This window comes from Perna viridis, chromosome 12 (assembly GCF_037379345.1).
Source record: "Perna viridis isolate PV_CMFRI_1.1 ecotype Kerala chromosome 12, ASM3737934v1, whole genome shotgun sequence".
Classification (NCBI taxonomy): domain Eukaryota; kingdom Metazoa; phylum Mollusca; class Bivalvia; order Mytilida; family Mytilidae; genus Perna; species Perna viridis.
In genome coordinates this window covers 9,016,253-9,088,341 of record NC_142456.1, presented here as the reverse complement: position 1 = coordinate 9,088,341, position 72,089 = coordinate 9,016,253, and the positions used below count along the sequence as shown (strand labels likewise).

At 32.6% G+C, this 72,089-nt stretch overlaps 3 protein-coding genes across 3 annotated transcripts; all 3 read right to left on the bottom strand.

The window, feature by feature from the left end:
• Window positions 1–24,516: 24,516 nt before the first annotated feature.
• Window positions 24,517–41,613, bottom strand: LOC148601103 (E-selectin-like; the record flags this gene model as incomplete). Its single annotated transcript, XM_088556181.1, has 9 exons — window positions 24,517–27,465; window positions 28,787–28,966; window positions 29,798–29,977; window positions 30,653–30,829; window positions 31,946–32,128; window positions 34,768–34,994; window positions 36,048–36,228; window positions 37,255–37,460; window positions 41,396–41,613. Coding segments are annotated over 9 exons (2,040 nt in total), but the record flags the coding sequence as incomplete, so codon positions are not given.
• A 4,987-nt stretch (window positions 41,614–46,600) lies between these two features.
• LOC148601102 (transmembrane emp24 domain-containing protein 5-like) lies at window positions 46,601–52,850 on the bottom strand. The gene is made up of 4 exons (XM_088555994.1): window positions 51,573–52,850; window positions 49,583–49,700; window positions 48,627–48,784; window positions 46,601–47,182 (listed from the first exon to the last, which is right to left on the bottom strand). Exons 1-4 carry the CDS (start codon window positions 51,786–51,788, stop codon window positions 46,946–46,948), a joined length of 729 nt encoding a protein of 242 aa, XP_088412120.1. The 5' UTR covers window positions 51,789–52,850; the 3' UTR covers window positions 46,601–46,945.
• Window positions 52,851–56,915: 4,065 nt separating this feature from the next.
• LOC148601101 (transmembrane emp24 domain-containing protein 6-like) lies at window positions 56,916–60,345 on the bottom strand. The gene is made up of 4 exons (XM_088556225.1): window positions 60,091–60,345; window positions 59,296–59,419; window positions 58,001–58,146; window positions 56,916–57,302 (listed from the first exon to the last, which is right to left on the bottom strand). Exons 1-4 carry the CDS (start codon window positions 60,298–60,300, stop codon window positions 57,069–57,071), a joined length of 714 nt encoding a protein of 237 aa, XP_088412351.1. The 5' UTR covers window positions 60,301–60,345; the 3' UTR covers window positions 56,916–57,068.
• Between the last annotated feature and the right edge of the window lie 11,744 nt (window positions 60,346–72,089).

The window sequence follows — 72,089 nt, the reverse complement described above, 5'->3', positions numbered from 1 at the left end:
CCGCTATAACCTTGGTTCCCTTAATTACTCTTTAAAGTACATTTTACATTTTGGAATACAACGATTTAACAGAAGAGATGATTTTATTTAATTTTCTAATGTTGCTTTTCTTAATTGCGTGGTTTTTGCCTTTAACCTAATATATATAAGCACATTAAATAGACAAAAATTAGAAACTTGGCTCGGTTATGTAATAAGTACTCGTAACTAATGTTTGATTTGCTTCAAACTACTAAAGTGAATTTGTGAAGAACGTTTTTAAGGATCTGGCATAAGTTCTAAAAAAACGAATACAGTCACTCAACTGGTTGCCTCGTTTGAAACAACATCATGCAGGATAGTGTTTGCTTCTTTGCAAATAAAGTGATTTAATTTGGTGTCGTGTATATTGTTTAAGTGAAATTACTTGCACACCTCAACACTCACCTTAAACATGTTTTATATTGTGTAGACTTACTATACTCTCTATTCATCTAGAATTTTGGCTTATTTGAATCAATAGGTGTTGTTACAACACTTTGGTAAAAATCAGTTTTCTTAAACCTAATGATATGATGTAATTATGAAGCCATAGAAAGAGGGACTTTTGTGGGTAATGGTGAAAACAGTTCGAAAATCCGTAAGTTTACATTGTACATTAGTTTTAAAAAATGTAACCTCTACATTCTTTCACCAACAAGTTATTGCCAAATGTTGTGTTAATTGAATATATGCAAGTCATATCAAAATGACATTTTGGCGAAAGGCTGTGGTGGCATCACGTTTTAGTAATAAAAGAAACAACAAGGACTGTCTATCAAATATTCAAACGCACACACATTCAGGACAGACGATAGTATATTATTCTGGGCCATTTTGAGTGTATATAGCCCTACTACTTTATGGGGATACAAACATGCCTTTCCTTCTGAAAAGACCATCTCTACATTTTTATAATATCAATTTTATCTTTGAAACTTATCTAAGGAGTGGACAGTTCTATAATCTGCAATAGACTTGTATGTGTTATACACTCTACCTTCCAACATACTTGTATATTTAATATACTTTATTTTGCAGTAGCATTTAGTCTTTATTATACTTTAAGTCTTCAGAGAAAAGTTTCAATTTATGTAAATTCTTTTGAAATTTAGCACATGTATCTAACTCTGGCGGGTTAAATCAATCCCTAGCGGTTCAAAAGCGGTACATAAAAAACCAAATCAATGCAAACATAGAACAACACACTACTACGATACAATCATAGAGTTATATTGCTAATAATAATAATATTGACGGGTCGATATTGGTTTTATTTTTATAGTGCATTTAACACTCAAATGAATTACTTTTAAGTATTACAACAAAAACATTATAATTTGCTATATAACAAAATCCTTTGAAGAGAAAATGATACAAAATATGCTAAAAAATCTCATATAAAATAGTTTGAGATGTTGTTTTTATTTATCTTTCTATCATATTAAACTTTAAAAAATCCATTTCACTTTCGTGTTCGAACATGCACTTGCACAATAAGCCACAGAAAACAAACAAACATACAAAATAATAAATAAAAAACAAACAAACAAAATCAAATGCAAACATTTACTATGTTACCACTGGGAAAGGCGGGTAAAACTAGTGATCAAAAAGGTACAACTAATAGCATTTGGAGGTAAATCGCTGATCATTGTACATAGAGGAAAGCAAACATATTGGCCAGCAGTTCATTTACTCAAGTAGTCATAAACCAATTATAACACATATGAAACTGTCAGGCAATCCGGTTTTCCGCCCTAATTGGTATAATACAAATACAAAATAAGAAGTAGATGAGTTTAATCAGAGAGTAAATCATGAATGTAACAGTACTTTACGATGGAATTACATAACTAGCTGGTTTACATACAAAAACTCTATTTATAATGGGAATAAGATTTGTTTATTACATGTAAATAATAACATCCGTCTAGTTCTTCAGACTGAGTGCATCTGTCGACGATTAAGTGTGTTTTCTCACGTAAGCTAAGAAACAAATTCTCCATTTCTGAAAGCATAACATACTTGAATGTAATGGTCTGTTTATTTCTGTTTATACCTAATTACAAATGAAACTATTAAATGTCTTAAATATGTATCTATTACTCTCTTTTTGAGTAGCGCTTATTTTGCAAATAGATTTGTGGAATGATAAAAAATGTCAAATGTAAATGGGTCTGTGTTTTAGGTACCAGTTCACATAACATTCAGAATTCAGAGACTGCAAATAGTAAAGGTATTATAATGGTGTTGAAAGACCCACCGAACAAATGATGTTTATTCAGCCTACATATGCTTTATTTTTACAAAACAATAATCAATTCAGTATTCAGATATGCACTTTTGAGAAAATCATACATTCATGTGCCACTAAAATCAACCAATTGGAACCAAATCAAGAACGATAACTCTTCAAAATGCCAATTTCATGTATATTCTATATAATGTTTATCACAAAAGCGCAACAACCAAATTAACAACAAAGACTCCATATATTAACAGTTACTGTTACTGAAAAAGAAAAAAAGAAAAAATCTAGATTCGGTGAGTTTTTGGCATGCATGAATAACCTTCTGTCTGATTATTAGAGATTGCCACATACATCCATACAAACAACGTTACATAGCTGGATTGCAAAGTGTACCACCAAACCTCTTTCAAAACTTTTAACTTTTATACTCACAGCTGTCAAGGAGCGTCTTCAGTCCTACCACATACAACACTTGTTACTCCCGTAGTGGTATTAATTCAATGTGGATCTTGAAAAATTCGAAAGATCTTCTGGAGACCATAAGTACAAGACTTTTATCAAATATAATAGCATTCAAACCTATGTTTTTCAACACTGTATATTTCTTTTCCCATACTCATTTAAAATCCCTAAAATATTATACATCGTTGTTTTTTTCCAACAAAAAGGTACACCTAGATACAAATATATATAGTTCTTGTTAGAGATTCCTCATACTTTGTAAGAAATAATTCCAAATCATCTTTTACTGAAGAAGATGTTTACAAATTGCTGGAATCTTTAATCGACAACATATTTGTCCAGTGTGGTAAACGCGTTTTTTTATCGCGCTAGAAGTCTAAGAAGGCTTCTTGAACAGGATTATGTTGCTACAAGATTGAAGTCATCAATACAGACGTTTTATGGTCGTCATCATGAACTAGTGGATCGTTATGATGTATCCATCAGCATCATGAAAACTGATTTGTTCAACGGGTCATAGTTTTCCTTTCCTCGTTTGTCTACCCCGGACTTGATTTTTTATGAGCAACTCGGCGGGTGTTTCTAGAAAAAACAGAGGACGCTTACCCTACCGGTGCACCTGGTCCATACTTCCAGTTTTTAGTGGAGTCCGAGTTGCTCATTTACTTTTGTTATTTTGTATGTGTGATTTTAGTTACTTTATGTTCTTTGTTGTGTGCGTATGTTTTCTACGTCTGGTCTTTGTCCCAGGATTACATTCTTTTGATTACCGCTATAACCTTGGTTCCCTTGATTACTCTTTCAACTGATGGAGATGTAGTGGAAGCTGAAATTAAAGGACTACCTATATACATTTCTTTTTGAAATTCATAATTGTGATTTTGTTTATAAATGACTATTTTTTCAAGGGGATTATAAATATTCTGGTCCTCGGTCTCCTTGTTCTTAACTTTTCTTTGCAATGCACTCCGATTATTATAATTTTAGCCTATATATTCATGTATGGAATAAAGAAAATAATAACTTGACTTATTTCAGTCGAATAAAATACATATGCCATGAAATTAGTATCTAGATCATGCTAAATTGATGAACTCCGAAGCATGAATCAACTTCGGCACATTAACTTTCCCCGGTTTGAATGATTCGATATATTCAATACAGCGAAACATGTCTAAACCGACGCCATGTTGGGATGTATAATTTGTTTGGTATAGAAAAAATTTTGGTTAAAAAACTTATTATTTGGTACAAACAGCTTCTGGTTTAGATGCAAGTTTTTGGTTTATTCTGGGATCGGTTTTGGCATACTTCATTATATGTCGGTCAAGGTAAAGAATTTAAATTTGGTCCTATTATTTTTGTACCAACATGCTCATTATGTTTACTTTCTTCGATATATGTTGTCGTCATTAAATAATTGTTGACCTTCTTGGTCAGATGTGATAAGAGTGGTCACTTTTGTAATCAATAAAATGCGTAAAAATTCGTGGCTTCGTAGTTTTGGTTGATCCCAACAACAATCAAAATACCACCTTTTTATATATTTTCAACGTTTGACATGCAATTTATATTAGTCATTTACCTGCCTATCCATAGTATGTGTTTGCAAAGAAGTGGACACAGTAAGCAAGCAAATGTTTATGATGGACAATAATTCTATTGTCAAAGTCGGGCATGGTGGGTAAATATGATTGCTCTGAGTTATTGAGAGATCCTTATTTCAGAATTTTAGAACATTGTAATTATACCTCCACTATACGAAATTCATTTTGTCCTTATGTTCGTCTGTCTGTCCGTCATGCCGTTCATACAATTATCTAGTTCCCCAATGGGATGAATGAGTTCTTATTTGATATGTGGCTTTATATATAAGGGACATACCTTGTGAGTGATGTTGGTTTCAAGAAATTTTCCCATTGCTCACTACAAGGAATGATAGAGAAAATTCCCGTTACAAAAATATCAGATGCTGTAAGTTGATCGATTTCAAATGTTGTACTTGGCTTTTCATGTAAATACAAAAAAGCATATATATTGAAAATTTCATTTTTGTTTCATTTCTACGGTCGTATCAGCAAATAATGATAAAAAAGAATGTTTAATTTTATTATTATCTAGAATGCTTTTTCTTCATGTACTGGTAATATCCTGCAAACATTATACTACATATATATGCTTGAATAACCTATAATACTTTATTTAAAAGGATTGACTAGTATTTCCAGTTCCTTGCCGGCTATCAGTGATGAAATTGGTATATTTGAAATCGGAATATGATATGATTTTCATTTATGCACATTTGGCTGTGTATTGGTGATGTAAATATGATTTAATGTAGTATAAATATATAATCCGTTTCGACTCCGTAACAACATTTTGATGACATTTCTATACAATTGATAAATTGGTTCATATTAAAATATTTCAAAGGATCTAAGAAGAAAGCAGTATATCAGTTCAAGAATATGTATGCTGACGTAGTTGACACTCATTTTAAATAAAAGTCATTGTTTATAAATTGAAGTTGTAATTTTTATTTTATTTTCATTTCAATTGTATGAACACATTATTCATGTTTGGACCCAGTGTGGAAGCAAATATCGATTTTACCCGAAAAATGATTTACAAAGTTTTGCCTGAACATTGTAGTCATAACGTGGTTTCTAAGTAATATGCATTGTTGTTTTGTGTTTTTATTTGGAGATTGTATTTCACTCTTTGTAAATTCCCACACTAACAAAAAGATGGGTAAAGTGTTAATGATAGCCAGGAAAGTCGTTACCCCTTGACACATTTGTATTGGTACACATGTTACTATACGGTCTCTTAGATGGTTGAACATTCCGCTAAAAACTTAAGTTTTGAAAGTAAAACTTAATATACAAAATAATGTACCACTCGTGAAAGAAACGTTACTCGAAGATATTTTTCTTGCTGTAATATGAATGTATGGTAAATATTTAAAGATCTTTTTAAATTAAGATTTTTTTTAAATCCTACATGCACATTTTTTAAATTTTTTGTTTCCAGTTAATTGCGTTTTCTCTTCTTTAAATCGTGTCAACGGCTATTTCTAATGGTATATGTTAACAAATTTGGGAAATACCACGAATCATTCTCAATGCAATAATATACCTTTTCATATTTTTCATATTTTTATACAGTTTTGTATTAATATTTATGTTTTAAATTCAATTGTGTTTCATAACCCAGAACTTACCGCATAAACTCTCAATTCAAAGGTGTAAATGATTAAAGGTCGCAATGTTAAAAAGATAAAATAATGGGGCTATTGACATTACAGAAAAGTACGGAAGCCTATACCTACCACTCTATTTATTTTTTTTAGACAACACATAGTTGAAAATTCAGAAAATTGGCTGGAACAGATGATCTGATAAAAATTCAAGATGATCAGATAAAAATTCAAAATAATAACTTGAAAAGTCAAGATAGTAAGTCGATAATTTGAATATCAACTTAAAAGTTTAAAATATCACCTTGAAAGTTCAAGATATTAACTTGACATTTAAAAATAGTAAGTTTAAAATCTAAGATTTATACTTGAAATTTTGAGATAGTAAGTTGATAATTCAATATAGTAAGCTGAAAATTCAAGTTAATAAGTTGAAAATTCAAGTTAATAAGTCCATAATTTAAATATTACCTTAAAAGTTCAAGATATAAACTTGAAAGTTCAAGGTATAAACTTGAAAATTCAAGATATTGACTTGACATTTCAAAATAGTAAGTTTAAAATTTAAGATAACAACTTGAAAATTCGAGATATAAACTTGACAATTCAAGATATTTACTTGAGAGTTCAAGATAGTCAGTTGAAAATTTAAAATAGTAATTTGAAAATTAAATAAAGTAATTTGAAAATTAAAGAAAGTAATTTGAAAATTCAAGAAAGTTAGGAGATATTAAAAATTTGAAGATATGAACTTGAAATTTCAAGATATTATTTTGGAAGCCCCGTACAGGTCCGGGTGTTAAAAGAATAGGCCTGCAGCAGCGCTAAGCTTGTCGTAAAAGGCGACTAAATAGTGCTCAGAAACCTAGCCGGGGGCTAGGCGCTCTGCCCACAGAGCAACTGGGATGTGTGCCCCAGGTGGTGGAATGGGATACCCCTGGCGTGTTACATGCTGGGGTTGTCAGGCTATAATACGGAAAACCTGACCGCAAACCATAGTGATGCACCGTGTTGGGAAAGATGCCACGTTCCTCGCACGTTAAAGAACCCTGCTGTGGTATTCGATAGGAGTAGGAACCTTTGCGCTCTGCCACAGGAGGCTAAATTGCCCGACCTTACCCATCTCCCCTTTTTCCAGTGGCAATCAAAATTTGTCGACCCTATTATCCTTGTGACCCATCCTTTCTTTTTTTGATTTCATGTTCATTTTATCATCCATTTCATGTTCATTGTCTGAATATAGCTGAAATATTGCTGCTCGGACGTTAAACCCCAACAAACAATTGAAATTTCGAGATAGTAAGGTTAGAATTTACAATAAAGAGTTGAAAATGTAAGATATTAACTTGAAAATTCAAGATACCAACGTGAAAATTCAAGATATTAGCTTGAAATTTCAAGATATTAACTTGAAATTTCAAGGTATTAACTTGAAATTTCAAGATATTAACTCCAGAATTCAATATAATAAGTTGAAAATTCAAGATAGTAAGTCGATAATTTAAATATTAACTTAAAAGTTAGAAAATTAAAGATAGTAATTTGAAAATTAAGGATAGTAATTTGAAAATTCAAGAAAGTTAGTTAAAATTTCAAAATATCAATTTGAAATTTCAGTATAGTGAGTTTAGATTTTAGGATAATGAGTTGAAAATTCTATATTATAATTAAGTAGAAAATTCTAGATTATAAGTTGAAAATTCAAGATTACAACTTGAAAATTCAAGATTACAACTTGACAATTCACTGTCTCACTGTCTTGAAAATTCAATTCGCAGATTCGACTAAAATATCAAAGTTGATATAAATATGTATTTCTAATAACTTTTGTATATACAATATATTATCATACCACTGCTTTTGCCTCTAAGGTTTTTCTCTCCACATGAGCAATCATCATATCCACTGTGAGTACAAATAAACACCTTTTTGCAGACAAAAACGTATATATTGTACCAAAAAAGGTGTTAAGAATAACATTAGTAACAAAATAACAGATCCACTAGCAGATCCAGACATTCTTGAATAGGGGGCAACGACTGGCCTAAGAGCGTTTTTTTTTTTTTTTTTTTTGTCTTTATAAAATCAGTCAAACTTTTGTCCTGTTCCTCTCATTAAATTAATCTGGACTCTCTAGAAAATATAGTTTGACTTACCTATAAGTGTAATATACGTATTAGCCTCGCTTCGTTTTCATTAAAACCCTCAATAAATCACCAGTGATGGGAACATGTGGTTTAACAAACAGAAGTATGGTATATCATTTAACATTTTTATATTAATACATTAAAAAGATTGAAAACGTCAAGTATGTTACATGTAACTCTATGAGTCAGTTCAAATATTTTAACATATCTTTAAAGATGGAATTCCGTGAAATATCACAAAAGTGTTCTTAAGTGTTAGTATCTGCAAGAATCAGGCAGTGGATGAAACATGGTATGAATGAAAAAAAACCCATCATTTTGATAATTTTATTTGACTATTTTCACCTTCAGAATCAAAGAAAATAGACAAGATTTTCCATATGCTGGCCCATTGAGTAACAATTTTATTGAAATGCATTCAAAATGAAAATTTCAAGGTCAGAAAACTCTGTCAAAAACCTCATTTTTCTGACATTCTGTTGAAAAATGAATGAGCAAAGCCAGTGATGCAGAGATTAAATAATGTTCTTTTCACATAAAGAAGGTATCCTTGAGTGATATTTTAATTTCAGATCGGTTGGGTTTTGACATGCATGTTTCTGATTTTTCCATTTTGCCTGATTCTTACAAACACTTACACTTAACACTCAAAACTGTTTCAATATAAGGTTTTGCTAATACAAATCAAGAATTCGAGTGGTGATGAAAACGAATATAAAGCAGGAAAAACGACCAAACAAAGAAAATTGAAAGGGTCAAAATAACTCAAACATACACACTTAGAAACGAGAAACCTTGACTCTATTAAAAACTGGGAAAATGAACCAGCTGCATTGGTAGGATAAGCTCTTTGCCTACTTAAAACCACCGAAATCGCATTTCCAGATGTTTTAAGCCGTTACATTTACGTTTCAGTATTACGTTTATCAAAATTTCGTCTTTTTATGAAATATATGGAGGTTTACGTGTAGGTTTATTGATCGAGAAAATTTGGTTACATTGTTTTTACAAACTTTATATTTTGTCCAAAACTATTGCAAATTCTAATAGCTTGAATATTTAAGTATGGTTACGTCTGAAAACCAGACAGAAGGTGATTCATCTCAAGAAAATAAATGAAAATGGTCAAATACATTTGAATTGGAATAGTTGTTGTACTGTAGTTCCTTAGATACAGTGAATGTCGAAAAATGAAATAAGTATTTTAACATTTTTCATAAATTAAATACCACAAATTACAAAACAGCATATTTCCGATCAACAATTAGAGCCCCTTCAAAGGCAAATGAAATGAGTTGTTGTTAGAAACATAAGTTAGAACATAACATTAGAAACATTGGTTTAAGTACATTGTTAAACAGCAAAGGATAAACAGGGTTATTAACATTTAAACAGTGAATGGTTTGTAATGTGTCCATTTTTGGAAGATCGTCCAAACTTTGCTGTAAATTTTCATATACAAACAAGAAGTCTCGAACTGACAGATCATTTGTCAAGTTTTCAGTTGACTTCATTTCATCCCTAAATATTATTATAGTTGTTTTTATTAAGTAGATTTTACTCATACTATTGCGCATGTTCATTTTTATCTGTAGAGTTTTTATTTATGTAGCTGTTCTATACCTCTTTTAGTCGTTTACACTCATTATATCGTTTTGATAGCAGCTTGAATCATTTTCTTGTACATGTAACTCCTTTATCAAGAGTAAAGTGGTTTGCGCATAGAATACCAAGCATGGTGAATGTGGTCCTGTCATACCACAAACACAAATGCAGAACCTAAATTTCAAATCACTAAGCTTTATTGAAATACACGATTTAAAATATCAAGAAACAAATTTTAAAGTGTTTGCAAGTGGATAAGTATGAAAACAGTTATTATATGACCAGTGTCCAAACTGAACACTGAACACTGAATAATCTTGAACCTGTGTACATTGAACCATGAAAAATTCGAAAATCTGTCAAAACCAGACTCCTTCCAAAGTGCCTAGATATCAATCAGTATGAGTTTTGACCGTTGTTTAACAAACGCCTGTCTTAACCAAACCAATTTAGCCTCCTGTGGCGGAGTCCTATGGTTCCTACTCCGGGGTAATACCACAGTAAGGTTTTTTAATGTGCAAGGAACGTGGCATCTTTCCCAACATGGTGCACCACCATGGTTTGTGGTCAGGTTTTCTGTACTATAGCCTAACAACCCGAGCATCTTACATGCCAGGGGTACCCCATTCCACCACCTGGGGCACACCTCCCAGTTGCTCTGTGGGCAGAGCGCCCTAGCCCCCAGCTAGGATTCTGAGCACTATTTAGTCGCCTTTTACGACAAGTTTAGCGCTGCTGCAGGCCTATTCTTTTGACACCCGGACCTACACGGGTGATGAAAAATTATGTGGCACTGTTGTTTGTACAATTTTTAAAACTCGGACATGAAAATGGAGCGTCAGAGGAAATCAATACGCAAAACATAGTCAAACCAATAACTAGGGCATTTGCAGAGGTACAGTAATCCAGTTATAATGAATACGATGTCAGATAGACAACTATTGTAGCGTGAATTATTTATTTTTCTTTATTCGGTATCATTTGCAATGATTTTCATCATAGCTTCAATATCTTTCTTTACAATAGACACACTTAGGTTCTTGGCAACTGTCGATGATGAAATGATATACATGGTTGATTACTTTCTGGTAAACTGAAAAATATATTGTGGAACCAAAGGTTGATGTAAAACAGGACATGCATACATTTTGGTGTATTTGATCTTCAAAGGCATACATTTATTATTGTTTGGTAACTAGATACGTGTTTTATATAGTTACCGTTAAGAGTTTCTTGAAAAAACGACCTACTCATGATTACAATACAGTTGCATGTAACGGAATTAGAAATGTTTGCACTCACTAAGTTTGGGGAAATTACAAAGTTCACTTTTCCACATTGATACAACTTCAAATACTCCTTTTACACGGGTCTTTACATTCAGTGACTGTTTTTTTGTTTTTTGTTTGTTTGTTTGTTTGTTTGTTTGTTTTTTGTATTGGTTATGTTTCTATGAATTATTTGATCATGTTGTTTTACCTGTAGCTCTGTAAGTTCTACCACGATGCAATTTTGTAAACTTGTGTCTGCAACCATCTTTAATGTTAATTCTGGCCTTATTTCTATACGGCCTCCTGTTTCCCTATTGTCATAATTAATGTTAATGTGTTTAAAAATTTGGCATACAACTTGATGTATTTAAATAAAAATAATAATTACAAAATTTGTATTATTTTAATGAATTGTATTCGTATGTAATTTGTTATGCACATAAAATTACCAAGCTGTTATTAGCACATAATTGTTGCATATTCCGAGCAAGTTTATAATACCAATAATTTAACTATCGAAATATACTGTTTTCGAGATTTTACATGTAATATCTAAATAAGGCTGTCCGGTACATTTCATAATGAATGTTAAGTTACTGCAATTTTGTAAAATATTGTTCGGTTTTATTTTGATCCTATAAGTTTTCCTTCTAAAAGCTCTTTCAGATTTCAAAACAAAGCCAATCCTAAACCCTGCACCAATTAAATTCAAAAATAAACTATTTACAAAAAAAAATCTTGTATTTTGACTTACCGGTACTGAGTCTAAAACATCTATAATTAGTCCAATGTAACTCCTTGGAGGTCTGTTTGGTTTTTGGCCTTCACTGATTTTAAATTCCCACACTGAAACGAAATTTATAAAAGAAATATTGAACACTTAAGGTTTTTTTTCATTTGTTGTTTAATAGACCTATAATAACGTTTGCTTACAGGACAAATTGTTACTATAACCATTAAAATTACCATGGTTGAAAGATGACACATGTTTGCTCTGTTTAAGGTCTTCAAATATAAAAAGATAGCCGACTCATTTTCTCGCATGTTAACTGTTTCAATATGTGACTTGAAATTATTTTTAAAATGCTCCAACGGAGCCCTGAACTTTATGGCATGCGAGGTTGTAAGCTTCCATTATTACGTTGTCATAGTTGAGCATCATGGATGTCACATTATGTAAAAGCAAACTGTATACTATCTGCATCGGAAAAATATTACTAAACAGTCTGGTTTGATAAAGGACCATCCATGACCTGGATTCTTAAGGTTTTTATTGTTGTATTAGTGTTTTTCCTCGATAGATTTTGTCCTTTGTGCCTTTGCTTCGTAGATTTATCGATTTTTAAAAATCATATTGTATGGTACAGTAGAAATCAGAGGGTTACATTTTCTATTGCAAAATTTATATTGGCATCTTTTAAAATTATTTTATGGTATAATATGGCAAAAGATACGATTACCTCTTTTAGTTCTAGGGTTCAGTCCATGTTCACATGAACAATAATTATTGTAACTATCATATCCCAAAACAGACCCAATCAAGAAAACTGCCAATAGGAGACGCATCATTGTATATTGTTAGGAATCTCACTTAACCTAAAAAAAAAGTTTTTAATATTCCAGTGAAGAGTTATTACATTTTTTGCAATATGTTCTTTGCATTCGCTTTATATTTTGTTTACACTAGATCATGATTAATCAATTGTTTCATATATAGATATCAATCCAGTGTCACAGCGAACGTAACAGAAAGCCATTCAAAAACAAAGTTGCATCGATTTATCAATTATTAATGTCTCTTTTCTTTAACCAAAGTCTGATTTCTGATTAATGGGTAAGTAGAAAGAAAAACTGTGACCAGATGATGTTAAAATACCACTACAAATGTTCAATATAAGGACATATAAAGACATATAACAGCCAACATTTATAAGTACTACTCTAAATATAAAATGTTTAAGTTAGAAACATTTTGTCTATACCACAACAATGCGAAAAGTGTGTACATTTTTTTGGTTAATTTTACTCTTTCAAAACAGAACAGTGCGACCAAATCGACAAATTGAATATACGAATTATCAGAATCAAGTTTCTTCATCCTATCTTTTGAAACAAACACTACACGTATTGCCCTTTCTTTGAACATATATGAAATCCTTCTGGTTTTTTTTTTTTTTCAAATGAAAGAACTATTATCATCCCTCCCTTTTTGTGAATTTAATTCCCCAATAAAAAGAAAAACGGGTTGGATACACAAAATTTACAATATTATAATTCCTTAAGTAAAACAAAGCAATTACTTTGTATCATTTTACAAATAACTTACCTTGAAGTTAGACGAAGTTGTTTGATTAAAATAAGCTCGTCCATTTATACCAAAACGAATTGAAACATATGGGCCGACAAATTTAATTATGGAACAAGAGGACGAATTCCTCCTACACATTTGTTATAATGTTAATTTATGAAATATTTGATTAAATAAAAAAATGTTGTATAGATTAATTTTTAGTTACATCACCATATTAGAACAATGTATATAACAATAAAGCTCTTGTTACATTTAGACAAGTTATGGGCTTTTCTATTGCCAAACTCTAATTATAACAAATAGAGATTAAATGTAAATTTGTAGGTCGAGAATCGCTCATGCAAATACTAGTACGCTCTATCGATTCATACATATCTTTACTTCGGATTAGAATGCAATTTATGCGGTCTAATATATATTGGTGAAACACAAAAACGATTAAACAAACGAATGTGCGGTCATCGTTGGGGAATTAATGCCACCAAATTTCCGACAGATTACCAAAATTTTAATTAACAGTTTCATTCAACCCTCTCTATGAAATTTCGTATTCTTTAAAAACTATATAATCCAACGAACAGGCCTGTCCTAAGTAAAATTGTGGAAAACCATAAATATGTGCTATCCTCTTCTGGTCTCTCTACCAAGGACGATGTTTGTGATATGTGCTATCCTCTTCTGGTCTCTCTACCAAGGACGATGTTTGTGATATGTGCTATCCTCTTTTTTTCTCTCTACCAAGGACGATGTTTGTGATATGTGCTATCCTCTTTTGGTCTCTCTACCAAGGACGATGTTTGTGATAAGTGCTATCCTCTTTTGGTCTCTCTACCAAGGACTATGTTTGTGATATGTGCTATCCTCTTTTGGTCTCTCTACCAAGGACGATGTTTGTAATATGTGCTATCCATTTTTGGTCTCTCTACCAAGGACGATGTTTGTAATATGTGCTATCCTCTTTTGGTCTCTCTACCAAGGACGATGTTTGTGATATGTGCTATCCTCTTCTGGTCTCTCTACCAAGGACGATGTTTGTGATATGTGCTATCCTCTGTTGGTCTCTCTACCAAGGACGATGTTTGTGATATGTGCTATCCTCTTTTTTTCTCTCTACCAAGGACGATGTTTGTGATATGTGCTATCCTCTTTTGGTCTCTCTACCAAGAACGATGTTTGTGATAAGTGCTATCCTCTTTTGGTCTCTCTACCAAGGACGATGTTTGTAATATGTGCTATCCATTTTTGGTCTCTCTACCAAGGACGATGTTTGTAATATGTGCTATCCATTTTTGGTCTCTCTACCAAGGACGATGTTTGTGATATGTGCTATCCTCTTTTGGTCTCTCTACCAAGGACGATGTTTGTGATATGTGCTATCCTCTTTTGGTCTCTCTACCAAGGACGATGTTTGTGATATGTGCTATCCTCTTTTGGTCTCTCTACCAAGGACGATGTTTGTGATTTACCGTCTACAATATATTGGATTGTTAAATTCCACAAGAATCCATGCAAACGTTTCATAGCTGGATCTACAATATGTACCACCAAACCTCTTTCGAACCTTTTAACTGCTATGCTCACAACTGTCAAAGAGGGTCTGCAGTCCAACCACAACACTTGTTACTCCCGTAGTGGTATTAATAAAATGTGGATCCTGAAAATTCGTAATTTTTAAGACAATCAGTTCAAGACTATTGTCTGAATATAATAACATTTTCAACACTGTATACTTCTATTCCCCAATAGATTTGGGGATTTGGATTTTTATATGTATTTGGTTCTAATGCTGCTAATGGAAGGTTACTACTTGAAATAAACCGAAATGTACCGTACACCGGACTTTGCAACATCAATGTAAGTAGGATTTTTGGTTTCTACAAGCAATTTGTATAAATTTACCATTAAACAACACTGGGATTCCAGTGTTTTTGTTTGTATATACGAAAAGTTAAAAATGGATATTTTAACCAGTCTTAATCTGTTTAACAATATGTCAATGTCAGCTATATTCGATTAATTCTAGGAAATGAATTCAAACGTCATTTATATGGCTTTGTGATGTTGAGGAATCGCTTAATTTATTGCCTTTAAAGAAAGTCGAAACAGTTACTTGAATAACACTCCCTCGAACAGCTGTTCATTACAAGCTAAGATTTTGATATTGAACAGTTTGAAGCAAAATGTTGAGTGTAAAACTTATTCATTGTTATGTGTTCATTGATAGAAAAAATGTTTTATTTACATAATAGTCTTTTATAAAGTTTTTGAGTTTTACGTAAAGATGGAGCCATCATGTGACAACATCAAACCTTGTGCATTTACAAATATGAATTGGCTGACACGTGTCAAACTTAAATGCATGTGTAGTCTTCTTAACAACTGTAGTAAAAGTGGATGACCATTATTTGACTTTTACCTTTGAGTTCAACCAAAAAAAGTAAATTTTGCAGTCAAAGAGGGACAATCCTTGTGTATTTTGTGAAAGAGTAATCAAGGGAACCAAGGTTATAGCGGTAATCAAACGAATGTAATCCAGGGACAAAGACCAGACATGGAAAACAGACAACCACAACAAAGAACATAAAGTAACTAAAATCATACATACAAAGTAACAAAAGTAAATGAGCAACTCGGACTCCACTAAAAACGTACAATACATGTTAAACTTTAAAGTGTTGGATACATATGTTTTGTCAATAAAAAAAACACTTCACAGGAAAGACATTTGTGTTCGGTAAAATATATTTTCTACAATGCTAAACGGTTATGGTTTGCGAAACTATTTTTATTTGCCTAGGCGCCAATTATTTCAGAAAAAATATTCTCAACATCCAATGTACCTGCAATAAAAGCCCGGAAGTTAATAATGTCGTGAATTGTTAGAATCGATGTCAGACTAAAGTCTTGTTTTTGAAGCCGAGCCTGTTCACATGTATAAATCCAGATCTTATATTTCCAATCACTTTTTAGTGTATAGGATAACTAGGTCATCATTTATTATATGTATTAAACATACAGAGCATCTTGTGTTTTTTTCACATCTTTTGCACAATTAACCTACAACGTTTCCATCACACAATGAATTAACATATATACTTGATTAAGAATTATGTTTTGTTGAAAACTGTAAACATTTGATACATTATAATTTTATTACAACTTGACAATGGAAGACTCATTGCATATTTTTAATCTAAGTTTAATGTTCACAACGTGTGTACTGCATTGTGGACACGACACATAACGTTACAATGCCTTTAAATGATTTTCTCTTGTTTGTTTACTACAGCAAACAAAACATAATAACTTCTTGATAATGTATGAACTATTGTCTGCTCTACTAATGATGAAAATGACAAGAAAAAAAACATGTATATATGACAAGTAATGCAGATATTGAACGAAACTACAAAGGAAAACTTCCTCCTAACTTTTCCGTCGTTTTGTATGACCATTAGTGCGTACAATGTATAAAAAGACATATGAAATTACCATATTTTCCACACAAAAGAAGTTTATATTGTATATTGCTACATATCATTACAAATTAATTATCGAGAAATTCATGGACGTATATACTAAAAACACATTTCAAAATATGTACCTTAGACTTTAAAGATTAAATTGCATTATGGAAAGCTAAATTATATTTCTTTGTTATGGTTTTAAGTAACACCTGACTTTCACGCAAGAGTGGCGCATGGGTCGAAACATCATAATATAATTATGTTGTCTAGAATGCTTAAGAGTGTGAAATTTACTAAGTGGTTCTAATCTTTGGAATAGTTCATGGAATGAGTTATCCTTTTCTTTCAAAAAAAGATTTTCTTGTTGTTGCGGTCATACTGTGTTATGATAAATATCAATGCATAATTGCATAATACTCCAATCAGGTCTTGGAAATATGTGGTTGCTTTGTAAATTTGTTTTTTTGTATATTTTTAAGGAATAATCAAGGGAACCAAGCTTATAGTGGTAATCAAAAGAATGTAATCAAGGGCAGAGACCAGACATGGAAAACAGACATACACAACAAAGACCATAAAGTAAATACAATCATACATACAAAGTAACAAAAACAAATGAGCAACTCGGACTCCACTAAAAAATGGGAGCATGGACCAGGTGCACCGGTAAATATTGTCTTCTTTATTTTTAGTACAGTGCAATTGTTGATTTGCAGTACCTCTATTTTCCGTGTTGAAGGCTACACAATGTATTTTTCTCATTTTGTAGAAACATATACACAGGCAAAATTATTCAACATGATTTTCACACGAATTTCACATAATTTTCACACGAATTGAGCAAATAAATTAAGTGACAGAGTTCACGTGAAATTCACACGAAATGTTCACATGAAATTCGTGTTTAGTGAATTTCACATGAAAATCATGTTATTTCATGTGAATTTCACATGAATTTCATGTGAAGCGCGATGAATATCACGTGAAAAATATTTGCCTGTGTAGAGGTGCTCTTCATAATGATTAAACTTTTGAACAAAATCCTCTGCAGTTGTGTAGAAACAATTAATTGATTCATCTAAATTCTTGAGTGTAAAACATGACAAATAAATGAAAAATGCAGCAACTTGACGTCGACTGACACAGTTTAATGATGTTAAGCCTGCATACAATTATTATACTGTTTATGAATATGTATTTTTATTGTCAAATATAATGAGGGTTTGTCATTAACATATGTCGATGAACTTCCAAATTCATTTATTCATCACGTAGTGTATTAAGGTACATAAACGTGAATTACTTTACCGAAACCAATAGTACAAACAAGATGTTAAAATTATACAAATTTTTACTTTTTCTGTCGTTTATAATTCGCAAACTTTTTGTACGGCTTTAGACTTCACACATTTTAGCGTCTGGAACAGGGTAATTTTGTTACAAGAAAGGCCGTATTCCTACGTCTACTAAAATGTTATTGTTTTCGTCTGAAATTCGTAGATCATTATGTCATATTCATCAGAACCATGAGAACTGATTTGTTCACTATGTCAATTTATTCTTCTATTGTCTTCAATGGACGTTATAGTTCATGAGCATCTCGTTGCATATGTATGTTTCTAGGAAAACAGATAATGTTTATTCTCGGTGCAAGAAGTCCTTGCTTTCCGTTTTTAGTGAAATTCAGAATACTTAATTATTTTTTACCTAGTTTCTTTGTCTATTTTCCATATTTTTGCGTTATTATTAGGTTATGCGTGTTCCCTTCTTCAAATTCTGGTTCCCATGATTTCTCTTTCGAAAAATAAAAAAAAACATAGGTAAGTGGAATCAAGGGAACCATGATTCTGGCGGAAATCACAATAATGCTCTCCAGGGTCAACAGACACACACAACAAAGGACATGAAATAACCAAAATAATACATACAGAGTAACAAAAGAAAATGACCACCTCACTAGGACGTCACAAGAAACTGGGTGCACCGGTAGGGAAAGAGTTTTTTCGTTTCTCTAGAAACTTCGCTTAGTTGGTCATATTAAGTCAATTCAGGGTAGACGAAAGAGGAAAAAAACCTGATTGAAATGTTAGTAGCATGGTAGTTTATAAAAATCCAAAAATAAAAGGAGTTACTACAGACAAATTTACTCGCACTTCTATAAGAAAAAAAAAACAACTCAAATATCGAACAGCCACAGCGAGAAGACAACTTTGTTATCAATGAAATACTTTGTTTTCTATATTACATACTCACACATGTTTAACCTAGATAATGTAAATTTTTGTCTGATAATAAAGATATTCTTTTACTGGTGTTAACAACTGCTTCGATTAAATTGACATCTTAAAAATATCTGCAGTCAGACGTTTTGTTCCCATTACAAAAATAATATGGACAAATGAGAGATTTATCGTTAAATCAACAGTCGCAACACATAGTCCGACCAAAGTCACCTTCAAGTTCAAAAAGACGCACTTATTCTAAATCACGAAATCAACCAGGTGATGAAGATTCTAAAATAATCTCATTAACATATAACATGTCATGACATCTTTTTTCATTGTTCAATCACTGAAGCAAAAGAAAAGAAAAAAATACTCATGATTTCCTCCTGACAGATGTTAACAGGAGGAGGGGTTTCAATAATTCTATAAAAATCTTAAAAGATCCAATATTGAAATTAATGCGTTCAGAATAATCTAAGTTACAAGCAAGGTGAGTTTTCAATATTAATTCTTTAGATAAATAATGAGCAATTCGGAAGTAGTTCCTTAAAGGCAGAAAAAACAAGCGTTTAAATGGCTACGATTTTACTGTCTAATCTAATTCAATTACATGCTTCTGGTCCAGTATCGTTGTAAGAAACAGAAATTATAATTACAGTATAGCTTAACTTTTGATAAGCGAAAGTTTGACACAATTTAATTAGATAGTCTCTGCTAGGTCACTTCTTTGTTTGACATTTGCAGTGTATTAAGACAGAAAATTTGAAATTCAAGGAATTGATTATGCTCCAGTTTTTTGTGGAGTCCGAGTTGCTCATTTGCATTTGTATGATTTTAGTTACTTTATGTTCTTTGTTGTGTATATCTGTTTTCCATGTCTTGTCGTTCTCCCTGGATTACATTCTTTTGATTACCGCTATAACCTTGGTTCCCTTGATTACCCTTAACAGTGTCATCGTTTTCGTTCTGATTTTTGTTCCTTTTTGGCAATTCTAAAAACATTATCTCATTTTCTTGTTTTTATGAAATTGAATTTTGCTGTCCTGTTGTGACATCGTTTTGTAAAACGTGATATAATACTTTTATTTGCAGTCTATCGCTATGAATTGTCCACTTTTAGGAGCCCTGTTGTGTATGATAGTAGTCTGCACTAGAGCCCATAACTACAACCGCTATGAGGCTGAAGAAAGAAGGTGCCCGAGATGTGATAACAGGGAAATGGCGCGTAAACCGACATGGCGTAAGTTAACCAATATCGCATCTCTAGAAACTAATGGTTGTCGTATATTTTTATGTACGTAATAAACGGGTTTGTAAATGTATGATTTATAGTATTTTCTTTAAATTTGTTCCTAATTTTGTAAAAATCTTAATTCAGTGCTTTCAAATTTCATGAATATGATTTTCAATTTTTTCCCGCGCTTTATTTGTTACTTTATAACAGTAAAGAAAGACAATTGATATCTGAATACAATTATAATACATCATTAGTAACTTTGACAGGGTTAGCTTTAGTGTGATGAAGAAAGTTGATATGTAATTGAATGCAATGTTGCTTTATCAATTGTTTAAATCAAACAAAATTGACAATTAAATTACAAAACTTTTATTGGTCGATGAAACTGCTGGTTGATATTAGGTACCCGTTAATGTTCACTATCCTAGCAGGCAGAATTGTCTGAATTATGTATCACAATTATATTAGTTATCTAAATTAACATATATACAAAGTTCGAAACCCCCAAATCACTGAGGCTTTATTTCTTGTATTCTACATGATAGAACCTCTCTGTGTTGGCTTTGGCTTCCTTTTCCAATATTTTAAACTTTGAGTACTTCTTGTTTAAGTCAATTATATGATAACGATCTTTCTATGTATGTGTATCTAATGCAACAGATGAGAGTTTACTCCTTAAAACACGTGAAGAGGATATGCAAATTTGTAATGATAATATGACTGGCACTTTTTTATATTTACGAAGGTTGGGTAGCAACTGTTACGGAGGCAAAGAAAAAACCAATAAAAATTCCAGGTGTCACACATGCAATAGTTAAAGTCTGTAGCAGGTGTAAGGTCTGTATATGCCTATACATTAGTCGGGAAAATGTGCTTTGTTGTTGTCATTTTGTTCGTCTAATCATTTTTGATAGTTTCACATTTCACACTCCTTTAGAAAAAAAATGAAATTTGTATTTCCCGCACCATGGCAGGTTGATACTTGCCAATAACTTTCACCATGATCACGTTTTCCATTAGTGTTTTATCGAACGTCTGAACTTAGTAGATTTACTACATTATAATATAAATTTTAATTTTTGCTAGTGCTTTAGTTTTTTTGTGAGACATCTTGTTTTCCATATCCAGTTGTATGTGCAACTTATTTTGTATGTGAAGACTTTCTTTTTTGCCTGGGTTCACATTCTGCCAATTTTGGTATTGTGACGTAATATCCCACTCCTGACGTGTCGGTATTTTTGCCGATATTTATTTTTGTTTATTTTAACATCTTTTCAACATATACACTTAATTTAAAAACGAGATTATTTATTTTTGCTATTTTATTTTAACAAGAATCAACCTAAAACATGCTGTGATATATCCATTTTCAATATTGAAAAGATTCCTGTCATATTACTACTTCACTGTAAATATTTCATATCCAAACAGCCAATTGCAGACTACTTATATATACTGACTCCTGAGCCATCCATATTTCTTAAGAATTGGCATTAAAACAAATACTTTAATTTTGATTTATTACAATGAAGTATTAGTTTAAATAAGTTCAAATTGTCCTCCATTGGCCCAATTTTGGTTATAAACTATTTACCTAAATTTGCAGTCTTATAACATATAAAAAAGTAATCAAGGGAACCAAGGTTATAGCGGTAATCCAAAGAATGCAATCCAGGGACAAAGACCAGACATGGAAAACAGACACACACAACAAAGAACATAAAGTAATTAAAATCATACATACAAAGTAACAAAAGTAAATGAGCAACTCAGCCTTTAAGCTCTGAGACTACATTCCTCGTGTTGCACTTGACTGAACTTTGCGGTACTGCATTTCGACAGTTTCCGTATGTGTATAATTATTTACAGCACACCTGTATTTGAAATATCACGTGTACAGCACACATGTATTTGAAAATTTGATATGATTGTCGTTGTTTTTTTTTGTATTTCGTACAGGGCCCTATGCCGCATAAAAAGCTTGCCAGGATCAACACGCTCGAAAATTGTGGTGCTTTTGATAAAATTGTGAAAGGAAAGACATATTTGTTCCAAGGTTTGTACTTTTTATAAACACCTGTTTCCATTATGTTTCAGTCTTGGAGAATTTTAACTAAAACATTAAATTGGTGACCACTACCTTTATTGTGTCAGTTGAAGAATTAAACAAGTGTTCATTGATATCATAATGAAAATAAGGCTTACTTGTGCATATGTTTAATGCAGAAATCGTAAAGGCAGTCAAACGCGGGAAATTTATCAATGGAATTTGTTTGCTATTGGCTCACTGCATCGGTGAAATCTCTAAAACGTCTGAATATAAACCTTTAGTTTATACTTGTTTCAATAAAATTTCAGCGATCTTAAATAGAACTGAACTGAGATAAAATCGAATTTGAGCTGACCAAAACAATAAGTGCAGAGAAATACAATAAAAGCCGTCTTAAAAGCATTCCTCTTGGACCGTAGTATTTATTCACCTCATACAGCTGTTTAGCCAGGGGAAATTCACTTCCGATGATAAGGAGGACTCCAAAGTGTCTGGTTTAGAAGTAATTAATTGATTAAATTAATATTTTTTTTATCTGAGCAAAAATGTTGCGAAATATTCTATATATATATTGTTTTAGTTAAACCTACCCTGAATAATCCAAACACATGTCCTGTCTAAACCAAACGCGTTTTTTTAAATTCAATTTAATGTAAATTTCCCGTTGTAACCCAAACATGTGTTTGACTCAAACAAGACGTGTAATGAACTGTAAAAGTGTGATTGGTCGTTGCCTGCCATTCTGTGGATGACTGTCTTACTGACCATCATACCACATTTCCTATTTTCATTAATTTTACAGTCCAAAATATGTTTGGACAGGTTTTACAGAATTAGTTTTGTTCTTCCATTTCAGGCTATCAGATTAGGATGAGGGGACGTATGTTTTTCGTCGTCGATAACTGTGACAAGCCGATTGAAGTTGATGGTCATTGCCCATTGAGTATGTACAGATACAGCAAACAGAAGTGTTATCGCCAAATGTGTAAACTGGGATATGGACATTATCAATAAAGAATCTGCTGATTTCTTGTCTCAGATGTTTGATTAAGAATCACATTGATCAGAATTTTTTTCTTTAATTTTTTTTAGTTTGTTTATTATTGTTTATTTGTTGTGCAGCTTGGATAAAGCATCTAACAATAATAAGCTTTGCATATCAGTAAATGTAAATTAACAATATGAATAAACCAAAACAAATGTAAATAATAAAAATTAAGAAAATAAACAAAATACATCTAATTAAAATAAAAAGTGACTCCACGATTATGAGTTTCAAAGGTCGCTGTGAAAAAATGAAACACATACATAAAGTGTTCACATTTTAGCCTTTGTTACAACTTGCCTGATTCATTCAAAAGACTTGACTTGATATACAATCAGAATGTGTATACCGTAACCGTAGAGGTTACCCGCTCGGAATAGAAGGTTCCATCAAATATATGTTACTTCATTTAATTTTCCTTGGTTATCTTTTTTAAAAATCAATTTTAACAGATCTTATTACCAATTGAATGTATGTTACTTGTTAAAACGAAAAGACTTAGGTGAGACACCAACTCCATCGGGATAATAAATGTCAGTTCGAGGTCACCCATTTCATGTCTGACGTTAATTCATCAAGTTACTTAAAAATGTCGCATGCTCCATGATGACCGAATATCAATCAATTATGCAATTACAGTATAATCGTCTTAAACTTTTTAACACATTAGATTGTAGAATAGTTTTGATTGACTCAAATGTTACAATGTAAACATGTCATCACGGTATTTTTGTGGGTTTTCTTCCGATTTGTTTGTAGTTTTGTCTGGGATCAGTTAAATTAGTTTCACTAAGCATTGAACCGGTAACAATTCCTTTCATTTGATCAAATATACTTCCAAGACGAATAATCTGTGAACTGTATAATGACGAAATGGCAGCTTCATGTCTTGTTTATTCATGTCGAAAATAATATGTTATGATACTTAAAATATCATAGCATCTTCAGAAAATCTGCTGCATGATTTCAAACGAGAATTTTGAAATTTGAATGAAAACACTATGGTTTAACACCTTGTACTGTAATCGGTAGAAATTCTCGTTTCTGAATTTTGCTTCATATTTTGATTAGTTCGGCTACTACTACTTCTAGTAACCATATTGTCTTCTTTTTGGTTAAAATGCTGTTGATGAGAGGTCCTTCTTGCAAAACATGTGCAAAGAGTAACAAAATTGGCAACATTTATATTATTGATATTTTGTTTCATTTTTATTTTTGTATCGTATTCACATTCTCATAAAATATACACACAATATACAAACATTAGAAAAAATCAGGTTAATTGAAACAAGTTTTGATCCATATTTTAATACAATAGTAAGTTCGAAATGATGCGATGATAAAATATAATCTAAGAGTAATCAAGGAAACCAAGTTTAAGTGTAAATCAAAAGAATGTAATCATGGGACAAAGACCAGACATGGAAAACCGACAAACACATTGCAAAACTAACATAATATTTACAACATAACTGAGCAACTCGGACTCAACTCAAAACTGGGAGCATGGATCAGGTACACCGGTAGGGTAAGCGTCCTCTATCTTTCTAAAAACACCAGCCGAGTTGCTCATAAAACGTCATGTACGGTGTAAACGAAAGAGCAAAGGAAAACTGTAACACGTTGAACAAATAAGTTTTTTATGGTGCAGATGGATACACCGTAACGAATCACGAATTCATGATGACGACCATAAAACGTATGTAGTGATGACTTCAATCATGTAGCAACATAACCCTGTTCCAGAGACCTGATTGTAAGAGGTCTAGCGCTACACAAAAAAGTCTACCTATGTACGGTAAGCTCTGGTGTAACGTATGAGTAATATAATGTGAGACGAAAACTCCAAAAAACGGGTGCTAAAGGGATGTTACCACAGATGACAGGAAAGTTGACAATTTTGATTGAAAAGTCATCATGCTTGTCGTAAAGTTTGATCAATAGTTTTTCTTTACCATCGATCTATAAGTGTAGGTCAAGATATGAAGCTGATTTCACGGTTTCTGTAGTATCCTTTATCTCAAGTTCCTCGGGGTAGATGCGATGTATCAAATCCACAAATCTAGGATTGTTCAACGATAATACGCCATCTATATAGCAGAATTTGTACATATATTCTGGCGAGTTTGAGATTAACGGATCTAACTAAACGATATTCTTTCTTTCGGTTCAGATCAGCTATAAAGTCAACCTCATAAAAGCAAAGGAAAAGGTCTGCAAGTAGAAGAGCACAATTTAATCCCATTGGAATACCGAACGTCTATCACGCTGGACAAATATGTTGTCGATTAAAAATTCTTGCACTTTGTAAACTTCTTCTTCTGAATATTTGGAAGATGATTTGGAATTATGTTTTACAAAGTATAAGGAATTTCAACCAAGAACTATATATTTGTATCTAGGTGTACCGTATTTTTAGGGGGAAACAACGAAACACACTAAAACACACGAAACATCTGATCACATCCCCACAAGTGAAATCTCAACCCTCACTTAAGTATTAAATATAACACCTGTGGTGAAGACGAAATTTGTAGCCTTAATCCGACCATAAAGCACGTCAATATTAATTCAAAACTTTGGTGAAAATATCATGAAGTTACAGAGAAAACCTTTTTAGGCAAAATAAAGTGACGGTGAAACAAAAGGACAAAAAGAAATAAAATAAAATAACAGGAAAATTCTAACAAGAAAGAATGTTTACTCAATTGACAGTGGAATGAGATACGTGCCAAATGAATCAAAACATGCAATATTTTAGTATCTTATAATATTCAATGATTAAATGCACACAATCTGATAAGACAAAAGATTTATTTAACTAAAAACGTGTGATTAAGTGATTATGTTGTGTTCATTTAATATACAAAGTACAACGCAATAGATTTCTAGCTTACAATTAACAGAAACACACCCGTTTAGTGTTAGCCTTCATTTTTGGGGGCACATTTGGCTCACAGTGTCCAACAGTAGACGTATGAACCAGTGTTACAGCGTTTAACCGTCAGACGTTGATTTAAGGAGACCTATGTATCAATGGTTTTAAAAGTTATTTCTCAATGCTACATCTTCTTTCATTATTCACGTGGTTAAACGTGGTCTTCTTTTATGTTTGGCACATATTGATAAAAAGAAAATAGAATTTTTTACCCTAAATAATTAAATTCAGAGAAGATCGTGATTTTCGTGCTGATATTAGTTAGCTGAGCTATAAAAAGGCAAATTCCAACAACGGAAATGCACAGGTCGAGGAATTAATATGATTCCTGAGTATCGACATTGCTATTGAAAATGTTTTTTTTTTTAATTAAAAATGATAGATAACGATAATGGAAGATAAGATTATATCAAGATATTTGCTGAATGATGGATTGATAATACATATCAGAAACAAAAAAAAACTTGTCTTAATTATTATGATACCAACGTAAATTCATTTACCTATAGCTTGTATACACCCAGCTAGGTATAGTCTGCGGTTGTCTCCATTTATGTCCTCAATTATAAATTATGACAGTCAGTTAGTTGGAAGGAACCTTGTCACTTTTTGGTACTGTGGGAATTTCTAAAACGTTATCAGTCATCAGTAATATCATCGAGTACGTAAACTATTACTTCAGAAATAGTACTTTCCTGAGACATTTGAATTAAAACAAAAATGTCATAGCACTTGCTTTACACCAACTTCAAACGCCTAATGCATTATTTGCCCGTTTTGCTGTATATATCTGATACACATTTAAGATGTCAAAAAGAACAACCACTGAAAACGCAACAATGATGATTATCACACCTGTATAACCAATATATGCCGCTGATGGTCTGGGATCATCGGCACTAATACGAGCTCTTATAGTCGACGAGAGCGTTGCCTTATCAACAGTTAGCATTTTCTGAAGTTCCTGCAGACGCTCCGGTATATCAAATGTTGTATTTGCAGACAACACGCATGGACAATAACATGTGTCTGTCGTCATTTCAGGTATATAAGTCGTAACATAATTTTCAGCTAATGTAGGTATTACATTTTCTGTGGTCATTAGACCTTGTGGTGTTGACTGGTCTGAATACGTTGATGATTCGGTTGTATGTAATGAAGTATGCTGTAATGAAGTTGTAAAATCTTGAGGAGTAGAAATGCTTTCAGATGTAAATGAAGAATCCGTTATTATTTCTACAATAAAATGTAAAAGTCAAACACTATGAATCAAATATATGATAAATTATGATTTTATGATTATTTAAAACAATATAAGGAGAAATATTACTAGCTCTTCAATGATCTTACCAACAACAGATTTGAAAAAAATATTACTTTATAATTCATTTAGTTACCCTATGTTAATTGTAGATTATTATGTAATAACGAAACAAATAATTATAAATGTATCTTTCAGTACACAAGTCGTCTTTTCAGACATTCAGCTGACAACCGTTTTATTTATTTCGATACGGCGGCAAAATATAAAATAAATCGGAATTGTTATGATCGCTATGGGAATGGAAGGTTATGCCAGCCATATAATATGGTTTAAAAAAGTAATCAATGAACCATAACTCGAGCGGAAATAAAAAAAAACAATATACTTCACGAAGAAAGGATAGACATAGACAACAAACACACAACAAATTATTAGAAATCATCAAAACAACAAGTACATAAAACAAATGTAAACAAGCAAACCAGATCACATAAAAAATAACAGAAAAAATCGGTGTCCTCTGCTTTCTAGAAACAACCACCGAGTTGCTCATAAAATGTCACACCTGGGGTAGATGAAAGAGGAATGGAAAAAATATGCAACGCAAAGAGTAATCAAGGGAACCAAGGTTATAGAAAGTTTCTCGATAAGAACACAACCATTGAACCACAACTAGACAAAAAAGTAACCACTCACAACAACGAACATAAAATAACAAGTAACAAAAAAAAAACAAAAAACAAAAAACAAAATTAAAATAAAAAAAACAAAAAACAAAAAACAAAAGTAAAATGGAGCATTAATTAGGTACACATGTAAGTGAATGCCTTCTCTTTCTTTTCGAAAACCGAGTTGCTCATAAAGTATTATAGTGTCATGTTTAGGATATTGAGAGTTCGGTAACTCTGCTATTACCATTATTATCAATATGGCTACATTAAACCTCAAAATATGGAGCACGAATGAGAGCAATAAACTCAGACCTAATTGTTGCTAGATTCCTACCGGATTATATTCACTTGCAATGTTACGGGCCACGAAGCAGAACATGTTGGAGTTCGTAATTGTTTTTTTTTCGTATTTGTGCTTTATTTTTTTTACTGTTATCTTTACTTTCAATATTATATTTTTTATTGTGTTCATTATATTATGTTTGAACTGTTTAAAAAGTTTGTCTTTATTTCCAGTTTTTACATTTAGCTCATGTACTTAGATTTTGATGGGTCTAAATCGTCTAATTATTGATTTCCATGAAGTTTTTGCGGATATCAGTGCGCGTTGAGCTAAACTTACCGGAACAAATCGGTTTCGAACCATCCCAATGTCCGTCAGCTTGACACGTTGTGTGTAGGGTACCATTTACAAGTTCATAACCAACAAAACATGTGTATATACAAACTGCTCCGTACGTGGTACCATTTAAACAATCTACTGCTGCTTTTATACCTTCATATGGAGGATAACAGTCGACAGCTGAAAGCAGTCTTGAATTTTAAAAGATCTGTTATATATACAACGTCTCAGAATGTGACGACTCTATTCGCTACACTGCTCCATCGGATCAAATTGATACAGAGAAGATAACGTAAACTTATAGAAGGGTCTGAAAAATTCCCAACGATGTTAGAACTGTCAAATTTACGATGCAAATATTTGGTCGTTCCCTCCGCGAGACTCGAACTCGTACCGCTGTGACATCTATGATTGATTAACATGGATATTGATTGAAGGAAAATAAGTATGAAATAAACATAACAAGTTTATGCATGGGTTGACGTATGGGGTCTCATAAATTGTATATGAAAAGCAAACAAAATGTAAATTGATGAATGACCACATTAAGTTACATACATATCAATGGTTAGTTGAATTAAAAAAGTTATGATAATATCTCACTAGTCCAGGGAACCTAAGATGTTTAACTGTCATCAGTAGAAAAGATATGAACAATTTGGCAGGTGTGATGTTTTTATTACAAATAATTAAATGAAAAACAAATGGTAAACTGGGACAGATATTAATTTCATTGCATTTTCCCCGTAGACTACCAGACAATCCATTCCCTATAATTGCATCAGATCCTGCAGTCCAAAAAAAGGAGTTTATATCACATAAGTTTACTTTTTGGTAATATGCCATTTTCTCTTCCTTACTTTTGCAATTGTACCTAATTTCTTTTTTATTCGTATTTGATTCTTTCATTGTTGTCTATACGGCGTGTTTTCTTCCTTATCTGAGCCGCATTGAAACGTCATATGAATTTAGAAATTTATATGTACAAGAGTCAGCTACTGATTTAAATACCTGAACAAATTGGTGAATATGAACTCCATACGCCATCTATTGTACACGCTATAGAAAGTTCCCCATAATTGTGTTTGTATCCAGGATCACATGTAAACGTACACACTGATCCAAATATATAGCCGTTTGAGCAACTTATAGTTGAAAACTCAAAGATACTCGGCGGATGACATGAAATAGCTGTAAACAAAACGAAACAGTGTAAAAAAATCATTTCAATATAGGTTTGTCGATTAGTCTTAGTCGAACAGAAAAACCTCACCTATCCAGACAAACTGGCGTTAATAAGAAGATCAAAAATACTTATTAACGAAAACGGGGGAAAATGGAATGTTATACTATCAAGAAAAATGTTACGTTTTCCGAATTACAAATCCACTGAATCGATTACGTAAAAAGTATCATTTCAGCTGCAGTTGAACCTAACAAATCCTTCTGTTCGAAAGTAATTCGATGGACAGGATTTACTGACGCTGGGAAAAGTTTCAGATTTAAACCAAATAACTCACACCACGGTTAATTAACCCCATAACAATAGCGGAAATATCTATAGCGTTACAATTCTGCGTGGATGCCAACTGTGTCTGTGAGGAATTGAAGGCATATGTACAAAGTGAACTTCAAAAGGGTTACTTTGACAGATATATAGAAGCACTTACAGTTAAGAGAATTCACAACATTTACGAAACTAAAGAATAATTGGGATGAGTACCCAAACTTCGCTTTCATTTTTGGTAAATGTATACGTGTATACAACCTTTGATTATTTTGGACCTTTGACACACCATTTTAGTTTCTAAAAAATTATATGTCTTGACTAAATAAATAACATAAACACCTGTTTGAACTATATACCTGTACAGACGAGAGGAACACCGTCCCAAGAACCATCAGCATTACATGTTCGTGTTACGCTTCCATTGGTTACCTCGTATCCATAGCTGCATGTATAAACACATACGTCATCTAAGAGGTATGATGGACATGTCACAGTTGAATTGGGTAATACTACTGGAGCTGTGCAGTTTATTTCTTAAACGAAGAAATAGCAATTGAATCAGTTAAGCGCAACTAAAACGTTTTATTAATCAGTATTGTAAAATTTGTCTGCTAGAATACTTTGTTCCAATAGAAAAAAATACATTTAAAAATCAACAACTGAACAAAAACAGACAAATTGACTCAATACGGAAAGTATGGTCAAAAAGAATAACAAAAACAGAACAAAAGGACAAAACAAAACAAATAGGTATAATAAGACGAACCATAATTTGGAATACAATCCCAATACGGCCGTGTTCCACTTCCGATTACTTTATTTTAAATACATTATGCTACAAAACTGTTATCAACTATCAAAGTGTAAATGGAAATTTAAAAAAAAAATATTTGCAACTGAAATATTCTACTATAAAAAGGTACGATAACAATTTCAATAGATACTTAGTGCTCTAGTCAACATTTATCTCTTAAGATACAGTATACTAAGAAAACGTGTAATGGTCTTTAAATCCAAACATGCCATTCAAACAACCTAATTTTGAAATTAAATAATCAGCATCTGCATGATTTTTTAAGATGATAATACACGTACAGTGTATCTATCTTATATTTTTAATATGACGTGCTTTTATAAACATTTCATAAACAGATGACGAACGTCATAGACGTATGGCAGTCTCATTTATGACGCCATAGAAATATTTAACCAATCTTTATCGTTATCACAGTATAATGGTACTCAATAATGCTCACTATTTCATGTAAAACGTGGGCTGCATCTTTTAGCAAATTATGAAGAAACTTGTCCTATTACATCGGAAATAATCAAGATAATCCACTTTGTTATAGTTTTACAACGGTGAGCTATCATGGTCGGTATTAAACCATGTAAGATAGTACGACATAAATGACCAGACCTCGGAAAATAATGCAACATTAAGTTTTCGTGATTTAGTTTTCATTAAACACATTTGACAGCTGACAGGTTCTGCATTGTACTGGAAAAAGTACGAGAAACATTTCCATAAATGTTTACTGTGAAGCTAGTCATAATAATTTCTTAACATACATCATAATAAGAAAAATATAGTTTTGTGGTTTTGTTTTAATTTGGAACTATAGCTATCTTAAATTATATATTCATACCTTGACAATCAGGCGGTTGACCGTCCCAAATCCCATCAGCCTGGCATTTTCGAGTCATGTTGCCAATGCCTATGAATTCGTAACCGACGTTACAGGTATAAGTGGTTGTATCACTATACAAGTAACCTGTTATACTCGAAATGTTTGAATTCTCAAAAGCATTAGGTTCGGGACACGACAGAGCTGAAAAATATATTGGGTTAATATCATTGTTAAACAAATGAAATTTGTAATTGTTTTTGTTTGTTCGTTTTTATATTAGGTTTAGTCTGTTTTTGTTTTGTTTTGTTTTTTGGTTTTGCTTTTTCTTATGTCTAATAAATTGCAAGGTTTATTTTATCAAAATTGATGTCATCAAGTACAAGGTCAATTCTGAACATAATGAAGCCGAAAAGAGGGGTCTATCGATTGCGAAGTTTCAGTGAATATTAAAATATAAATGGTGTAGCTTATATAAAGAGGAACCGGTAAGCAAATGGCTAACCATACTCAATGTTTTTAATCCAATGTCAAATCATCTGAAAAACAACAGTTTTCCTTTTAGATACTTTTGATTTCTAGTAGCGTTCAAGTAATAAGTTCTTCATTTTTTCAAGTTTATTGTCGACGTCTGAAAATTTCATAGTCACGTGTCTTTATTAAATAAATTGAAAAAAAGCAAACACACAAATTGTTTCTGGATTCAAAAACTGAGGAAGACCGATTTTTTTCATGTTATTTTTTTAAATAAGGAAAACAACAAAATTACTGAACACTAATCCGATCAACAATCACGTCAAGTCCATCATTTATCTGGCAAAATATATATTACACCACCGGAGCACTGGTACTGCAATAGTCCTGACTTGGTACAGGGACTTCAAACGAAATAGTGGGTTAAATCTAGGTTTTACAGCGCGCTAACCCCCCTTCTTCCATTGCGGCGTGAATATAACAGTGTTGATTACACAGCATCTGCATGCTAGTGATACAATTGGTAAATCAGTGGTCGCATCAGCACAAAGAACAAAAAAAAAAAATAAAAAAAAATATTACTCATTATTTTAGAAGAAACTGAGTGTTTTTCAACCAAGGACTGATATCCAAAAAAGCATTTGGAAAGTGATCTTTTAAGACGCATTTCCTCATACCTCGGTACCAGGAGTCTGTTACGTAGATATTTATGACGTTTAAGAAAATCAGAGTAGTTAGTACTTGGTCTAACGTAGCAAATCAATTCAGGAGATGAAGGGATATTGCTACACAGGTAAGGGAATTTCTCAATGATTTGATTGGAAGTACAAGTATTACCCATTTGGTGTAAGAGTTCTTCGACCTTTTTGCAATTCGTTTTATGCTTTGCTTATGCACTTTCACTAAGATTTTCTCTTCAGCCTTGGCTTTCGAGTTTTAATTTTCTCTTTATCAGTGTTCTTAACACTAGCATTAATTGGGAGCCTTAGAGTCAATACCACAATAAAATATGAACGTATTAAACGTTTATTACTATTAAGGGGAAAGTTTTAAACATTCCAACATTTAATGTATATTTGTTGGTTTACTTTGGTTCCTATCAAACATAATATTGTAAGCATCAAACATAACGACAAGGTAGATTACTTTTGATCAATCATTAACAAACATTAGATAACAAAAGACAAAGTTAAAAGGTTTTATTTTACATTTACATTATTTTTCAAATAAATGCCGTTAATATGAATTCAGAACTGTGATTGTCCTTTATATAGGAATGACAGTAGGGGCCATAAGGGAACAATTTGTTATAATTATCCTGCAATAAAGCTTCCTACTATACAAATACAAGGTGTCCAATGAAAAATTAAATTATTTGTATAGAAACATGATGTTGTCTCATGCAACATTTTTTCATTTTGTAAAATACCTCAATCAGAAAATAGGTACCTAGTTTTGGGAACTTCCTATAAAATATGACTAAATATAAGACGGTTTATGTTTTCAGATTTATTCACTATCAAATAAAGTTACAGTATAAAAACAGTACATACAGATTGCCGGACAATATTTCATAAATTTGTTCTTGCTGCGAAAAAAATGTTGGATTATTTTTGTTCTCCGATTATACTAAATCTCGTGCACAGGATTGATCTTGTATATATTTTGGTTAAAATGAATTTAAGTTAGTGTGGGTTTATACTAGACAGTCAACCAATAATACTGTACAATTATTGCAGTTATGCGCATGCGATTTCATGTTTTATTCTACTTAAGTATACTTTTTCTTTACGAATTGTTTAATATTTTTACTGTTCTAATGAGTTGCGCACCAATAGACCTTTGACCTGTCAAAGGTTTCCAAATTATTTACCCTACCTGAAACGTTTTGATCACAAGCGTGATCATGTTTGGCGGAATTTGCATTGCTGTTAAAGAATTGGCTATGTTTTAGACTTCATTCGGAATTATCGGCATTCATTGTTACATGTATCCAATGTTGAGTCCAGATATGTCATATTTCAATCAGACCACATACCATAAAGGACGGTGCCCAGTCGGCATATCGATTTACTTGTCTGTTCTTTTCTCAAGGCAAGAATACGACTGGGTATGTGGCTACTACAATAGGTATATGTTTCTAATTTCCTGAGATCTAGTATGCTTTAATATAAAAAAAATGTTTCTATTTTCTCTTTTGGTATGATAAAACACTAACTGTTGACTGTATGTTAAGAAAATAGTAAATCGGAAGTTGTACTAAGAGGAAATAAACTAACTCTTCCCTTCAAACCCAGTCAGTAAGAGTTATGAAACACTGAAAAGAGATGTTTTAACCGAGAGGTCCAGGGTGTTAATTATTAACTTACTTTTGGTCATTGTCGAACAAATAGCACACCGAGGGAAAGTGCAACTGTGGTCTATCCAAAATCCATATGGTGCTTCCATCGCAACACAATTTTCATCGATTGAGTTAGGTTCTCCAGTTTTCCAGTACGTCCATTGTTGCTCTACACTGTAGTGAGTTATAACAGGGGTAATTGTGGATGATTCCTCGTATCCGATGTAATATATTCCGCCAGTTGTGTTAATTTTCCTTAAAATGAAAAACGGACACTCTCACAAGCTATGACGATCAGAATCGTAATCCAATCACAAATACCAATGATATGTAATTCTACAAGTCAGAACTACCACACATTCAACTAATGTATTTGAGGGATCCTTTAATAGTATAATGAACAATAAAATGTAGGAATATCGAAGTATAAAAGAAAACCTATGAACATCAAAATATAACAAAACGTTATAATAAATCAGACACAACACCAACAAAAGTTCTATTGTGATATACATTAGTACTACAGAGCTGACAATATTCACTAAATGAAATATAATATTGGGGAAGAGGATTAAACTGTCGCACATTGTTTACAAGTATCAAGTCATTAACTAATTACGAATATTGGGTAAAAATCCGAATTATATAATATAAATCTGGCTATCTGAGCGACTGGATTAGGGCGCTGGACTTTGTGCGGGAGGCGTTGCCATAGATGTCATAGCGGTACGAGTTCCAGGGAACGACAACTTCTAACATCGTTGGGAATTTTCCAGCCCCTGTTATATATTTTGAATCGCTAAACTTGACAACTTTAAAAATGTTCACAACCGGGAAATTAATTCGTAAGAAGTAAATTACCACGTATCATGTAGAACCCGTGCCTTATCTTATTATCAGAATCGCACGTGATTTTAAAAAAGGAACGCAAATTGCAAGAAGTAAATCGTGTTTCTACCGCTGTATAATGTAGAGTTATCAACTCATTTACAATTAAAGATTTTAATGTTCTCTTCCGTGGTCTTTTTATGATATGTATTCCATCATGAATTATGTTCAATCGTTGATAGTCAATGCTTATACTATTTGACATACTTCTGAAAGTGTCTTAATGAAAACGAAACCATTGGATCAACTTGAAAAAAAATCATCTACCATCTGTATTAGGCTTAGAACAACGGTAAAACATAACGCTTTGTCTTATCAATTCATCTTTTTAAATATGATTAATATTATCTCTATTGTGCCAATGGTTTCGTTATTTCGATTGAATTATGTAATCTGTTTGTTACAATAAATGCTGCATACTCGATTTTAATAAGCCAATTGACCACCCTCTGTGCGTCTAAACTTTCAATGACTGAGAAATCTCCATTACAAGCATCATGTGAAGGTCCTAAGTTTTCATCTATCCAGTAACAGAAAAGGTTTGATCCATCAAAATAACCCACGCCATTAGATTTGCAATCTCCATAGGAAAAATTCATAGCTAAAATTGATCGAAGATAAAGTGTTAACGAATAAAGTCATTTTTAAAAATAGTCATAGCTGCGTTTTTACACAATTCGTCGAATGATTCATATACCTAAATAAAATTATTTTATAATTCCTGACGAGAAATCCCAGTGCAATTCCGCTATTTTTTACTAAAAATAAATGAAAAATTTATTTTTCAAATTCTGTGTTGACAAAAATATAATTTCTCATTAATCACGTTCGATTTAACAATGTCTGCATTTTGATGCTGGATTAAAATATCATCGTATTTGAACAATTCTCATTTTACAGAGATGCCTTTTCGTGTTATGAATGAGCATATTATTTAACATAATTCAACAAAGAGTAACTGTCAATAAAATTGTAGACCAATTTTTAATTCAAATATGAACATTTTGTTATAAATGTGTCGCCGATTATAAATGTAGGCACGTCGATACACAAAATGAATACTTTTTAATTTCCGGAAACGGCAAGTGAGTTACAAACTGACGACAGGATAATTATGGGTCTGAACGGCAATAGAAAATTAAAATCAAATAACAACAAATACACCTTGAATAAATACACATACAACAAAGAACCGGAAGTAACAAAAATAAGAAAGCATGGACCAGGTGCACCGATAGGTTAAGCATCTTATGCTTTTCTTGTAAGGAAAAACTATGACATGGTAAAAAATATTCTCGTGGTGTAGATAGAAATACCAAAACAATTTACGAATTGAAGATGACAACCACAAAACTTTTTGAATGACGACCTTTCAAAATTCAAATACAAAATATAATATTTAGCATGTGTGCATGTGCAGCAATATAGTAAAATCTCTACAACGTCATAAACATATGTTAAGTAGAACTGATGAATCCCTATTATATCTCAGGTGTTTTAATTGAACACTAATCACTGTAATTATATTCACAGAGAGTTGTATGCGTTCAAGTTGTTTTATAATAATTAAACTTTGACATCACAATTATTGTTTCTATCGTTACGTCATTGCTTATGATGTACTTACAATATGAGCAAATAGCTTCATAGTTCGAGTTGCACCCAATATCCACCCAAGTTCCATCTCTAAATACTACGCACTGGTTGTTTGTGTTGAGTTGGGATTGTAAATTAGAATAGCTTTGGACAAGGCCGTCTGATGTTGAAACAGTATAGTTAGTTGGTGTTGTGTAGTTAATCTTGTAGCCGATGTGATAGTCCACAAGGCCACCTCTTCAACATAAGATAAAGTTTCGTAAAGGAGTAGATTAATAGGATAATTAATTGGAAAGAGTGAATAACCAAACTATTATCACGAGTGCCGAAGAACTCCTAGATTTAACGAGTGTGCGAAACTTGTTCCACGCACAAGTTAAATCCTCGAGCGATCTTGGAACGAGTGATCATATGTTGGTTATTCACGATTACCAATTGATTATTCTACTTATTATATAGACTTTTTCATAATTTATTGATATTTTCAACATGAATTTTAAATTCTGTGATTGGCGGATTGATATCCATGTTGTGACGTTTTGGCAGAAGAAAGTTCGAGAATACCGAATTTATTTCAGTATGAATTTTCGAAATTTATTACTGTAACACTGGTAGCATTTGATAAAACACTGCTATCTGTATAATAATATCAATTATCGTGGCGTACTATCCTTTGCTTTTTCGCAATTGACAGATAAATGCTTAACATAGTGACCGAAATATTATTTTTTACACTTTGAAACGCTTATCATTCTTTAAAACAGCAAGAAAGAAACCCACGAATATGTTCACTGGATACAATCCGCCAAGATTAAGAATGGTCAAAATTTAATTCATTTGCAGAAATTGAAGACACCATACGATGTTTGAATGTAAATCATTGTTGTGTTATTTTTTTTTTTATTTTGCTTATGTACAGTACGACAAGAAGCAATGCATTTGTTGACAACAACCTTCAATCAACTGATTGAATATTGTGCCAAGTGAAACGATGTTTGTTATGTATGAACAATTTGTATACTAGGTTCGCGTCCAATGTTTAAACTTTATCTACCAAATTTACTTTTCTTATATGTATAAAAGTGACCATACAATTAATTGATTTATTTTAAATCGACAATTTATACCGAAGCGTAAATTATATGACAATGCAGGTACATCAAAATCCAAATGCACGTGCGTGAAAACAAGACTTAAAGACGACCTACGTACAAACTGGATCTAAATACACATTATATCGAACAGATAAAAATATAATTTCAAATAAAATAAAGATAAAATAATCTACTATTTGTTGTTTCATAATGGAAATCACAAACAATTGTGTTCCAAGGAGGAAGACATAGGTAAGGTACATAACTCCTGAAATCAGTTATACGTGTGTATCATATTCGATTTCACCAAAGCCTGTTTAGCTTTCCTTTGAGACAGACTGAAATCAGTCCAAGTTACTTTGATGCTTACATGAGATTGGTGTAAAATGCTGAATACAAACGTTCCAATGATTTGTAAGAGTTGTATCCCTTAACTTAGGTCTACCTCCTTAAGTATGTTTACTAGTTAATTTGACTACATTTCAACCTGTGTAAACGGAATCTTTTTAGGACTGACCGGTTTACACAGATTCAAAAGTAATGAAATTGTTATGAAGGAATCAACTGATTAAAAAGTTTAATAATTAAGTAAGTTTATTGGTCCTTCAGGGGCACCTGATGTCACGACAGAAACGCTAACATTCATCAACTGGTTGGCTAATAATTTCCGGTTTACCAATTTGTAATTGTAGAACAGTGAGAAACTGGAAAAGTTTATATTCATGCTTTTTAAGATTGTAATTTTACTTTGTACATTTAGTCACACTTTTTGATAACTAAGTTTTCAGCTAAAATATGATTTTATTGAATTTAAAACCTGATTTTTATAATAGTATAAATAGATTTAAATTGCTTTTGGCATGTTTAAACACGAACAGACGAAAGACATTTAATTCTAAATCATGACAAACAGGAATGAATTGCAACACTGCAAATATGTTTTCTAAAACAATAAAAAACTACGAATTAAAAAAAAAATGTTTAGATTTGAATCGACTTTTAATTATTATTAGAAGCAAGATATAAACATGCCTTTCGGTAAGATAGGTAACAGAAATAAATGTAAGCATTGATTTAATTGTAATAAAAAATCAGTGTGTCCAATCAGGTCGATTCACAAATTTTTAATTACCGCTAGTCTATTTTGAGGCGTTACCTTTTTATTATAATTATTGATAAATTATTTCAAGTTTTTTGATGGCTGCATAGTTATTTTCAGGCAGCGATATTCACGCATTAATACCTTGATTGAATGACTTTAAAACAGAAAAAAAGTTCTCATCCATGATATGAAGACGGTGTTACAGGGAGCATGGTTAAAACTCACATAATTTCACTTTAATATATTTTTTAATTTTCTGAACTTAGTTTGTCCATTTCGGATATTACATGCATTCTCAAAATTTTCACATAAGTTGTCCAGTGTGGTGGACGTGTTTTTCAACAAACGGTCGACATTCCAATGGGAACAAATTATGCTCCTTTACTTGCTGACCTATTTCTTCACTCTTATGAGGCTGACTTTATATAGCTGATCTGATCAGAAAGAAAGAATATCGTTTGGCTAGATCCTTCAATCTCAGTTTCCGCTATATAGATGACGTATTATCTTTAAACAATCCTAATTTCGGGGATTTGATACATCGCATCTACCCAAAAGAATTTGATATAAAGGATACTACAGACACTGTGAAGTCTGCCTCATATCTTGACCTACACTTAGAAATCGATGGTAAAGGAAAACTATTGACCAAACTTTACGACAAACGTGATGACTTTTCATTCAGAATTGTCAACTTTCCTTTCATCTGTGGCAACATCCCTTTGGCTCCTGCGTATGGAGTGTTCATATCACAACTCATACGTTATGCCAGAGCTTGCGGAAAGTACGCAGACTTTTTGTATCGCGCTAAAACTCTTAACAAATAGGCTTCTGGAACAGGGTTATGTTGCTACAAGATTAAAGTCATCACTACAGAAGTTTTATGGTCGTTATCATGAACTCGTGGGTCGTTATGGTGTATCCATCAGCACCATGAAAACTGATTTATTCAACGGGTCATAGTTTTCCTTCCCTCGTTTGTCTACCCCGGACTTGACTTTTTATGAGTACCGGTGCACCTGGTCCATGCTCCCAGTGTTTAGTGGAGTCCGAGTTGCTCATTTACTTTTGTTACTTTGTATGTATGATTTTAGTTACTTTATGTTCTTTGTTGTGTATGTCTGTTTTCCATGTCTGGTGTTTGTCCCTGGACTACATTCTTTTGATTACCGCTATAACCTTGGTTCCCTTGATTACTCTAATCTTTTATACCATGATACTTTGTTCATTAGATAATATTGCCCAAGTGTGAATCACCCCGTTGTATTTGATTTGACCTCATTGTGATTCGTGACTGGGAGCTATATTGCTCTTCCATGAGTATTATCGGATTTTATTAACAATATGACAGGGGTCACTGGCAGAGTAACACACGCTTATCCTTTCGGATATCACTTCCGGTTTTTCAATATTTGTTTTGTGTTATGTCTTGTTTTTCATATTCAAAAGTTTAACATTCATTGTAAACTATCCTTTACAACAGTTTTTACAATGATTAATAAGAGGTTAATATTTGGATAACATGCCCTTTGACTTAACCCTCAGTGGTCCGTATACACTTGCTTATCCATTATAGACCACATGGATATAATATGGAAATCGGTTGTAAATTATTTATAAACTTCAAAACCATATCTAATTTAATTTTGAACAATAGCTAAAGTACTGATGCAGGATATAAAATGCCGGTTGTTGATGTAAATATGATATTGAAGAATGGTTTAAGGAATGGTGATTCTCTAGGGGGGAAATAGGCAATTTGCGCTGGTGAGCGAGGAGTGTCCCATTATTTGTAAAATTGTATTGTCGATAGTAAATAGTACGAATGAGATGTTATATAAAGCTGAATAAAAGATGTATAATGATCGAGTCAAATAAGTTCCATTTGCTTTCCTTGCCACCTTACATCTTTTAAATCCAGCGAATATCCAAGTAAATAATTAACAGAAAAAAATTATGAAATACAAATGTATTACCTTCTTTCTGCCAGCTTTTTTACAATGTAGTTTGCCCCGGAATCCGGTATCCAAGCATAACTGTATATCCCACAATGATAACCAACAAGGTTTGTTAAGTAATCTATCCAATAGCATATGACTGTTTTACCATATGTATACGAAACTCCATGTTCAATACAATCACCATATTCAAAGGTCGGAACTGGTATAAAATAACAAATGGATGAAAGTTGAATTAGTTATGTTATGAGATCTGCGACCAATCTTTTGTTTGTTCACATGTAAATATATTGCGCATTCAATACAAATCGAATGCAAACTCAAATCCACATAAGCCGCTAAGGGAGACAATTTGAAACAAACCGAATAATACTTTTTTAACCGATTTGTTCACTGCGTCATTACTTAGCTGTTTCTCTTCGTATACATCGGACTCGATAGTTGGTTCTTGAAAAGCTGAGAATGCTTACCTGACCGGTGCACTTGGTCTATTCTCCTAGCTTGTAGTGGAGCCAGGGCTGCTTAGTTACCTTGATTTCTTTGTAAGTGATATTGTGGTTATTCCCTTGTTTCATGAGTCTGTTATTCGTGTTTAATTGTTACCCTTGGATTATATTCCCTAGATTACCATTCAAAATCATTGGTCCTTCTCACAAACAATCGTAAGTGTAGAAATAGTCGTAAGTTATGACGTCATAATAGGTCAAAATATTGTGACGTCATATCTTACGACTAATATTACTCGTACGATATTATCTGTGGAAAATGCTGCTGGTTCCCTTTGACATCAGTTACTCATTAATGTGAAAACCATAAGGAATTCTGATCTGTTATGGAAAACGTAAACTCTTTATCTTATTTAAAATGGATTTAATTAGCCTTATGAGTAGACAATGAGGTAACCAACTGTTTTTTTATCTCATATTTTATCATTGGGTATGCAATTTTGTACATATCTTTGTTACCAGGGACATCCAACACTCCAATTTACAGTTTGCCCTAGAGAAGAACGTTGGTTTCGGTTTTTACCCTCATGTATTCTGCATTGTTAACAACAGGGTTAATGTTTTATTTTCAGAAAAAAATATAATATGAATGCATGATATCGATGTACCTGGAAGTAACAAATTATTTACTAATTGGTCTTCGCTTTGGATGTTTTCGTCAGTAGAACTTTCGGTTCAAAATAAATCGTGAACGAGACATACAACCACTGAAGTCATATAAAATGTGTTGTGTACGATGTTGGTTATGTATGAGAAATTTATAAACAAGGACTTTTTCGTCCCATGTTTAAACGTTGCCTTCCAAATTTATTGTTCTTTTATGTGTGAAAGTGATCATAGAACAACTTGAGTATATCTTTTATAAATATCACCAACAAAATACCGCAGCGTAAATAATGTGACAATTCAGATACATCTAAATCCAAATACATTACATGAACGCGAAAACAAGATTTAAAGACTATCTACATAGACAATGTTTCTACATACCGATGTATCGAACAGGTTAAAATATAATTTCAAACACAATGAAGATAAAGCAATCTACCATTTGTTGTTTTCTTTAAAGGAAAAAACAAACAATTGGGAAAAGTTTATCGTAAAAACTAAATTTTAACCTGAACAAACCAAACCCCTCTGGGACTGGTCGGTTGACACAGGTTCCTAGAGGATATGTTATTGTTATGAAGGTAACCAGTTTATCCAGGGTTCGCTTTAGACAGGTTACAATTCAGTCTTTATATTGATATCAACATTGTTGGTGTTTTTCCTTTACATCTGATTGTATTGTTCTTTTTATGTGTTTTATTATTTTCATCTGTTTTGCCTCTTGTTTCCTATTTAATCTGGATAAATAACGGTACGTAAAGGTGTCGAATTCGTCGCATTTAGCTGAGCAAATCTTTCTTGTTTGAAAATTATAAAGCCTCGATTATCTTTTCGTTAGTCTGACAAATTTTCTTTTTGATTTTTATAAAATAAGGATTGCTTTTCAAATGAATCTGAATGAAACGTGTTCATATTTGATGCCGTTCACAAACGCATCTCTTAATTTTGAAATAGATAAGTCAAAGTGCAATGCAGCGAATAATAAATAAAAACAAAAATAACACGTAAAAATTGGCTTTTATCCCGAAACTTTAGTTTATCTTGGTACATTTAGAGTTGACTATAATTGATATAAGCAACAGGAAGTATATCTACTGATTTTGAGGGGCAAAGGTCAAAGATCAAGGCCGACAGTTCCAGCATTGGTTTTTAAGAGGCGGGAAAACTTCATTTGAGCTATTTTAACTCTTAATTTTCATTTTCTTTCGTAAATAAAAGCAAATACAAAGTCAGCTTGTTTAAACCAAGTAAAATCATTACCACCTTCTGTACTTTTCTATTTATATTTTTTTCTCATCGTTTGGTATTTATCCCACTCCCTAGTCTTTATCGTAATTCGTTGTTTGATTACAACCTCTATAATTTAAATCATTCCTCTGTCAAAGACTACGGACGCAACCAAAATCATTTGTGACAAATTTTGTGTTAAACAGATGAGGATCATTTTGCATTAAAAGAAATATCTACAAAAGTTTCGTTTTACTCCTTTGCAGCAGTTGATTTTACACTAAGTCTTACATTTTTTGTGAAATGAGTTACTGAATATCGATTCGGTTAGAATCACACATACTGTTGTTTTGTGAAATGGGTAACACAGATTCGGTTAGGATAACATATACAGTTGTTTCGTGAAAATAGTAACTGAACATTCGTTCAGTTATAATAACATGGCATTACTTAAATATTCTTGTGTGTGAGTCAAAAAACAAAATAACAAAGAAAGACAGCGACTGACCATCATCTACCCTAAAATATAACGTCTTACCTTGAGTAGAACAGGTCTTTATGATTGATATAGAAAACACTACCCATACACTAAGCTTCATTTTTCTAGATACAAACTCAGAATGAAAAGTGATTTAAAAATGACGATAAAAGCTAATGTCCATCTTTCTCTAATCAAATATCAAATTAACGCTGTGACGATCTTCAATCTGTATCAAGCTGTTTATTGGAATATTTTGAATTTCATGAATAATGTTTGATATAAGATCAGGGACGTCCGGAAATTTAAATGACGCTGTATAAAAACATAAATGGCATTTGCATTAAAAATGTTGACATTGGCATCGGGTGAAAGACCGACTGATCTGATACGCAAAATAATCGATGGTGTTTTGTTGGTTTTAATTCTGCTAGATGGGAGAATTTCCTGTTAAAACAGAGTTATCTGACTAAAAAGACCTTCACAATAAATTTAGTTCTAAAGGCTTCAATTTCAGATTTCAATTGAAGCGATGTTGTGTTTTCACTATATAAATGTAACTACGAAATATATTGTTTTAAAAACAAAAGCCAGTAAAATTGATTAAACCAAAGGATAGAGTAACTTACAGTGTTAACAAAGGCGTCCATAATAATGTTTATTCTTAAAGTAGACGTGGCACAAAATTTTCACTTCAACTTTTTGTTTGAATGCCTTGTCATACCAAAATATATAATCAAAAAGTTTTGAATTTAAGTAATACTCCAGCTAAGAATCATGCCAAATCCGTAATATGTGATACACCCCAAAAAAAGGCTACACATTTTTATTTTTGTTATTAAGTTGCTCTATAGTTCTATATGATGAAATGCATAATCATTCATTACAATCGGTCTGCTCTTAGGAGAAAAAATGACATTGAAAATCCAATTGTTTCTACTGTAATAAGTGTAATTTACAGAGTTATCTCCCTTGTTTTTTAATTTTATATAACATTCTATTTAGTTTATATCTCTTATGAACAGGAGTTGAATGAAAAAACGAATATTAATTTCTGTTTACTAACAAAAAAAAATAAAAAATAAAAGTACGTTGGCATAACGGTTCAAATATCTTTGAAGACTTATAATTTGCACTCGATCACGTGATCACATTGCTTTAATACGTCATTGGTTTTCAATACTCAGACAAAATGGATGAAATGCAAAAATCGTTGTTATTGTGTGTTTTTTACTATGTGGAACGAATATTTGCAAAACCCCGGTTGATAAGTTTCACAATCACTCGCATCAATTTGAACCCTATGAAAATAAAAAAAAAAAGATCGATCTGTAGTTTTCTGAAGACTTAGAGTGTTTCTTCTGTTCTGAGACTAATTATCATATAGATTTTAATTTTTGATAATATTCAATTCGAACATTGTTATCGCCGGTTTATTATGCGCTTTTTGAATACAGCTAAGCTTTCGCACTAAATGATCTTAATGAATGTTTTTTTTTCTAATTCGCTGTTCATAAAGCGTACTTTGCCCGTAATTTTGTATTTCGCATAAAAAGGTCAAACATTAAAAACAATCCTTCAAATTCAATCATTTTTTTAAAAACAATTCCAGTCAAAATTCAGATTTATTCCTTCACTGCAAAGTCTTATTTAGTTTAGAATTATTTTAATTGCGGACTGCTGACAAGTAAGTCCATGGAAAATAGCTTATATTGGCAAAAGAGATATGATCAATCAAAAGTCAATTTAAATCAATTTAAATTATTACCTTACCGATTTGTGTCATGTACGTTTGTACTCTGTGCAGTCTTTTCGATTTTACATAGTCTTATTACAAATTTCAGAGAAGCATATTCGTGTGCAATAGCAATTTCAAGAGCAGTGCATGATTCTTCGCTGATGTGTTTAATTGTTGAGTAGTATTCAATGCATCCTAATCTAAGACTTATGCATTTTATAGTGCTGATCAATAAAAGAAAAATTAAATCAATTGACGATAATGTGATCTGCATTGCAAACTTTTCCAATCATTTCTATTTCTTATTAGACCCTTTTGTGGTAAGTTGGTGGGCATGCTCAATGTACACTTCCGCGAGGTAGGGCTTAGGTAGAACAAAAGAATTTTCCTCGGGGAAGTGTATATTGAGCATGCTCTACGCATGTTCATTGACTATCTTACAGATAGTACACAAGGGTCTATTCTAACAATATTTTCATACGCGGCATCTTGGCGCTATAATTTTAGTGTTTCGAGGCCCGTTGAACACATTTCAGCAAAACAAAATTTCGTACAAAAGTTAGGTCTAGCATTTCTAAATGAATCTGACATTTACATATGTACATGGTATCTCAAGAGGGGTCATGAATGATCTAGGCAGTGGCACATGCAAATTTTTATTCATGTACTAGTGGTCACAAACTCATGTATGTTTGTAATTAAAAATAGTGGATTTATAAAAAGACAACATAGCAAGCACTCGAATTTCTTTGACAAATGGTGACAACCAATTGATCTCTTTATTATTACTATTTATTTTTGGAACTTGGAAGATGTACTCCGAGTCATCCACTTTTGAAACGAAACAATCATTGTTGCCACACTGACACCATGATTTCAAATGTACTCCACATAAGTAAACACACCAATACAAAAAAAACTAGTGGAATGAAATTGAGTCTGTGCGACCAAAATCACAGGATCCTTGTTTCTAAATACTATGAGGTTTCTAAATGAACAGTTTCTTAATACTATGAGGATTGATGCTTGGAATTTTGAGGTATATTTGGAATCCTAAAAAGACGTCTGACAAAATATACTTGAAAACATGAAGTTATCAAGATGATGACTATCTGAAGACATGACCACCAGACAATATATTTGTTGATTCCGGTAATTAGGTACCAGTCTTTTATAACAGTCATTCTGGATTGAACCTGGTGTCCATTTACACCCTCTATAGAATGTTGCACTGCTGATATCGATGTCTGAAAAACGTCAGAAACTATTCTAATTCAATAATTTACACCTCTGAATTAAATCAAACCTTTCATTTTGGGACCAGCAAAAGTAACGAACTTTGCAGTATTGTTTGATAAGTAATTTGTATTTAAATGCAATTCGAACTTGAAATAGAATAAGACCAACTGCAAATTATACAGTCCAAAAGGGTTTAGTTAAGACAGGTTTCTTTGTATTTCAGATAAGCGTTTAGCGCGACATAATTCCACGTACTCGAACGGTCCATATTTTTTTAAACAAAACATTTCGGAGTTTAGTTGACGTATTCGTTCTTGTTTTCAGAACTATTTAAGGAAATCTTAGTTTACCTCTTTTGTTATAATGTTATTTATTTTCGATATCGGATATTGATAATGCATCGGTAGTACAAACCTTACAATACACGACCTACATGTATGTGAAATATGTTTTTTTTCTAAATAAAACCGTAAATCTAGATCTGGTTTTGGACATGGTCAAATAGCATAAAAACATATGATGCTAACTAAAAACTCTAAATTGGCAGAATTATGTTTAGTTCCATTCACATTTTTCGTGATAAACAACCCAAATTTGTGTAAATCAAATATTGAAGCCTATGATGCCTTAAATCAAGCAAATTGTGGTTAAAATATCATTTTTTTATCATAATATCATATCATGCCAAAGTCAGCTGGATGTACAAATGCAAAGAAGAAATAACTCGATCAAAGTGATAAAACAAAAAGATAGATTGATTTGCTGGTTGTTTGATTGATTGATGGAATGGCTGGTTTGTACGTTTATTAATTGATTGATGGAATGGCTGGTTGGTATGTTTATTGATAGATTGATCAGATGGTTGTTTGACACATTTATTGAATGATTGATTGATGGAACAGCTGGTTGATACGTTAATTAATTAATTGGTGAAAGGTTGGTAGGTAAATTGATTGATTGTCGAGATGGTTGGTTGGCAAGTTTATTGATTGATGATAAGATAATTGGTAGGTACGTTTATTGATTGATTTATTAAATGGTTAGTTGGTCAATTTATTGATTGATTGATAAGATAGTTGTTTGGTAAGATTAATGGTTGATTGATTAGATGGTTTGTTGAGTTATTGATTGATTGATAACATGGTTAGTTGGTACTTCATTGATTGATTGATAATATAGTTGTTTGGTAGGTGAATTGACTGATTAGATGGTTGATTGGTAAGTTTATTGATTGATTGATAAGATAGTTGGTTGGTTATATTATTGATTGATTGATAAGATAATTGGTTGATTATATTATTGATTGATAACATGGTTGGTAGGTACTTTACTTATTAATTTATAAGGTGGTAGGTTGGTAAAGTTATTGATTGATTGACTGAATGATTGTTGTTGAATGTCCTGTTTCAGAAATTTCTTGACAAAAAAGGTATGTTAGAAACAATTACTTACAGAAAAGTTGGATACTGTTAAGTGTAAACCTTCTATTTCGTTAAGATACTGTTCCCAATTCTCTGGTACGTACGTTGATAGATAGAAGAAAACTAGTTTGGTACCATAGAAATATCTAGAAATGCTGGCTGTGTTGTCCACACAAAGCATATAGGTTCCTGGAAGAAAAAAAATAGCACGTGAAATTTGTATGATTAAGGTATACTTTTAAGTAGCAGTAAGAATCATGCATGATAAAAAATAAGAAATTAAGAAAAAATAATTGAAAATCTCAAATCTTAATTTTTTATGGAACAGACGAGGATTTTTAATTCAAAGATATCTATATATATATTTCAGGTGAAAATTGCAACACACTCAGGGGGCAAAACATGAGATATCTCTTAAAAAACAAAATTTTAGTGTATTCAAGGTTCCCTGCTGTCAGAATACAAAAATTTGATATATTTTAATACTCAGACGCATTGTTAACAGCACAACAAAATTAAAGATATGTGATATTTCGACCCATAAGTAGAAAAGCTACAATTAATGTATTTTATGTATTTCTACTTAAAATTTAAAAATCCAATTTTTAAAACAAGTGTCCCGAGTTAAAGTTTGTTTGAATTTTTTTGTAAATTCATTATCAAATGCGATAGTGTAAAATCAACGAGTTTTTAGGGGATAACTTTAAACAAAACTGGACATATTGCAAATAACACTGTATCCAGAGCTTGATTCCTTTATCATAAACATCTCTAATTCGAAATGTGTATTATTCATACTTGTAACATTTGGGCTATTTCCACGATTCCGGGTTGAGGCTTTATGAGAAGACGTCACATGCCTGTAAGGGGTTATTCTATACGAACAACGTCAGTTTTAAACTCAATTACTATTACAAAATCCTGAAGATAAGTAGAAAAAAGAAAAAATGTGCTTGCAGACAAAGAAATAGCGGCAATATGTATTACCTTCTATGTCAGCAACACGCTCAACTCGACCATCCACCTCATCCTTATGTAATATTAGGACATTTAATTGTGGGTCTTTAAACATGAAGTCAATGAGTCTATCACCTCCTCGTAAAACCTGTGTAAGGCAAAGAAGCATTAGGTATTGATGGAACTTTTAAAGAACAATAAAACGAGAATATGTATGATGTATATTTCGAAGAGACAACAACCCAACCGGGATGAAAATGTCAGCCCAAGGCCACCCATATGTCCTCAATTAACGACGATGAAATCCTTATACAGTATGTACCATAGGGCAGGTAGACTGCAGCTGGCCCCAAAACTTCATTATACACAGGTGCAGCGAAGGTTTTGCCTCTATATACTCAAGTAAAATAAAAAAAAATAAACTAAATGTGAAAACGAATTAGGACATACAGTGGAAATAAAATGCCAGGAATGATTACAGGTGTTCTGAGTATCTTTGTCACATGCAATTTTCTTATGTTTCTTGTGTACATGTAAGTAAAGTTTCGATAAGTTATACTACTATGTATAAAGAGAAACTTGCTTAAACCTAACACTGGATAATTCGAAAACCCGTCTTAAGGTAAACCAGACCTACTTTTTCTAGTAGATAAATTTTATCTTATCAATCAATCAATAAACTTACCAACCAACCATCTAATCAGTCAATTAACTTACCAAACAACTATGTTATCAATCAATCAATAAAGTACCTACCAACCATGCTATCAATCAATCAATGAATTAATCAACCAACCATCTTATCAATCAATCAATAATCTTACCAACCAACCATGTCATCATCCAATCAATACTCTTACCAGCCAACCATTAAGTCAATCAATCAATAAACGTACCTACCAATTATCTTATCGTCAATCAATTACCTTACTAACCAACCATTTAATCAATCAGTCAATAAACGTACCTACCAATTATCTTATCATCAATCAATTAACTTGCCAACCAACCATCATATCAATCAATCAATGAACTAATCAACTAACCATGTTATCAATTAATCAATAAACGTACCTACCCTCCAACTAATCAATCAATTAATGAAATTACCAACCAACCATTACATCAATCAATCTATAAACTTGCCAACCAACCATCTTATCAATTAATCAATAAACTTACCAACTTACCATTAATCAATCAATCAATAAACGTACCTACCAATTATCTTATCGTCAATCAATAAACTTGCCAACCAACCATGTTATCAATCAATCAATTAACGAACCTACCCTCCATCTACTCTTTTTGAACACACTGTTTTTACATCATTTTAAACATTATCAGTTGAAAAGATAGTGTCTGTATGATTTTGTAAGATTACAAAAAGAATGCTCGGTGTAATAGTATGATATTTCTTTATCGGGCACTTTTTAGTCCCAAGATATCAATCTAAATTTATTTTTGAGCCCAAATTAACGAATACGTTTTTCATAACTGAACCTATTTCAAAGTCAAAAATGGGTTCAATTTAGGGCAGGTTATTGTAATAACAAAAAAAATGAATGTGTATTTTCTGTCCTATGATCAATGTGCTCCGTATACTGTTACATAAAAAAATATCTATTTGAAAAGGACTTTTTTCTCCTTTTCCCGGTGCTTGGACTTTCAATTGTTCTATTTCCGGTTTGTCTGGTACCCTATTTGTAAGGAAACCATGTAGTCTAGATGTTCATTACAGGTAACTTTAGGCAATAGTAAAAAGGAATGGTAAAAAAAAGAGATAAAATAAGTCTGTTAAATTCGGAAAAAACAAAGTTGGAAACCACCACAAACGGTTCTGACTGGGTACAGGCTTGATTAAATAAAGACAGAAAACAAAACCCTCGACTTCTTGTCTTTTATCAACTTCATGCAAATAATGTATCTATGTCTTTAAACTTAAAAAGTTGGGTTAATAAAACAGTATTGACAAAACAGCGTGGGAAATACGGACATACACATTTACATATATATATACCTCATATGAGATGAAAATCCGAGCGTCCTTTCTGATCTTTTGGTGGAAACACATATCATGTCCTGCCTGAACTTCAAACTTCATTTCATATGTAACACCAGGCAGTCCATCAAAATCAAATTCCTCATTTGTTTTGACATGCGCAAGTGAAAAGATCAATCCGATCGTATAAATGGAGAGTATTGGTTTAGTCTTGAAGTTCATCACTCTTTTCATTAATACAATGAAATTTTTCCCAGATCAATTTACGAATTTATAGATAATATTCAGTTGTAGAGCATGTGTATGATTTCGCATGTACATGTAGTTAGTTACACACAAGATAATAACATAACATAAGTATGGAATTCAATGGTAGTCCTCATAAGAACCAAGGTGTATATATATTATGTACGGATACCGGTGCCAGATGTTAACTTTTGTTGGAAAATTGTGCTGATTTTGTGCTAAATTTTGGCAAATTCATGATAGCAAAGTCCACCCCTTTTTTTAAAATATATTGCTGCATACATATATGCCCGTAAGATTTTGTTTTTCTATTGCACTTTATGAAACATTAGTACTTCTATGTAGTAGCGCACCACCATAGTATTTACTCCAGGTTTTTCAAGCATGTCTTTTTTTTTTGTAAAACGAATGACAAAAAAGATAATTGTATACTTGTCACTTGATTTGACCGATTACTTGATGGAATAATGCAGGGCAGGGGGTAAGATAAACAAAAAACTTTAAAAGGGGGCATAGTCACAAGGTAAGTTATGTCAAATGGCAAATGTCTATGTATTTTGTCACAGAAATTACGCCTTGAGATGTTATTTGGGGCAAGGTAAATATTACGACAGAAGAGTCCAATTAGTTGTATCCCTCTCAAGTTTGAGCTTCCAAATTACATATCTGATTACTTAAATAATTGCTGAAAAATTTGATTTCTGGCGGATCCTTAATTGGTCCGGGATTGGAGCCCACCCTTATATTCAGTGGTGGATCCAGAGTTTTAGATAAGGGGTGGGGGTAAAAAGAATTCTTGACAGCATAACCGGTGGTGGTCACGAAGGGAGTGTTTTTCATGATTTAACACACACAGTTTATCAACATTTTTTTCTAAGGAGGCCCGATCTCCCCTGGATCCGCCACTGATATTGGAAAGTTTTGTTAATTACATGCAAATCGTAGGACAATAAGCAAACATAGCTCTAGTCACTCCTTTTTATGGAACCTTTCTTGACCTTTTCGTCAACTCTCGATCCACCCTTGAAAACATATAACCCAGACCTTGACCTTGATTTCAAAACTTGAAAGTCTACTTTGCAAATACTTTAATTTCACTTGGTTGAAGAATATTTCCGTATCCTCTTGTGATGCGTAATTGGACAAATCTGCCATATAACCTGCATCTCATTACTACTTGCTGATTATCGTATCCTGGTCCCCGGAAGCGCCCACAGTACTGCATGGCATGTAGCTGTCGACCAACCGACACTTCAAGATGATGGAGCCGTTGTCCTTCAAAACATGAAAATAGTATGTATAGCTCATCGCTGTTTCAGACACATGTACAACCTTCAATTTGCTTATAAATGTATACACATTTCATTTCTTAAACATTCATTATCGATAGTAAAAGGCATAATTAACTGACTTTGAAGGTATGCACATTGAATATTTATTATGTCTTGAAAGCGACGCTCAATGGCTTTATGGCCAAGTTCAGCTGTCTTTTAATTTGTGTAAAATAAATAAATAGGCAAATCACAGTAACAAATAGCCAATCCATACTCGCGAGTTTTCCCTCTGGGTGACGATTGACTAAAGTTGGTTTGCAAGATCCACGGATTTTAAGCTTAGTTGAATCTGATAAAAGGGATTGTACATGTATTATCTACCTCGAAACATTTTTGTTGTTGTAATTTTTGACATGTCGCAGTTCTGTGATTCTCATTGTTTATTAAAATATACTTTACCATAGACGTTCCTGTTAAAAATATCAATTCTTCGTATGTCATAAGATTTTCCCAAGTCAATCCAAAGATATGGCCGTGACTCACGATTGGTATGGCAAAAAGTTCTTAAAAACCCATCGACACATGAATCACCAATAAATGGTCCACTGGTAGAACTCATAACAACTTTCTTGTTGTAAGCTAAATTATAGTTTTGAGCATCTCCGAATGTCTGTGCGTCTAGTTTCACTACATCAAAAGAAAGAAAAATTTTTTGACAAACGCCTACATATTTAAAACTGTTTGTTTGTTGTTTGTTGGGGTTTAATGTCCGAGCAGCAATATTTCAGCTATATTCAGACAATGAACATGAAATGGATGATAAAATGAACATGAAATGAAGGGAAAAAAAAAGGATTGGTCACAAGGATAATAGGGTCGACAAATTTTGTTTGCCACTAGAAAAAGGGGGGATGGGTAAGGTCGGGCAATTTAGCCTCCTGTGGCGGAGCGCAAAGATTCCTACCCCTATCGAATACCACAGCAGGGCATCTTTCCAAACACGGTGCACCACTATGGTTTGCGGTTAGGTTTTCCGTAATATAGCCTGACAACCCCAGCATGTAACACGCCAGGGGTACCCCATTCCACCACCTGGGGCACACATCCCAGTTGCTCTGTGGGCAGAACGCCTAGCCCCCGGCTAGGTTTCTGAGCACTATTTAGTCGCCTTTTACGACAAGCTTAGCGCTGCTGCAGGCCTATTCTTTTAACACCCGGACCTGCACGGGGTCATATTTAAAACTAATATGATTCAGAAACACGCAGAACATTAAAGCTGGTCCTGATCTTTATAAGAACTATTTATTACTAATTTTTATATAGCATAGTATACAATACACAAATACTGTACGAATCTTTGAACTATTATTCTAAAAACCCCGCATTGGACCGGCTGTCTACAGGGGCGGATTCAGGCGGGGCGTGGCGGGCGTGCGGCCCCCCCCCTAAAATTTGCAAAGCATGGGTTGTCAGGGGTAGATTTAGGCGGTTGAAACTTTAATTTCTCGCTAATTTTACCACAAAAGTTATTTACATTGCACCCACTCTAGAAGAATATTTCAAAAAATTAACCTCAAATTTTTTCCTCTCGCTCTGCTCGGCAAATTTTAATTGTGCCCCCTCCTAACCTTAAATCCTGGATCCGCCCCCTGGTCTATAGCTTCAAGTCAAATAAGGGGTTCTGTACAATATACATGAGAGCAACATTCTTCGTGTTAAATGCTAAATTGGATATATTAATCTTTTTAGCTTTTTTCTTAAAGGTAAGCGCATATACTTAACGCTAAATATTAAACTCGTGGTTTTCCATTGTACATTACAGAAGTGAAGGCGAAAACCACGTAGTATTGATAAATGATTTTTTTTTCATAATAAACCACATATATGTCCAAGGTCATAATGGCCCTAGGAAGACTTTAATGGTAAGAGACAACTCGGATGACTATTGCAGTATTCCAGGGGTTATCATTGCTGATCGGTGACATTCATGTATAACTGGTTATTAATGAGAAAAATCATATTTCTAACCAGTGCAGTGTTTATTAATAAGCCAATTTGTGATATGGATTTTTTTAAAACAATACATTTTTTAAATGTTTATTTCAAAATTAAAATAGCAATATTAATTTCAAGGCTATTTCGGCTTAATGTTAACTAGAAATTAAATAGAAAACCTGAATTTTTAAAGCGTATTATTGGACCGGTCAACTCTTTAATGGACTGGCACGAAAAACAATACCGAGTATGCTGGTATGCTGTTATGCAGTCAAATGTATCCACAATGTAATCCATGTAGTACATATAAAATGTATAATCAAAGCTGAACGAAGTATTCGCCCGTGTTACTTTTAGAGGAAATTTTCTATCAAACCACACCTGTGTTTTAGCCTTTATTTTTAGAAATATACAGAAAACAATTTCGCCTTATAGATTTACTGCGCATATCATTTCATAGAACAATGAAAAATGTTTTTCTCTGCACAAAACTGAACCAACAGATGAGTATTAAAGTATCAAGCTTGCAATACTTACCAAATAAGCCAAAGCACAAATAAAACCAGTAAATTAAACATCATTAAAAAAATGCGTCTACATTTTAGAAATATATTCGTCCAATTGTAGCACATGGTTCATATTTGCATGTAGATTCAATATCACTGAAAGTGTTGGATGACAGTGACAAGTAATGTGGCTCAATAAATAACGAAATGAATGATTTTTTTTTTTTTTTATTTTTTTTATTTTTTTTATTTCGTTTTATGAATTATACAGGAGTAAGACTTTGTATTGGTACATGGTACGGTAACGCAGGTGGCAAGGTGGTGGTCAGTATGCAAGCCGTGTTAAAATCGTGCTTTTTATTCAAACTTTGAATGTTAATTTTTGATTCTAAACAGTTTCTGTTCCAAAAGTATAAAATTTAGTCAATTTAGTACTTCCAGAACTATAATTGTACAATAACCCATAAACCACGGTGTATAAACAATTGATCATCTTTGTCCAACGAAGCCATACTCCTTATTGAAGCAGAATAGGAACATGTTCAGAAGTTAAAGTTCTAAGAATTAAAGCAGTCTCTCAGGCAAATTCCAAATCAGTTCCAGTTCCGTACTGAAATGGCAAATTTAGTACCAACATGAATAAACCAAATGCTTCGGAGTTGTCTCGGTGATTCTTATTTCAGTAACATTATATTTATACCCAATAACAGCGTTCCTGCCTAGTATACTTTTGTTTCGCCTCTACAAATCGACTACAAAACTGCGTGGATAATAATAAACGCACTTGTTAGATTGTAGCACTTATGTGTATTTGTATTGAATTTCGCAACAAACTTGAGTAACGCAAAGCTATAATGATTGATGAAATATTTTTCCAACCACAAGGCCTTAATTTATCTTCGTAAGTACCCTTGAAACCGTATGAGATATACTGTGAGAAAAATTTACAGATAATGTGTAAAGTTTAGTGCCGTTGTTTAATCAGTGATCATCTGAATAGCTACATGTATTATCACTGCTTCTTGTCTTTATTCAAAAGACAGTAAGGGCCAAGATTACATTGTGCAAATGTAAGTAACCTCCGTATGGTTTTGGGTCATGTAATAGCCCAACTAAATTGATATTGCTCAACTTTTGTAAATGACTTCTGTGGTTTAATTGTTCTCTTAATGAAAAAAAATCCTTGAAACACAAAATTACCTGATATGTTCAAAACAGATATCAAGTACAGGTAATACATGAAAGAAATTGATCAATATGGACCTGATTTTCCGTGTGAATATCTAGTAAGATAATCAATCTATAGCACCAAAACAAAGGCGTATTTACAGCAGGCAATGAACCTTTTTAATGTAGTTTATTGCAGCATAAAAAGCATATAATTGCATCATAAAAATGCATTCATTTCTGTCTCTGTTCTATTCATCCGTTTCTCAGGAATCTACACGGTGATTGTTTTTTATAGATTTCCTACCAAGTATGACGAATATGCATCATGCTCTTGGTTTAAAGCTAGTTGAAGCAACAGGTGCTCTAAATAATCGTCTTAAAGAGTAAATTTGTGCCGCCGATGTAAATACAATAATGCAAATCTGAGACATTGACCACCACATGACATATTTGTTATTTCCCGTCACGAGGTACCAGTCTTTGATCACGTGCATTCTTGACTGGGCCTGGTGCTGTTTGACAGCCTCTATTGAATTTTGTACTGAGGTAACTGTACTCTGAAAAGATAAAAAAAAGTGGTTGTAAGTCGATGATATAAAACACGAGAATGTAAGATGTAAACTAAAGAACAAATAAAAAAAAGAAAAAGTAATTGTTTCGGAAGTTTTTAACAACTTTGTTGCGAAATTTAGTTAATATTGTGCAAAACTTGAGAAAAAAATTTAGCAATGATAGCTTGCAACCCCCTTTATGGATTTCTAGACGAGAATTCTGCTTCCCACAAACACAAATATAATACACCCCTTTTATAAGTTCCTGGATCCGCCCCTGTTAAATCATAGTTCCCTGGCATTTACTTCAATATTTTTTATTGTACTTGTAATAGTGAAATCAGTGACGCTGTACTATGAAGTATGTTCTTATTTTCGAGTCTTATGAAATGTTCATTCTCCATTTTGCGAATATAAAAACCCGGTTACACCATATCAAAAGGCATAGATTAATTATTTTGTGCGCTATCTTCTGTCATGCTCAAACCACCCTTTTATTTGGATAGCTAAAATTTATATGAAGAAATGCCCTATTTTAATTTTAGAAGATTTAACTGCCGATCGTAACCTTATGTAAGAAATGTGAATATAGTAAGCGACCATGAAAAGACATTTGTGACTAACCATTATACATGTGCATGCGTGTTACTGTTCTTTCTAATGACTCTGTCTCTCTTTCATTCACAATATCTATGAAAACTTACTGTAAAATTTGTTACAGCTGAACTCATACTTTCTATTTCCTTGAGGTATCTGTCCCAGTCCTCCATCACATATGTCCCCATATAAAAATATACAAGCTTAGATCCGTATCGACTTGCGCCATTGTCTATACATATAGCATAAACACCTGTAGCATATGGAAATCAAAATTAAACATTATCACATAAAATTTTATTTATTTTTTTTTGTTCCTTTGTACTTATAATTTTTGTTATTTTATGTTCTTTGTAGTGTGTGTTTGTTTTCCCTGTCTGGTATTTGTCCCTGGATTGCGTTCTTTCGATTTCCGATACAATCTTGGTTCCCTGGATTGCTTCCTACATAGTCAAAGGAACTTTGTATATTTATTATGGGAACGGTATTGCGGTGAGATTTATGAAAATTAGCGCCTTTAATTTCGAAGTAGCAGGTATCGGAAAATTCAAAGAAAACGGTTCCAAAAGAGCTATTGATGCTCAATTTATCTCCAAAATTTTTGAAATTAGAACAAAAGAAGAGGGTTCGTACATACGAAACCTCTTGGATCCGCCACGACCAGGTTTATGATTTCCAATGATCCATGATCCGAACATCCTTTTGTCAATCTAATAAAATAGTTTTTGTGTGTTTGTGTTTTTGTTAAGGAAATCTGACACAAGTTGCACGGACAGATTATTGTGTCATATAACCGAAGACTGCAGTCATATACATGTATACATGTACTAATAGCAAAGGGATCGGAACGGCAATTCAGAATGCATATGTATGATCATGTACTAGTACATGTATACATGTATCATATTGAATATAGAGTGTTACATGTACAGTCATGTAAGAACGTTGTACCTGTTCTATCAAAAACATATTGAACTATCCATGAAATAAAGAAGTGTTTTTCGCATGTTCAAAGATAGTAAATACATCATTTCATGTACTTAATAAAATAAATCAGAATTAACCCGTGAATTTCACAAGTTTCTAGAAAACTTCTTAGTGGTATTAGACAGGACTGGGGTCTTAAAAAGGCGTGCCGGGCGTGCGCCCCCTCTAGTTAAGTTCTATAAGTATGAAATCTTGATTTACACAAATTCTGTGCGGCCTTTTTTTCTATTTACGCCTCCCGTTATCGGAAATTTTAGATTTGCCCTACATGTCCTATTTTAATCTAACCAATCTGAGACAGATTGTTTTTATATTTTGAAACTACATGTAACCCTGGTTATAAACATAATATTTTAGTACAAATGTACTCGCGGGTAAGACAAGGCCCACCCATTTGTAATGAAAAACTATTTACCTTCTATAGAAATGTCTTTGTCAATCATACCATCCGGCTGACCATACTTTGAGTCTAACATGTCCCTGAATGGGTCCAATACAAAGACATCGATCATCCTGTCAGCACCACCGCCTTTCAAAACCTACAATATATCTCTCAGCTGTACTTTCGTTAAATGTGATTTTATTGATATGGAAGTAATTTCGCTACCATAACCACTTAAAACTTCTTGTACTTTGGGCCAGTAGCATTTGATTAGATATAACGTACCATTTCTACATTTTAAAGAGTTTACACTCCCAAGCCTTGGTGCGCAGTCCTTGAATGAATGTTGGTCCATCGGGTTCAAGTATACACCTCTGATATCGACTAAATAAGTTTATTTTAGTATATACTAAGTAACTGCATTTAAATTAACTTGGTTTCGGTATAACGCAAAATTATCCTACAGACCACAGTCACCGAAGAAGTTCTTTTGTGGACAATAAAATCAAATCCACGTTCGTTTCTAATCTCCAAAAAAGAAATCATTGTATCTTTTACGTCAATGAAACGCATGAATGAAGACGCTACACTAAATCCGTTTATATTGGTTCTTTTCTCCATAAACCCACACTGCTGACATACCTGTCGAAATATTCAGACATATTTCAACCCCAACATCGCTGAGGTTTAACGTCATAAGGGAGATAATACAGGATGAACCTTAGCGTAATGTAGAATATGTGCATATTCCACATATTTTATACTTTGTAAACTTTTTATAAAGACTTACATTTAAAGACGCTATTAATGCAGAAATTTGACACTGACCTGATACGAAATATGCAGCCTGGCACCTTGCTTAACTCTTTGGTAAAAACATTGCTCGTGACCGGCGTGTACTTCAACCTTAAATTCATACGTAACACCGGGTAGACCATCAAAGTCAAAATCATCATTGCGTGTGTCTAAAACCTGCTCTGTTACGAGGAATCCGAGTTGACAAAACAGACAGATAACGTAAATAAAAGTTGAAGCCATTTTGAACACGTTATCATAGTTGGAATATAGTAGAGGTTAACGTGATTAAAATCGATATACATGTATGACATTTGGTGAATTTCTCACCGTAAATTACAGTAATGCACAAATTATCATACAACGATTGACTTTATTATTGATAATAAGTGCTAGATTTTTCGCGGTCTTTACCATATATCGGTTACTTTTTGAAAACTGTATAAATGGAAATGGGAATATATTAACAGACATATGATCCGCACACAGGTATATTCTAGCATTATCAGGCGATGTATGATTTATAGGGCAAGCCCGCAAACCGAGCCCGATATATCTAGTATGAGAAACCATTGGTACATTAAATAAATAATTAATAGAGAAAATCAGAAAACGGCCACAACTTAACATTATGTTACATTACTTGACATTACCATTGTTTTCTTATGTCTAAATATAATTTCAATTAATTTGATTTATGTTGCTTTATAGAATCCAGTAATAAAATAATCATTCTAGCACGCTGGATGTGTTAAAATTATTTCCCCTTTCTAAGCTTGTCTGGTTGTGTTATGCGCATAGATGACTAGTGAATCATGCATACTACATTTTTTTTTGTATCAAAAACTTTTAATTTCGATATTGATATAAATAATTAATTGAAAGTTGATATATTAATTTTGAATTTTCCATTCAAAAAATCTAGTTTTTTGCAAAATACACACATAGTAAATAAAGTAAACTATTTAATAAACAATGCATTGTCTTTCCATTCGACAATGCGAAATCTCCACTCTATACACATGTTTCAAAAACAGAGTTTAAAGCATAATTTAAAGTTAATTGTCCCTAGGATCATTAAAAAATAATCGGAACACAAATTGTGCTATACAGTTTAACAATTAAACACCCTCCTTCTGATTTTCGTAAAGGCATATGGGACGAAACAAGTTCAAAAATACTAAAGTTATAACAAACCGGAAACTGTCTTATGTATTACGTACGACAAGAATTGGAAACTAAAGCTTAACCACACAATCCCTTTTTGAACTAGGTTTTTGAAAATTATGACAAGTGTGAAGGAAAACGACCACATATTTTTGAGAAGGAAAACTTTATTTTCAATTACAATAGGCATTGTGGAATATATACAGTGTATGGGTAACAACAAAATGAGTCTTAAAATACAATTTACAAGACTTTTGACTTGTTATTGAAACAGTTTGAGGTTAACCTTTAATTTTCAATTCAAATTTTATAACAATTCGAATGAAAGAATGGTAGTAGTATATACGCACGTTTGAACTATCATTTGTGGGGTATTATGGGAATAATCCCAAAATGCGCATGCGCATAACGTTACATCCGCCAGCTTCAGACGGGCGGTGAACGAGGAATGGACAGGAACCTTCGGTGATAAATTGTATACTTACTGAATAATCTTAATCCATTTTTTTTTCTTATAATAATTCTAGAGTACTTTTCCCAGGAATTACAGACCCGTGTGAAATCCGCTACAGGTACAAATACTTTATGTACATGTAGTACGTACAAGACATTAATGTTTGAATTATTTCTCAATAATATTAGCTATATAGGTTGGTGAATATAATTTGCCCAAAGATGCAACCGGTATGTTAGGAATTATCTGAGGCGTTACTTAACAATCTTAAAAAGCAATTAACAACAAATAACGATACAACAAAAAATAAGTGTTATATATACCACGCTTGGACGCGTTTTTCAACAAACGGTCGGCATTCCAATGGGAACAAATTGTGCTCCTCTACTTGCTGACCTATTCTTTCTCTCTTATGAGGCTGACTTTATAGCTGATCTGATCCGAAAGAAAAATATTGTTTAGCTAGAGCCTTCAATCTGAATTTCCGCTATACAGATGACGTATTATCTTTTAACAATTCTAATTTCGGGGATTTGATACATCGCATCTACCCCAAAGAACTTAAGATAAAGGATAATACAGACACATGAAATCAGCCTCATATCTTGACCTACATTAGGAAATCGACAGTAAAGGAAAACTATTTACCAAGCTTTAACACAAATATGATGACTTTTCATTCAAAATTGTCAACTTCCCTCTCATCTGTGGCAACATCCCTTCAGCACCTGCCTATTGAGTGTTCATATCACAACTCATACGTTATGCCAGAGGTTGCCGAAACTACGCAGACGTTTTGTATCGCCCTAGAATTCTATCAAATATGCTTCTGGAACAGGGTTATATTGCTACAAGATTGAAATCATTACTACAAAAGTTTTATGGTCGTCATAATGTATTCGTGAATCGTTACAGTGTATCCATCTGCGCTCCGAAAATTGATTTGTTCTACGTGTCATAGTTTTCCTTTCCTCTTTTGACTAACCCGGACTTGACTTTTTATGAGCAACTCGGCGTGTGTTTCTAGAAAAGCAGAGGAAGCCTACCCTATAGGTGCACTTGGTCCATGCTCTTAGTTTTTAGTGGAGCTCGAGTTGCTCATTTGCTTTTGTTATTTTGTATGTATGATTTTAGTTACTTTATGTTCTTTGTTGTGTATGTCTGTTTTCCATGTCTGGTCTTTGTCCCTGGATTACATTCTTTTGATTAACTATAAGTTTGGTTCCCTTGATTATTTTTTTAAACACCAAAGGAAATTTTAGAAAATAAGAAATGTCAGTCTTATTTAGGGTGTTTTGAGAAAACGAATGATAAAAAATATACTAAAAAAATCGATTATATTTATGAACTTGTGTTGTAATACCATGTTTTTCCAAGGTTCTTATTATTGGTGTCTGTACTAATATATAATTCGTTTCTATAGCTTTAATTGACCGTAGTTTGTACTACTTGTTGTGTATATTTTTTTTATGTCTGGACGCACATCTTTTGTTTTTAATACCTTTTATTGTTCGGTGTCTGGACGTAGATTTCGTTTTTCACGTATAGGTGTTCGGTGTCTGTACTATTATCTCCTGTGTTTTCGTGGCCTTAATTGTTTGGTGTCTGCACTATTTTCTTATCTGTTGCATAGCTTTGACTGTTTGGTGCCTGTATTAACTTCTCATTTGTTTCAATAATTAAAATAATTCAATGCCGTTACTAATTTTTAAAGAAGTTGTAAAAATGATTTTGCTGACATAAACGTATTAACAAAATACTTAACTTCATATCCCAACATGTCTTACTTTTGCTGTTATCACGGGCAAAGGATGAGGGCCATAAGGCCGTATTCTGCCTACTAAAATAATTGTGGGAAAATTATCATTGATTCGAAAGAAAACTCAATACTAATGTAATTTATATTGTAAATTTTCAATTTTATGCATTAAGTTTGCAATTTAAAAAGTAAAATTTGAGAAAAGAAGGCACTAAAATCCTCTTGAAGGTCATTCAGGAAAGACAATAGCATTTATTCACTCATTTGCGATATACTGAATAGTGAGATCCAGCGTTAACAAAAAAAAAGCATTGAAACTGAAAGCGTGCATTTATTCATTCATTCTCCAGGAAGAAGGATTTTTTTGGTTAATGCTAGATCTATGTCCATTCAGTAGAAATCACGCTTAACATCGCTTCAAAAATGACTCAGTCCAACCTTACCTGTGCATGTATCATGTTAGCTAGCTATTTATCACATTATTAAACACCTGACCACCCGTCTATTTACACTGTAGCAAGTGGAGTAGATTTATTAATTAAAGAGTTTTAATGCCAAAAAATGATCATTTTCTTGTAAAATAAAGTCTGAAATTATCTATTCTTCGATCAGATGTCGATTTTGATATATAGTTACTGCCGTGAACATGCATGTACATTGTACGTGAATGCACTAACTTAAAACCGCGTCACTGTCTCGAATCCATTGTTGGTTTTAGTATCTGTAGAAGTCCCCTTAGTTTTTTACTTTGTGATTTATTTTTACGTTGACTGTAGAACAAAAATGAGAGACTTCAAATAAGTTCGTATAAACATTTGACTTTAAAGGGGGCTATGATCATATTTAGAATAAAAGGACAAAATTGAAATTTTCTTTCAAGAAATGAAAAGGCAGAACAGCAGGGTTTTTTATTGTCTTAATTGTCGGAAAATCAAAAGCCATTTTCTTTGTTTGCCTGGTAAAAAATCAAGGCTCTGGGTATTTTTCTAGTGAAATGATTAAGACCATTCCTAGTATATATCTAACAATGTTTATTCAAGACTGCCATCTTTATCCGGAAACAAATAAGTGTAATGCATGTAAATACAAATAATAAATGTTTTATTTAAGTAGTACTCCGGCTAAGAATCATGCAAAAGGTGATTGATTGGTGAAAAGCCTACATATTTTTATTTTTGATATTTCAAAAAAAATTTGAAAATTAAGGGAGATAACTGTAAATGACACTCAAATACAATAGAATCTACTGGATTTTCAATGTTGATTATCTCATAAGAGCAGGCAGATTCGAATAAATACACATTTCATAATATAGACCCATAAATCAACTTAATATCAAAAATAAAAATATGTAGCCTTTTTTTTTAGGTATATCACATTTTACAGATTTTGCATGATTCTTACAAAGACTACTACTTAAGTCCTTACCAAAAAAACTTAGTGGAGTAGCTTGCACATTGCTGTCTTTTTTTTTTCTAAAAGAATAACTTGGGAATTGGTGCAATATACAACTGTTATTTTTATCCTAAATTGAAGTGAGTCACTTCTGAGCTTCATGACTTACCTTTTTCTCCCCATCATTGTAACTAATGAATACTGAAAATTCCGGAAAAGGTAAGTTTTAAGCTCCCATCGGGAGACAGACAGAACTGTGGGAGATTACGAAATGTATGATAAATATCGGGAGGCTCGCTCCAGTCGACAGCGGAAGCGTTAACACTTATATAGATGCTTTTATTTCAAACTTTCCCACCTTAGTTTACTACTATTCGTAGTAATAATTTCTAATGAACAAGTGTCATTTGTTATTTTTCTGGTTTACATATTTTAAAACTTTTCAAATACTGTTGAAATTGTTGATTTCTGCTAAAAATTATTATTAGTTTATCAACAATGATTTGTACATATACGTGCTGATCATGTTTTACCTATTGTACCCAGAAAACATTAAATACAGCAGGGATCTGTCTGTCTGTCTGTCTGTATTTAAAAACAAGAAGATTATTGTCTCATCTGTGGATTCCATTTTCAGATGAAAATACTCTTGGTGATACTGAATTTTATTTAAGTGTGTTTTTAATTTTGTCAATACCTGTTGAAAAGCCCTATTTTACGGAACGGGAGACCAAAATGATTTGTTGCTTAAAGTTTTTCATGCGTAAAAGTAAATGTACAAATGCCAACATTCTTTAAAGGAATAAGTACGTGACTTTACCAATGCGTTACCAAATTCCAACGATTTTTCACATTTACGTCGGGCTGTTGAAAGTAAACTTTATATTTTAATTCATCCTCAATTTGAGGCTTCAATGCTTAATTTTGCGCAGCTATTTACGCTACACAAAACATTTCTTTGTCTAATCCAAAATAAAAAAAAAACATGTAATATTAACATATGGTCATGAAAATCATATCACCTTTAAAAAGTTGTGTTTTTGATAACCTGATCATCTAACATAAAATGTACCAATTAAAAACCACAACAGATCCACACTAAAGAGAAAAGAAAAAAATATGGCATTTTATATCCATCCCTGACCAGGTCTCGTCACTTAAACGTAGTATATAAGTCTAACGAATAGAGTAAAACATTACACTAAGGTTTTTTTACGAACGAAAATAAATTTAATTTTTAGATTTCTGCTTGAATTTAGAGATGAAAACATTTGTTTAAATATTAAAAATCCATGAAAAAAAACACAGAAGAAATAATTTTATGTTCTAATATCTTTCACTCAAAAAGAGCCAAGTACTTGCCTAGTTGTATTTGATTGTGAAACATAGCAAACACATAAAGATCTTTTATCAAATCCAAAGTGATTTTTGTTTATAATTTACCACTGCAATTCACTGCATGTGTTAGATATATACTTTATACACTTCATGAAGGATTTATGAACTAAGATAGCCAAGCTACCATAACTTTGTTCCTGTTTATGATACTTCACCCTATTAATATGGTTTACGATATAGTTATCAAATCTAAAATATGTATTATCCCACTTTGTCTCAGCAAAACAAATTATATCACACTTATTTACAGACATTGTAAGCATATAATCTTGAACTTTAATCACACAATTTTGATTTGAGTCTATTTTCATTCCACTAAGAAATATTTACAGACTTTTTAAAAGTCATTTTCTATATAAAGTAGGCACAAGTTGCGCTTCACTTAGATCGATGTAGCTTATCTTTTTGTCCCATGGTCACATTTAATACATACTTATGTTTTATAGTCCTTCATATTGCAATTTCCGTGTATATATCTCATTGTGTAAAATGATAATTGAGATAAGATTCCCATACCTTCCCGGGCCATTTCATCGTATACGAAACTCGTCACATGTATTGCACAGCACATTGGTCTAAAATGTCTTTAATTTTCAAACAATATGTTTCCATTACAAATGAAAACTTAATTATTTTTCTCATAAAAATACCAGGTTTGTATACAAATGTATCGCAAATGTGTCTGCACATTCCTGCTAATTCCATTCCAAATTTTCCACTTCAACATTCACTATTTCAACAAGCACATATCGATCCCGATACACTAACATTGGAACCTTAATTCCCAATTGCCATTTCTGAGTACCAACATAGAATTCCAGAAACCTATATTCTTTAAGGGTGTCTTGAACGTACAGTCGTTTAGATCCTTAATCTTCTCATATTTCAGAGTTGGGCCTACGTTGTACTTCAAATTCTAGTTAGAAAAATGCAACCATATATTTTTTTTTCAAACTATCAAACACAACCTTTCTATTATTAATTAACTCTGTAACATTGTCTTGAATAGAGTCTAAACTGCGCTTACAATAAATCGTTAACCCGGCCAAAAAAAAGAAAAACAAAAAAAAAAGAACAAAAACAATACCAAATTGTTCAGTATTGGCCGGATTCCAATCCGCGTCGCTAGGAAATTCTTAAGTTGACTATAGAGGTTATAAAAGTATTCATAAAAAACTTACTCTCATGACAACCAAAAGTAAATGGTAAGTCACATTAAGGTCATCTTGAAGAGTGTACACTATGTTTTTTTTCTCCTAATGACTAAGGAAGTTTATAAATGATGCCGTATAAATATCATAGTCCTACATTTAGATGTTGATTGACAAAGGTTTAGAATTACACACTAATTCTAAATGTACAAAAATAATTGAGTTACAGAAAACACGAAAACATTACCAAAATTTGAAAATCTTTCTGACATTTACATATCAAATAAAAAAAACAACAATATAATAAAAGAGCTGAAATACATTTTATCTTCAATAGCATAAAAGGAAAAAAAATCCATTATAACAAGTCAAATGAGCACAAGAAAATTATATATTTCATTCACTTTTAGTAAAAGGAAGAAAACAGGAGAAAAACAAGTTGCTAATGAGCTTGATCCAAATACATAGATCTGCCTATTTTTCTCAGATTCAATTTACATGTAGTAGTATGCAAATTATTTAATTTCTTCTAATAAATGTATCATTACGTAGTGATTATCATATTGTCTTATCATTAGTTATAGTAACCCTGCTTGTCATACTGGCCTTAGGTATTGACTAAAGGACACCGTGGGTAGTAATTAGCATTTTTTCTTATGTACATAGCGGACATCTTGATATTGCAGGAAGGTATGGGCAATTTCCATTTTTGAAAACTCCACAACAATTTATAAGATGAAGACCAATAGTATAAACCCCGTTCCTTGATAATTTATTATGTCACCATGTATCATATGGTTGTATGGTATTGTCATTTGAACATTAACTTAATATATTTTTACTCGGCGTCACATAAATAAGATACTGTTAAAATTTGAATAAAATATTTTCTACGACTTTATTGACACCTACCGTCGTTTGAATTGCCGTAAATGACTTGCTCATTTTTTCGCCAAACGGCTTCTCCCTAAATATTGAATCGTTAAATTCCGGTGAAATTTAAATTCTCGGTCCCAATATTTACATTGTTAAAAGTCGGCCATGTTTACAGTGATCGGGATGCTAGATGTTGTTTACGTTAAAATGGTTTGTCCAAAAACCGAAGAACCCAGAATACATTTCGGCGCTAATTCGGATATCTCAGATTTATTCTACGCGAACATCGTACAACACCGAGAAGTTGATCAAGCAGACAATTGTCACCGGAGTTCGACGGGAACTTACAAACTTCGTTTGTAAACAAATCGTCCCGTAGAAACCAACATGGCGGATATTAATATAGGATTTTCCCGTAAGGATTTGTTACGCACGATTTCAGCCGATAAACGACTCGTTGGAACTATCACGTCATGCATATATGCGAACTATCTTCAGATTAAATAAAAAAGAGACAACTCTAGCGGTAAGGCCCGACATTTTAAAAAAAATAGAGCTTCAAATCGAAATGTGCTGTATGTGACGTCGAGTATAAGTAAAATATGTAAGCATGAAGTAGTTAAGGAATGGAGATTTCAATCATGTTCGTCATTTTTATAGTTGTTGTAACGTCATCTCTTTATTCATTCATCCCCATACAGAGGAAAAAGCATACACAAATATAATTTTAAAAAGTGTATATCCCATACTAATTTCATCTGAAAAATAAAAAAAAACCACTTATTCCAAAGCTTTCCATGAAGAAAAAAAATGTTGTCCTATACCCATTTGTACCGGTCTCATCTCAGTTTTGCTTGGTCCCTGATTGTTCCACGTTTACATTTGTACTTTATTGTATGTACTTAAAAATTCCTTTCACTTTTTTCTGTAATTAAACTATTCAACGTTCATATCTGATACACGTAGATGTGTATTTTACACATTTTGGTGCATTGCCTAAGATTGGAAATAAAATTTAGAAATTGTTTTTTTTTGTATTTGTAACTGCGGACTACAATAAAAAAAAACGTAGAACTGATATGAATGATAAAATGTCTTCCATATCTTAAAATAAAAGGTTAAATATTAATTATTCGTAATCATTTGACAAAAAGGAATAAAAATGAAATTATGTCAATGTTCCAACACCATTGAAATGTAAATTGCGTTTTAGTATTTTTTTTTTATCACAAGAAAAACAGTCTGGTGACACCTGATTTTCTTTGGAAATGTGGAAGATTGTCATTTCACGACAACATTGATGAAGAATTTCAAATGTATTGAGACATTTATCCTAGTAACTTTTGTTGAAACCCAGACAAGTATCCAAAGAATCCTTGGATGGGCTTTACCAAGAGTAGATTCAGAAAGCTCAGTTTGGGATTACTGCGATATCTCTCCCGGTAACGATAGAGGAGTACTGGGGTATTAAGTGTGATTAATATCTTTATAAAGATTAACATAACAAATAACACTATTGTATACGATCAGCAATATATATATATATATTTGTTTTTGTCATTACACAATTATATATTAACTATATGACCATCATTTATGTGTGGCTACCCCCAAATTCATAAAGCGGGAGATCTCTCACTCAAAATTTCCTCAAAGCTGTAAATTAATCGAGTTTTTGTTTTTGCGATATGTTTCAACATAAATTGAAGTAATTTATAATAAAGTGAAGCTGACATCGAATAAAACAAAAGTAATCTGTGACATGGACACGGAAGCGGGAGAATGCTGAACTTGTTTTTATGAAAACTTAGAAGGATCTCGCCGAAAGCGGGACAGATAACACATATGGACTATACACATTAAATATAGACATAGATAAAATGTTGCTATTACAAAAAGTATTACAAGAAATAAGAAATAGTTGAATTAGTGATGCATATCTTTATGAATACATCAATTTGCATGTGCCGAAACAATCGTCTTGCTAATGTTTATACAAAAACCCTGAAAATGGTGCATTGAATATATACTCCGGAATCATACCATACACTTCCTTTCGTTTTCGGATCGAAAGAGGTTTTTGTCAGGAGTATAGAAGGGCAAGCTCCGAATAGCGTCTGACGTTCAAAATGTACTCTAGAAGCTGCAACCAGCCCTCTCAGAAAATGCAAGAATCTTGCATCTCTTTTTAAAACACTTTCTCATGAATCATTATGGTGTATCCATATGTACCATAAGATATGGTTTGTTTACAGTGTCTTAGCTTTCCTTTTCTCTTTTGTCTATCACTGATGTAACATATCATGAACAACTTGGAAGTTGTTTCTAGGCACGCAGAAGACGCTTACCCTACCGGTGCACCTGATCCGTGTTCCTTGTTTCTTTGCACGTCAATTTAAATGGGGTCGTCCATCTATGTTTTTTTTATCACTATTTTCTTTGACTTGTCTTTAAATATAGCGAGAATAGGCAAAGTGAATTTGTCAAAGAGACAACAACCTTACAAGGATGAAAATGTCAGTCCAAGGCCACCCACTGGTCTTCAATGAACAAAGTAGAAATCCCACCACCACAGGGCAGACTGCAGCTGTCCCAAAAACAAAATTATTCACAGGTACAGCGAAAAAGTTGTCCCTATTTACTCAAGTTATATATAAAAAATAAACTTGAATAGGAAACGAATCGTTCATATGATAAGAAATATCGTTAATGTTTAATACTATACTCGACGTCACATACAACACATTTTCGAATTGAAGCTGTACTTTTTAAACCGTCGGGAATTACCGCTACAGTTGTCTCTCTTTTATTTAATCTGAAGATAGTTCGCATGTATGCATGACGTGTTAGTACCAACGAGTCGCTTATTAGCTTAAATCATGCGTAACAAATCCTTACGGGAAAATCCCATACTAATATCCGCCATGTTGGTTTCTATGGGACGATTTGTTTACAACGAAGTTCGTAAGTTCCCGTTGAACTCCGGTGACAATCGTCTGCTTGATCAACTTCTCGGTATTGTACGTTTTTCGCGTAAAATAAATCCGAGATATCCGAAATAATGCCGAAATATATTCTGGGTTCTTCGGTTTTTGGATAAACCATTTAAACGTAAACAACATCTCCTAGCAACCCGATCACTGTAAACATGGCCAACTTTTTACAATGTAAATATTGGCACCGAGAATTAAAATCTGATCGGAATTTAATGATTCAATGTTTAGGGAGAAGCCGTTTGGCTAAACGAATGAGCAAGTCATTTAAGACAATTTAAACGACGGTAGGTGTCAATAAAGTCGTAGAAAATATTTTTATTCAAATTTTAACGGTATATTATTTATGTGACGCCGAGTATAGTTCACTATCGAAATTTATAAAAGAAAACGACTTGAATTACCTGATAAAATCTTGAGGTAAAACAATATTTGTATATAATTTTGTTTGAATTTTAAGTTAAATTATAAAATTCTAATGTTGCAGATAAAATGTTACTTCTTGATACACCTGTACAGTATACCGAGATGGCAATATTTACATGAGTAGTATTTTTTTTTTTAATTTCATCTCAACAAAGTGTTTGATGGAAAGATGAAGAAAGTAACTCTTCAAAGTATTTTTCTCCTTTTTTCTAACGAATGCTGACGTGTTGAACCCGTTCTATTAACTTGCTAACAACGAGCACTAAACAAATACAATGACTGGAAACTAATAGATCAGGTGGACAAAGCACACCAATGCAATGACGCATTTTTTTCTGAATTCTGTAAAGAACAAATTATTTAATACATCTGACTTTCGATGGTACTGGTTGTCCTAGTTCATTAATTTTCTT

Coding starts and splice junctions, on each gene's coding strand:
- LOC148601102 (XM_088555994.1), bottom strand. CDS start 51,788: ATGAAAAGAGTGATGAACTTCAAGACTAAACCAATACTCTCCATTTAT. Junction 49,701..51,572: donor GGATTTTCATCTCATATGAG/GTATATATATAT, acceptor TGCCTTACACAG/GTTTTACGAGGAGGTGATAG. Junction 48,785..49,582: donor GCGTGTTGCTGACATAGAAG/GTAATACATATT, acceptor TTTTTCTTCCAG/GAACCTATATGCTTTGTGTG.
- LOC148601101 (XM_088556225.1), bottom strand. CDS start 60,300: ATGGCTTCAACTTTTATTTACGTTATCTGTCTGTTTTGTCAACTCGGA. Junction 58,147..59,295: donor CAAAGACATTTCTATAGAAG/GTAAATAGTTTT, acceptor CATATGCTACAG/GTGTTTATGCTATATGTATA. Junction 57,303..58,000: donor CAGCTGTAACAAATTTTACA/GTAAGTTTTCAT, acceptor TTATCTTTTCAG/AGTACAGTTACCTCAGTACA.